The sequence below is a fragment of the Amphiura filiformis genome, chromosome 10, assembly GCF_039555335.1.
Source record: "Amphiura filiformis chromosome 10, Afil_fr2py, whole genome shotgun sequence".
NCBI lineage: Eukaryota > Metazoa > Echinodermata > Ophiuroidea > Amphilepidida > Amphiuridae > Amphiura > Amphiura filiformis.
In genome coordinates, this window is record NC_092637.1 from 43,529,569 (window position 1) to 43,601,657 (window position 72,089).

The 72,089-nt window shown below is 37.1% G+C and overlaps 2 protein-coding genes and 1 pseudogene across 2 annotated transcripts in view; 2 read left to right on the forward strand and 1 right to left on the reverse strand.

Moving 5' to 3' along the window:
* The first annotated feature begins 8,228 nt into the window (after window positions 1-8,228).
* On the forward strand, window positions 8,229-9,198 carry LOC140161908 (ribonucleoside-diphosphate reductase subunit M2 pseudogene; annotated as a pseudogene).
* Window positions 9,199-23,065: 13,867 nt separating this feature from the next.
* LOC140162903 (uncharacterized) lies at window positions 23,066-28,057 on the reverse strand. Its single transcript, XM_072186211.1, has 3 exons — window positions 27,481-28,057; window positions 27,015-27,159; window positions 23,066-26,406 (listed from the first exon to the last, which is right to left on the reverse strand). Exons 1-3 carry the CDS (start codon window positions 28,054-28,056, stop codon window positions 25,844-25,846), a joined length of 1,284 nt encoding a protein of 427 aa, XP_072042312.1. The 5' UTR covers window position 28,057; the 3' UTR covers window positions 23,066-25,843.
* Window positions 28,058-58,329: 30,272 nt separating this feature from the next.
* LOC140161909 (alkylglycerol monooxygenase-like) overlaps window positions 58,330-72,089 on the forward strand; it is a 19,232-nt gene continuing 5,472 nt past the window's right edge. Inside the window, exons 1-8 of the mRNA XM_072185203.1 lie at window positions 58,330-58,446; window positions 60,000-60,133; window positions 60,993-61,144; window positions 66,488-66,585; window positions 66,999-67,094; window positions 70,516-70,582; window positions 70,990-71,055; window positions 71,807-71,889. Of these exons, the coding sequence (XP_072041304.1) occupies window positions 58,330-58,446; window positions 60,000-60,133; window positions 60,993-61,144; window positions 66,488-66,585; window positions 66,999-67,094; window positions 70,516-70,582; window positions 70,990-71,055; window positions 71,807-71,889 (813 nt within the window). The remainder of the gene's footprint in view (window positions 58,447-59,999; window positions 60,134-60,992; window positions 61,145-66,487; window positions 66,586-66,998; window positions 67,095-70,515; window positions 70,583-70,989; window positions 71,056-71,806; window positions 71,890-72,089) is intronic.

The following is a 72,089-nucleotide window of genomic DNA, read 5'->3' on the forward strand; positions in this document are numbered from 1 at the left end:
ATACCACATATAAAATGTTTTAGAACCTAAAAGGTTCGACTCGGTTCTTAAATAAAAATGGATGCTTCTCTCTATTGCACTTTTTTGACTCATCCTGTATGTATCCCACACTAGTATATCGCTTGTATTTTGTTTTACTTCGTGAATTATTTATCTATATTATAAGTTGTTTTATTTTCTATTTTAATTTTTTTATGACCCCTACTCCCGAAACGTTAAATATTTGCTATTATAACATACATTCAAAACAGTTTGACCTCCGTCTGAGGGGCAAAACACACTAAAAATACATTCAATGTAGGCCAAGATTTTAAGTTTTTTGTTCGGCAGTAGCATCCTGTTATAGCAACAAAGTGATAATACGTAAAACGGACTCTAAGCATGTACATGTAGCAATAAAGACACTTGCAAAATATAATTCTGATAAACATACATGTCAACGTCGGCAATCCAGACAAACTTATATAACACTGCAAAATTCAAGCGTTTAGATTCTAAACACCTTTTTGTAACACTTATGAAACGTGTCAGTGTATTTATTTTCTAAACATGTCACAGTGTTTAGTTTATATAACAGTCAACACCATGTTTAGAAACTAAACACTATAGTGTCCAGGTCAACTAAGTGTTTAGTTTCTAAATATGATGTTGACTGCTATAAAAACTAAATATGTCGCAGCATTTAGAAACTAAACACCGCGACACGTTTAATTACCTGTAACGCCTATTACACAAGTGACGCGTTTAGTTTCTACTGCGGTCAACACCATGTTTAGAAACTAAACACAATAAAGTTTAGTTGACCTGGACACTATAGTGTTTAGTTTCTAAACATGCTGTTCAACACATGACATGTTTAGGACAATGTGTTTAGCCAAGAAGTGATTAGGATTTTCAATCACATACCTAATCTTGAACATGTGACATGTTTAATACGATTTCAACCAAAACATGATAGATTTCCATTCCTACACTATTTTTCTTAAAATAATATGATAATGTCATTAATGCACCGCTTAGTGCTACAATTGCTGTATACAAACATACAAAAACTTACATTTTCTTTGTCATTTTAATAATTAACCAAATTTCAGAAAACACGTTACTACCTTCAACCATTTCCATGTTTAACACATTTGTTTTCAGAATTTCTACCATAAAAAAGTGGTAAACATTTGATACAATGCATCAAGTATGAATGTCATTAAATAAGGAACACTATGGCACTATCCTTACCATTTTTCTGACATAAATATGCTAACATGCATAATTAAATATCCATAAACATGCTCATGAAATATCAGAATAGTCACGATTTCAAGCAAAATGCAATACAGGTACTTGATTCACAAGATCAACTTTAGGTCAGGTGACCCCATATTTTCTCAATTTGCATGATAAATGAAATACTGTAAGCTAAATATTAAACGCGTCACACGTCACCGATTTTTACAGCGTAGGCCTAATTAGTTCGAGCCTCTGAATCTCAGATCCAGAAAAAAAAAATGCATTAAAGTTCGGAGTGGGTCTGACACAGGAATAAGAATTATGAAACAGCGTCAATTTAACGTTGGGAACATTTTTACCTTATTCCCAACTCTATTTTGATCGATAATAAAGTGAAATTGCGAGTTTCTTCCGTATCTATATAATTAGTATAAAATGTTAATCTTTAAACGCTGGCTCTGTTATTGTTGTTGTTGTTGTTAAAGAATATCTTATTTTGTTGATGCATAAAATTTACCTAAATATTATTAAAGATACTATCGTCATACCTTCAAAGAGTGGATGTCTCTTGTTTGTGTTTGTGAATTGAATACACAAATTTCATGCATGTTAACAAATACATTGCTACATAATTATACAAGATACGGTTAATTTCTAATTGCAATACCTATAATAAGGCATACCTAACTCTAAAAGTCTGTTTAGGTAGGAGAGTATAAAGCACGAAATGCGCAATTAACTCAGTTTGTATTTTGTAACAAACTGATAACAAAATCACATCGTTCGTTATGCAAAAGATAAAACATAGGCGAACTGTTTATACACTTTCGCGGCTATTGTCCTATGAATTGCACATGGATTTGCGTGCATTAATTGACATGACCCTTAAGAAAGTTAAGCGAATAACGGGTCGAAATTCAAGCAAAAGTAACCGTTCTTATCGCGACGCCAACTTAAGTCGGGTAAAAGTGCATCAACGTTGACGAAGTCGTAACTAATATTTACGTTGTTTTCTGTCGTTAGACGCTTATTCAGTCGATACTTTGAATCGACACCGACGATACGAAACTGAAATCGACGTAAAAATTCTTCACGAGTCACTCGTTTGGTGATTACTGGATCGGTGCAAAATTCATAAACTTCGCGTAGTCTGCAGAGTATGCATCTATGTCGCCCGTAAGATTGAACATAGCGTACCGCGCGCGGATCGTCGTCGAGTAGACGTTGAACAACTTGGGCCGAAAGGCATTCCGCTAATCGTCGACGTTCAACACCGACGTATTCCGACAAACAATTACTCTCGCTACAAGGACGAAGGTGTAAATCGCCGTGCCGTTTGCCTGTTTCGTACGCGTTAAAATCTACCACTTCGCGTGTCCAGGGTTCGGGTTCAAAATCGGCCTGCGTGTCGTTCTTCATGCGCTCCAAAATATTTTGAGATCGAGCGATATCGCTTAGTAGAGCTCGAAAGGTGACTTCAAATGTCAAGTCTGGTTGCGCCTTCATTCTTCGTTTCGCCGCGTCCATGGCTAATCGTTTCAATCGATCAGTGTCACCATGGTCCCTCTCTAATTCCGCCATCAACTCCGAAACGTTACACAGCGAAAGCACGGGCATCGTTTTCCCCTCATTGACGACTTTCTGTTTGAAATGACTGTCTGCGCTGCGACTCGAAACGTGACATCTTCGTGATGGACTACTAGTAGCTCTATCTCTTGACCGAGTTTTACGTGTTCGCCTGGGAACGATTGATATTTCTTCTAATGTGACGTTAGTCGGTGCCTCATTCGATTGAACGAAAAAATCCTTCAACTTTAACTCTGAAGCCATAACGAAGACGTGTTCGTTCGTGAATCGAATCGATCGACTAAGTGCCAAATTTGGAATGCGATGTAAATGACGAAAACTAATATCAACAAGCAGCAACCGTAACAGATAATCTCACACAGAATGGAAAAACACTCGCAAGGAAAGCATAACACTTTTGTTGATTTACTCATTTTATTAACTATCACGCACTATATATATATATTTGAATAAAGCTTTAGCGACGTTAACGTGCGATTTTTCTTTTGAATGCGATGGCTAAATTCGTAATTGCCTATAATATCGTATTGTCTATAGCAACGACGGTGTTTCTAGTTCGCATATGCAATTTCTACCTTCCGCGTGAAAGTCTAGTGCAACCGATAGAGTTTCGCTGCAGTTACAGAATTCATTCCACGAACGGTTCGACGTTATGTCCAATGCCTACGACGTTCCAAGACGTAGCAACGACGCTAATGTTAATGCCGGCGCAAACCTTCCCCCCTCTGGCGCGGGTACCCAGATGGCGAAGGTTCTGGTTAGCCGAGCCGATGATTGCGTCGCATGTACGCGTGTACGCGAAAGACGGAATGGACTCTTCCTTCGGTTTCGTCGGGAATCTCTCCCATATTTACTGGCCATAGCACAAACCATGGTCGCTATTATGGCTGTGACGGCGTACTTTATAGCCTTCGAGGATCGTGCTACGCTTCAATTACTCAAGTGTCAACTGCCGTTCGGTGACGTGTTGCGAAGAAATCGGTTTGGCTACGAAATCGTTCACAAAAATGGTTTAGGGCTTTTTTCCAGGAGAGAAAATGCGTCCGTTGTAACACCGACGGCTTGTAACGTTTCCTTCAACCTGGAAACCGAAGGACGGGTCCAATGCCTTACTCAAAGTTTCCTCTACCATCGTGGTCAGCCGTATTACGCCTTTCGCTTATTTCATAGCCCTCGTGGTTATTTCGTGGTTCAAGGGGCAGTCGATACGGAAGTTGGCGATTGGATATCTCCTTCTAAAGCAAAACTCGTGCAAGTCGTAATGAGAACCGATTTTTCAACGGGACACTGGACTATAGGCTACCCACCCATCCCGACGAGAGCTAGATCGGGACACAACTCGTCAACGTTTTTCGTTGATGGGTCCGTGCGATCTTTGACAACCCACGACTCGTAAACCCTCGAAGCGGCCTACAATGACGGATTTGGATTGGCAATCCCCGTACCAACACTTTCTTAAAACTATGTTTGACTCAGGTTGATAATAAAAGTATTGTTTTGCTGCGCCGTGTGAGCGTCGAACGAAAAGGCACTGTCTCTCGTCCGTATCGAAAAACGCGCCTCGTGTCGTTACTTTTCGTCTGACAACTCGAACTCCCAGGTCGTCTGCTATAAACGTTTTAATAGCTTCTAGAGTAATCGGTGTTATTGAACGAACGGGGTTACTTTCGCGTTTAATGTAATCGCCAGACCTCTTCAATACTAATCGTCTCCATCCATAACATAGGGTGTCGTGGGGATAGTGCGACAATGCACCGATGACGTCATCTTCCATGACGGGTCTAGTCGTACCCGTGCTAACTACCCAAGCGTTCATTGTGTTACTCTGTCTAGATTTGGCGCAACCAGGTAGCCTCAAGCTTCCATTCTTGCGATAAATTCCGACATCGACGAAAGAGATAAAATCGTTCAAAACTGGAGTCGCGTTCGCGACTTCCCTTCCGTCGGCGTCGTAAAATGTTGAGTGTCCGTCTTCGAACCTAGTTTCCCAAGAGCCCCGACGCCAAACACCTAGTAAGGTCGATTTCACGCCTCTCAAATGACGCACCGTGCTCACCATGTCACCGACAATATTTCCAAGTTCTTCGATATTCGCTACAGTTACGTTGCTAGGTAACGTTTGATAGATGTGCAGTGACAATTTGTCGATTGTCTCACCTCGAAAAACTCGAAAAGGCCAATCCAACAAGTTGAAGTGCTCCCCAGTCATGCAAAAACGTAAGGCTGTCGTCATTCGCTGACGCAATTCGTCTACGACCCTAGCGACGAAAATTTTCTCGCCGCACTTCGAGGAAAACTTCCGCCATGATACACCGTCAATATCAAGATCAAATGGCAAGCAAGTGATTTCCAAGTTTTCGCGATAAATTTCACTAAACGTGCGTAATTCATCTTGGCAATGAACTATATCGTTCGCTAAACGTTTTGGAGAGTATGCTACGAACTGTCGCGAGGCAGAGATGATTTCACTAACAACAATTAACGTTCGTTCGGGTACTGACAAATCAAAAGCCCTCCAGTCATCGGTAGTTGGTGCATTCGGCGGTGCTTGCCTGTCGGCGTATCGTTTCGTGATAGATAACAAACTCGGCAAATTTTCAGTGTTGGAAAAAGCGCGTAAAAAGGGGTTCCATGTATTATAATACAATTTAACGGCTAAACTCGGATCATTTTCGTAACAAAATCGCCGTAATCGAACGCTGCCTTCGATGTCGTAAGTGCGTTGGTCTACCCGGTGCGTCTTTCTGGGGAAAGCGATGCACACGTCATTGGCTATTAGACTTTCATTCGTTATTCCTCGGCGCATCAAATCCTCCACCATTTCTTCCTCATTGCGAGTATAGGTATATACAAAATGAGAAAAGTCCTCTGCCAATAGACGAGCAATCTTTTGCGGCGGAAGTTTCATCGACAACTGCTCATCGACAGGGATATAACCGAGTTTAACACTGTTCCTACTATACGGGAATTGCACGAGACATATTATTTTTCCACCTATGGAATGGGTTCCATTCTGGTCCATGATTCGGCATCCCTGAGATTTGTAATGCTTTAAAAGTGGAAGATATTCCAATTCGCAAAAACATTCCATCTTCACCATGCCCAAGTTGTATCCAATGATAGACACTCTCGGGGAACGATACGCTCTTTATAATATACACGAACGTTACGAGGGTCTGTATACGAGTAATAGTTTGATTTGCACCGATAAAAACGTGACTGATGATTTCCAGACGATTTTAAATCTAACCGCCGTACGAGTTCATCGTCAGTGCGTATACCTACCCGTCCCCTTTACAGACTCTCTCGAACTAAACGAGCTGATTGGCCTACTCGCACCATTTTTTAAAGGAGCTTCCTGTGGTAAAGTTTTAATAGTGTGCGACGATGGAAACAAACTTTCACCGCTACTTGTCGTAGCTTTCCTCGTTAAATATCGGGAATTCACTTTCGATCAAGCTCGTCGAATTATCAACGAGGAGTTTTTTGTGTCGAACTTCTATCGTCGACAAATCGAAAAATTTGAAGGGCAACATCGCTGGTTTATGTTTCCGTCGTAACAACCGAAGAAAAACCGCGAATCCACGCGAATTTAGACGGTGGTATTTCTTCTAAGCAGAAAAGATTAATGTCTTCTTCGCCATCTTCAGTGGTAGCTATTACCACCAAATACGACTCACTGCGAATTTTGTACGTTTCGCTGAAACACAGCGATCCAATTTGGGCTTGCATTCGGGCCTTGTCAAAAAAACTGCGCTTCCGACCGGTTTTTCTACAACGAGGCGCGTCGCCGTGTTCGGTCAGTACCTCTAGCATTGTTTTCCCAGTTCGTTTGATTTCAACGCAAGCATAAATGTTGTTACGGGAATTGTAAGCAACCAAGTCGATTTCCGAACAACTAGCCTTTGTACAACTAACGTTGTAACCTGCGTTGGTCGTCCATATTTTCGCGGTTACCGGTTCCAACCGGTTGGCTCGAAGCACGTCACACACAGGGTGCGATCCGCCCTCTTTTACGATCGATTCCACTTCACGGTCGTATTGGCGACCACGTTCGAGTCCGGCCAATCGTCCTTCGTAACACTGTTTCTTGACCCTAAATCTTGCGTTCAAAATGTGATGAGGACGATGATACGCATTGATCTGCGATGTGATACCCGACACTTCCACTTGCCGTTTCCCATTTTCGGCAATACGTTTACGACCCCTGATTACGCGCCAGTACGCTTCAGGAAGTTTCATGATTAAAGTTAATTCATATAATAGACGTTAATGGGACTCATAGGTCATACAAAAATACAACATGCCTAAAGAAACACTGCGAAAGAAAGCGCTTAAACGAAAATCTCAATCAACGAAAAACAGCGTAATATCGCCTCGTTTTTCAATCTATTCAACCTATAGATTTTGCCGAGCGATGCGGTGCTTGGGTACCCTATGGTATTCCACCCGCATGGGGCAGACCGCTGAGGCATGAATTCACTAAGCCGTACTATAAACGTTTGTTTCAATTTATCGCTGACGAAAGGGAACATGGCACCGTCTTTCCCGATAACGAAAGATTGTTTCAGTGGACAAAGTTCTGTCGACCTTATGACGTAAAAGCAGTGATATTGGCAAATCAACCTTACAATGACTCTCTACTTGCTCACGGATTGGCCTACAGCGTACCGGATGGTGTTCCCGTACCAGAAGCGCTGCGTAACGTGTTCTTGGAACTGAATCGAGACATTAGTGCGCCTATCCCAAAATCTGGGAATCTTGAGCCTTGGGCAAAAAGAGGTGTTCTCTTACTCAATATAATCGGTACTGTGAGAGCTTTCAATCATTTCACGCATCACGATCGTGGCTGGGAGGAATTTACAAAAGCCGTACTTCAATTTCTCTCTGATACCTACTCCAATCTAGTGTTTATGTTATGGGGATCTTTCGCCCAGAAATTTACCCATTGTATCGATGCTAAACGTCATTTCGTTTTAAAAACGAGTCATCCGTCATCATTATCGGTCGATCGTGGTTTTCATCGGTGTGGTCACTTCTCGAAAACCAATTTGTATCTTCGCGAGATGGGTAAACCACCGATCGACTGGCATCTTTAATTCTATTTTTTCTTCCATCCCGACCTGCAACCACAATCCAAGCATCCGCTTATCGAGTTCCTACCGCCGCATAGATAACATCGCACGTATTCGGCGATATAGTCACGAAGAAAATATCGTAATTTCTCCTGGTTGTGATTACCGCAGAGTTTGTTTTTGCCGATACACGGCACTGCCGTACGATAGGCTAAATATTCAACGATATTACTTGACGGACAGTCTATATAAGAACTAATTGAATCTACGTTCTCTAACAAAGTGTATTGGTTGCTCCAGCACACGATCAACTCTGGAATCATATCGTCACTTCTCAAAATGTCACGAAATGATGAAGTTCTCACGAGACCTAATCCCTCTCGGTTTGTTATTTTGCCCATTCAGTACCACGACATTTGGCATATGTATAAACAGGCAGAGGCCTCTTTTTGGACAGTTTCGGAAATAGATCTACCAAGGACATCGATCACTGGATCAATCTTACCGAGAAAGAGAGACAATTTTTGAAATTTATTCTAGCTTTTTTTGCCTCAAGTGACGGAATAATAATCGAAAATTTAGCGACGAGGTTCTGTCGAGATGTTCAAATTCCGGAAGCGCGTGCTTTTTATGGTTTTCAGATTGCTATGGAAAATATCCATTCCGAAATGTACAGTACCCTCATCGACACATATATTCGAGACGGGGACGAGAGAATGAGATTGCTGAGCGCCTTGGAAACAATTCCAGCGGTGACGAAAAAAGCAGAATGGGCTTTACGCTGGATTGAAGATGACGAAAATAATTTTGCCACCAGACTCGTAGCTTTTGCCGTAGTAGAAGGTGTGTTCTTCTCGGGATCATTCGCCGCTATTTACTGGCTCAAAAACGCGGCCTGATGCCAGGTTTGACATTTTCCAACGAGCTTATCAGTCGTGACGAAGCCCTTCATTGCGATTTTGCGTGTTTACTATTTTCCCATCTGAAAAACAAACCTTCTCGACACGAGGTCTTGAGTATCGTTCGGGAAGCTGTCGACATCGAAGGTGAATTCATGACGGATGCTTTGTCGTGTTCACTGATTGGTATGAACGAGCGACTTATGCGTCGCTATATTGAATTTATAGCGGATCGATTATTGATCGAGCTTGGTTTTGACAAGTTTTACAACGTAAATAATCCTTTCGATTTCATGGAAAATATTTCCTTGGAGGGTAAAACGAATTTCTTTGAACGTCGTGTCGGTGAATACCAGAAAGCGGGAGTTATGGCAAAGGATCGAACATTTACGCTCGATGCAGAATTTTAACGGACAACACGCAAATATGCGTGTAACACAATGAATAAAAAGACGTTTATGTTCATGCCACCCGTCAAAATCAGACAGTTCATCATTTATATTATTACAATTATTTACTAATGTAATGTGACAAATACTAATTGAAATAAGATTTTAGATAATGGCTATAGCGTTAGGGTTATATGAAGAGCTTATTTCCAAACCGTGTTAAGTCCACCCACCTTCAAAATTGAGATTTTGATGAAAATGAGTAGTGAGTAACTAGGGCTATCCAGCAATGTGAGTGCTTTTTTCCAAAATTAGTCAAGTCCCGAAATATTGACACACAAAGTACCAATCCAGTTTGGTAGCAAACTGTGTTAAGTCCACGAACAATGCCCTTGTGGGTAGCTTGTAGGCAAGTAGCACGGCATAGGGCTTCCAATAGTTAATCGCCCAAGTTCTGCATGATTGATAACACTGCCTTGCTTTGTGTCTTCGTTCTTGTTTGGTCCTGAGACTAGTATACCTGAATTTGGTCTGAATAAAAAGTTGTTGTTGTTGGTTTTTGTTTTAATAATTAGTAGGCCTAGTTTGTATGGGATTTCTTAAATATTTGATAGATACCTCCAGAAAGACATGAGAAGGGGGAGAGGGAGAGGTTGTGATGGTAGAATTAATGTTAGAGGATGGTGATAGAGTTAGTTTTTGATATTATTATTTTGTATGATTATCAAAATGTGCTACTAAATTCAAGGTATTATTTTAAAGTTAAAGGTATAAAAAACTTAGGACTTAAAGACTTAAAAACTTATGGCTGTCAATATGACTATTATGAGATTAGGGTGGCAGCATGGGGGAGGGGGAATTGTGATAACTGATAATGTGATAAAACAAGTGGGTATTTCGGGTCATCACTTATTGTCAGTGAAATGATGTTGATTTAATTCTGAGAAATGCAATACAACTCAGTTTTGAATTTTGAACTATTTTAAACATCGAATTTTGGTAACAAAAATGGTTGGGAGGAGGGGGTTCGAGATGCAAGGTGTTTTGTGGTAAAATTGTGTTTTATAGTAGAGAGAATCACATTTTGTATGTTTTTAATAAATTTGTTATCTTTTAAGACTAGTTTGAGAAAAAATATGGTTAGTTCTGTGTTAGTCCATGCCAGAAATTGAGTTTTGTGTCAAAACGTGTTAAGTCAATGCTATTTTTAAAACAAATTAATTCATTTAAAAAAATCAAAAGTCTCTAGATTTTAACTTAACATGTTTTATGGTCCTATATATGTCACCTTCACTTCACTGTAATTTTATAGAAATCGAACTTTATTTCATTGCTATAAAGAAAATTCCTGATTTTCTTCAAAGTGAATCTTGTGGACTTAACACGGTTTGGAAATAAGCTCTTCATATATCGAAAATATAAGATCTAGTTATTCCAAAAGTGAAAATACGCCTTATAAATTTACTTAATTATAAATCAAGATAGATGGCAAGTACTGTTAGTGGCTTTTATTTCATCGTGGACTTTATTGTGAGTGCATAATCACGCTTTCATTACCGTACGCCTGCATTTTGCCATAAACACGCATTCCCAGCAAACACAAAACATTTTTGACATTATTCGCAAAAGGTTACAAAAGGTTGCCATATTTTTTATAACGTTTTGTGTTTTCTGGGTTTGTATAATTTTAAAAATAAGTAAAAATACATTTATAACAGCATAGATTTTACTCAATATGCATTGAATAGTTTATGATAAAATTATTACAGAAAAAATCTAAAGCAAGGTTATATAAATTATCAAAGAAAATAAATATAAATTTCAAAGACCAAAAAGGAACCACAAAAATGAATTCATAAATGATATATATCTATATTACATGTAGGCCTATAATGAGACAAATTATGATCCAGTTTTTGGACACAATGTTTTTAGGAATAATCTTTGTGATCTTTCTGGATGTTGCTCTCAACTCAAGATAGCTCATATTACGACACGTGAAACTGCTATCTTCAGTAGATAGCAGCATTTACATAGTCAAATATGAACTCTGCTATCTACTGAAGATAGCTCATATTACGATAGAACTTATCCCTTTGAATAAGAATGAACGTTTACCAGCTTCAGTTCTGGCTTTGAAATTTAACGCAATACATGCATTACCACGTGTATCGTGAAGATGACTGGATCACAGAAGTAAAAATTGTTTGCATATACTGTGTAGCAAAACCGGCAATATATTTATAAGAAATAATAAAAGTTATATGCATAAAGCAACATAACTGCAATTTGTATAATAATACAGATTAAAATATATGATATATTAATGGGCCTTTTTAACATCAATAAATGAAAAATTAATTTATCATACAATTTACAGTCAAGTACATATGTCTACGTATTGTCTAAGGTTGCTGAGAAGCTTCCATTTAAGTTTTTACCCTGATTAAAGAGACGGTGTCCTATACATGGCCATACATTACCATACATGACTATACATGATCATATATAGCTATAAGCGGTTATACAAGCTTGTACGTGCTTATATGCATGGCTATACATGCCTATCCATAGCTATGCATGGCCATACATGACCATTCACAGCTATACATAGCTATGCATGACTATACATGCCTATACGCAGCTATACATGGCCATATATAGCTATTAATACATGGCTGATAGCTAGGCATGACTATACATTTCTATACACACCAATACATGCCTATACACAGCTATGCATGGTTATATATAATTATAACCATAAATGCTTATACATGGCTATACATAGCTAGACTATACGGAGCTATACATGATCATATAATAGATATGCATGGCTATATATAGCTTTGCATGTCCATACACGCCTTTATATAGCTATACATGGCCATACATAGCTACACATGCAAATACATAGCTATGATTGCGTGGCTAATAATGATTATGATGAAATTGGAACACAATTTTGATCAAATTGGCGGGTGTCCATTTCAGTTGGTGGTTTCTCTGTTGGGCCTATATAGTTGAAGGTAATCGGGAACAATAAGGGCGTACGTGCAATTGTCGTATCGACTTTTATCATAGTGTATATCATAAACGTATCACGCAACAATAAAAGCAAACAATCATGAGACAGAATCTCCGTGTTTTCTCATTATGATACTTTATTACCTTTAATGATCATTATTTGTTGTTTTAAAAAAATCTCTTTATACACTCGCGCTCCTGCCTGATAATCCGCGGCAAGAATGATCCACCCCAACCCAAAAACAAAAATGAAACGATAGAAAATTCAGGAAAACTGACTGCGATCAATAAGGGGTTTTAAAGCAAGCTCTTCGGTTAAGTCTAATTTTCGACCCAGTTCCCACTCACGTTGCACACAAGCATCGCACCATTCCGAGCTAAAGTCCACGTATTTTAGCACTATATCGAGAAATTTCTGTCCTGTATTGAGCAATGATGTGGTGGATTGGAACTGCGTATTGACGTTGAATTTCGGCAAGAATAGTTGATATCTGCGAAAGCTTTCCTCAAAGGGAATGGTGAATTTCAACGAGGGAAAGTTGTCGTTTTTATCAACGACGTGGGTGTCGAAAGTCAATGCGTCCTGTATTATATTTCGGGCTGAAATGACGCCGTATAACTGACCCGAATGATTCAAGTTATTCGTCGAATAACTCATCGCTATACTCCCTTCTTTGTTCCACGTGAGATGAGAGTGTAACAGATAGTTGTAAGAAGCCTGCATTCGCAAATCAAAGTTGTCTCTCACCGTTACGTTAGTGGCACCCGTCGAGGGGAAATGCAGAACTGTCGATCCGTGACCAGTAGGTGATCGGAATTCGATCATATCATCTTGAAGTTTCGATCCACGCACGTGATTAGAAAAAGATGCACTTGCTGACTTTGTCAAATGCACCACGTTTTGAGAGGATACTATATTTACCAAATAAAAAGTAACTTTGGCGCGTCCATCACTCGACTTTACTATCAGTCGCTCGCTCATTTTGTACGTTCAGTTTCATACAAAATCCGTTCTTATCCCTCTTTACATTGGGTAACTCCAAAGTCGAAGTTAAGCGATGTCGCTCTGCGTCGTTCACGGTGAAAATAAAAAGCATTATCGGCTTACTCAAATCCAGAACTCCGTTGTCGAATTCTTTTTCCGCGAGTAACAGTGCCTTGCGAAGAAATCGTATTAAGTCAAAGTGAACGAGTGGTTGATATATCAACCAATCTACAAATACCGTGTTTGTCGCCAGTAGTTTCTTGCGGAAAGCTACGCCACCGACCCTACACGGGTGCACAACGGCATTTATCACTAACAGGTCTTCGTTGATGCATGTTAGTCGTACGACTGGTGTTAGGTGAAGGCAAACTTCCTCTTCCACGAGGTCATCGGGTCGTCGAAGCTCCGGGATGGGACTCGATAGAGTTTTCAGTGTTCTCACTGTGTTCTTTCCAAAAATATCTTCTACCTGGTCCAACAGCGGAGTTCCTTCTACATTAAACCAGTCCAAGGTACTCGAGTATGCATTTATACAAGACCAAAGATTTTCCTCTTCTACACTCATCGCTCCGCGGAGTGCCGCGTTGTGAGCGCACAATTTCGTCACTACTCGTTTCGATGCGTCGTATACTGTCTGATCGGTGATGTGCATTAGATCGGCGTATCTAGCGTCGTTGTGAGATCGAGGTGCTTTAAATCCCATGATTTCGGCAACGACTAGAGCTAGCGAATAAAGGTCCGAAAATACGCCGGAAATGAACCGCTTCTCGTAACTGTCCGCCATGATAGCGGATATGTCGCGATAGCAGATTGTGGTCAGTTCGGTGTCGTATAAACAAAAGTAATTCCCCTCCGTGTCCGTTTGTAACGAATTACCAAAGTCTATCAATCGAAATCGATCGCTTAGCCTATCGTAGACGATATTGTTGATAGACAGGTCGCAGTGATAAATATGATGCGACTCTAAAAAGTCTATAGCGTCTCGACCTTGTCTTAATAAACACGCGGGTTCAAGCACGTAGGCTTGATGGATCCAGTAACCCAAACTTCGTCCAACGTGCGTCATATTTATCTCCCCGATCATTGACAGCTGTTCGCCATTCCTTAAAACATGCGTCTCGCGAGTCAGCGAAGTTATCACCGGCGTGTATTTTCCTTCGACGTCATTTTTACTCAATTTTTTCATAATGTTAAATTCATCTTCGCTACCCGATATCAGAGTTCTCACTTCAGTCAATTCCTCCTCATTTTCACACTTCTCAAGTAAGTAATTATGCGAGGCGTGATGAAAGCGTTTGACCACGATGAGTTTGTCTGGCAGGGAATACGCCGTTCCGTAAGTGCCTTCGTCCGTAAAGTGCAGCTGACACGATGTGGCAATAATCTCCGCGGGCATTGGTCGTATAACGTGATTGAAGCTATCCGTCGATTGAGTATAAAGTGTCATCATTCCCTGGAATTATGTCTGACACCGGTATCTCGAGTATCTCTGCCAAAATCTTAGCTCTGCGTTCTGGAGAAATAAATCGAAATAGGGACACCATGCAGTTTATATCCTTCTTTTTGTGCTCTACACGAGGGCGTAGTGGTACTCCGGTGCGCTGCATCCAATCGCGCAAAACGTTATTCACAATGAACCGTTGCCAATATACGACGCACGAATCCATGACCCTTTCAAAACTTTCACCTTCGGTAGAACTACGCGTCGCACTTCGAGGGGTGTCGTACGACGATCCGCGGTCCGTAAAGGTAATCGTGCCCAAAAATACATTTTTTACATGGTGATTGAATTCTTCTATCGCGCTGTCAATATCTAACATTTTCACATCCAGACGATGCGCCTCCAGGCGCTTGTCTTCTAAATTAATCCGCACGCCATTTTCTTGTTCGTCGTACGCGAATCCGTCACCCCGTGGCTTTCGACGCAATTCGGCATTAACTCTTCGAGATTCGTACAGTTCCGCTATCAGTCGATCTCGGTCGTTCGAAGCGCACACGTACTCGCTTTCAAAATCGACGGTTTGAGGAATGTGAATTTGATGGCCTTCGGAAATGGTCGAAGAAGTTCGTTTTTTGAGTAAAGCGTTCATAGCGTGTTGTGTTACGCGTTCCTCTTTTTTTTCGTATTCGAGCTGTAAACGATTTTCTTCCTCAAATGCATCGGGCTTTTTACCTGTAACCAGAACTGGTGGTGCGGCGTTACGCGCGCTAGTGATTTGGAAACCGCGCATTTGTTCCAAGTGATCCGCATTTTGACGCAGATGACTCAGCGCGCTTCGCACTCGTAATTTAGAATCCGGGTAATCCATAAACGTTATCTCTAACGGCTCTCCGTCGTAATCCCTCGCGTGATAAGAGCCAGAATCATCGCGGAAAATTATATATTCTTCTTCGCTGACGCACTCTGGGATACTAATACAGTCCGTCATCGATTCTCTGTACCGAATCACCACAAATCCGTATATCCACACGGAACGTATCAATTCTCGGACGAAAGTCTGAAGTAATCCCTCCAGCGTGACGGTAAAAAGAGCCGTGAGCGTAGACGACCAGTGTCGCGTCTGTTTCCCAGCCAAAGACCGCACTTCTTCTTCGACCCCTCCCTCGAACATGGCACGTAATGAGATAGCGTTCGTCACGCGAGTCAGAAGGCAACGACACACGGGATATTTTTCAAATATGTCTCGTAGACGACACATAAACGTTTCGTCTAAGAAGTACAAGTGCTTCGCGTCCTTTCCTCGAAATTCATTCTCTATGGTTTTTAAAGCCTTATTACGTCTTTCCAGAGATAGAATTTCGTAGCTTGAGGCCGCCTGAAACATGTTGGTGCTCGTTCTACTTCTATTACAAGCGACTGTCGCCGTTAACGTTACACCGACAGCAGTGCTATTTACCAAACTCTATATCTGCACAAACGATACCCGAGTATCAACATCTAGCGACAAGGTGCTAACCATTCCCACTCGCCGTTGCTATGTCTGCCATTAATACACTCGAGACCCGTCTGAAGGCGAGCTTCGTTGTCTCCGTTGTCAGACTTTCGTGGTTCACGGCAACGTTTCGTATAACCGTTTGCTCAGAACCATTTTACCTGGAGCGCTTGTGGAAGGTGTGTGACGAAGTGCGTCGAAAATTTGACGTTTGCTTCTACATGCACGTGATTAGAGAAAATGGAAAAGAACCGGTCGCCGTTGAAGTAATAGTAGACGAGGAATATAGTTACGTTGCCGTTGATCCCGTCACCGTAGGCGAGTGTCAGACCGCTCTCACCGAAGCTTTCGAGGATATTACGTACCGGGGTAGTTATCGATTGACGGAGAGTACGGTGTACGTCTGCGAACTCAAGTTAGATCACAGAGGGGCCTATAACGTCGGGCATGCCATGGATCGACTCTACCGAAGCAATATTTCGATCCGACTCTATCCAGGAGCCAATGATCAACCCTTCTGTCAAACCTTTTACGCTGTCGAGTATCGAAAGGATGAAAAGCTTCAACGGAAATCGATTCCTCGTGGAATCGTGTTACTGCTAGCGGTTGTTATAACGATTTGCTTTTTTGCTATCAGTTACTAGCGATTTCCCTGCACAGTTTACGCAGCTCACCATTGAGGGTCACGAGGTGTTTCAAGAGATCTACGTTTTCATCGTTTCTCATCATCATCCGAGTATATTTATCCGAAAGAAGTCGATAATGATAAAATTGCTCTTCGCAAATTTCTCTATAAGTGGGAAGGCTGTGCAGGCAAAAATGTGTGATCACGATTTCTGGAGTTAAACCGTCAATAAAGCGTTCCTGACTCGGGTGACATTGTTTAATTTGATTCTTTAAAATATCGCACACAAATTTTGCTCGCGTACCGCTTGGACGACACGGCCAGTGACGAAATAGCCGTTCGGCGTGCACAAAAGCGTTGTATCTTTCCGATCCAGGATCTGTCGACGCAAGACGGCGTTGTTCTTCAGTTATCGTGAAATTACATAAAAAACAGTCGTGTTCAGTCCACTCCCCCATCATCAATAATAACCCGAGTATCCGAGTAAATACAGTAATCTATTTTCGTCTACGTTAGATTTAAGCCAATTTTTGTGAGTTCTAAAATTCAATTTCAACAGATGCTTTTCATGAGTCGATTCGACGCTCTTACTCACAACGAGACTAGCTAGTTTTGCCGCCGTTAATAGTAAAAACGTCGTTGAGGCTAGAATGCTCGTTTCCGGAGCCAACGAAATGGGCAGCAGAAAAATGAGCGCGTGCAAAGGTGCTAAATAAAAAGTCGCCGACAGCACAAAAATCCAAACTCGAACGTAAAGTGCGTTGTTAAAACAGGCTGTCGGAGCGATAACGCTGATTAGAAAAAGTAGAGTCAAAAACACGCTTATCACTTTACTCCCGCTGGTCCAATTCAAATATATCTCGCTGGGAACGGAGGAAAACAAACGCGTATAAAACTCTTCTTTCACAGCTTCGACGTAATCTATTTCCTCATTTTTCGCAACGTCTTGATAGCCACCAAAAATCAACACCTCGCGAAGATTTTCGTCGCCCGAAATGCGTTTTCGTGCAATGGACAAAGCGACGTTTCGCTGTCTCGATTCTCCAGTCACTAAATTGATAACGTTACAAGGCAATATCGACGATATAAAAGAGATCAGAGAGCTTGCGTATAGAATAACGCTAATGGCATCCCATTTCTCGGTCAGACGAACCGAACACGGTTTTTGACCCACTTTGTAGGCGTCGTAACACCAGTATATTTCCGCTCTTTCTTTGGCAAAAAATTGAAAAACTATAGTCGATGCAAAAGCGTACGTCAACAAAAGGGCAACAACCTTTCTTACGATCCATTGTCGGCGCGGTAACACGAAACTTCCGGCAAAAAATCGTTGCAACTTGCGTAATCGATCCATATCGACGCAGTTCAGTATTGTTTGCGTACACATATATATGTATATATATCTGTAATCATGTTTTAAATGTCTCTATCGTGTAAGCCTGACAACACCATATAGTCATCTGATCTTCTACGTGTTTGATTTCTATATCTATCTATTACATACTTCCCTTTAGAGGCATCATGGGCTTCGATATCATATTAGTGGATGAGGACGGAGACCAGGTACATGATCACGTAGAGTATCTCTCCTATAATTGGGGCATGAGCAGATTCGGCAATTGGCGCGAAATATTCTATATCGGGGACATTTTCGGAAAGTCAAACGGCGTTATCCAGAAACTACAAAACGCACTCTCGATTCTAACCTCTAAGGGCTACGATCCGGACCTAAGTAAAATCAAAGTTGACGGCTGGGGTCACCCGTTGTCCGACGAGATCAAACTTACCGAGAAGGAGTTGGAGGAACACAGAGGCCATATGTTCGCTCATCACATAAACAGATTCCTCGAGTTGGCGCGCCGATACCCAGATGCCTATTGGTACGACGTGGGAATGGAGCGTGTCGGAGCTCGTAAATAAATCGGGATTTTAATAGATATTTCACGTCTAAATAGAGTACCTCGAGTCTTGTCAGTGATGTACAGAAAACTCGAAATTAAACCCTCTCTCGTACTTGGCCAGCTGACGTTCATCCACTCAACCATTGAGTCTTCGCGGTCTAATTTTCTTTTCTCCCTTTCAAAAAGTTCATCATCTGAATCCTCCTTCTCGAAGATAATGTGACATTCTCTGTCATGGGAAAAAATCCAGCTGATAGGCAACGGATAAGAATGTTTGAAATACCATATACATTTAATGTACTCGGTCGTACCTCGGGCGGAGAAAACATAGTCGTAATCAAGCTCGACAATTTGACGTTCAAAGTTATCTTCTAATCCCGATAGGTTTAATTCGCATCGATACAATGACAGACTATCGAGCTCTCGAATCTCGTTTAACGACATTAGAGTTTCGTTACTTATACTAATATCACTCAAAGCGATTCGGCAAAGATGAGGGCATAATGGAATCACGAATTTCACCGCCTCGGAATACACTTGATCGTAAAATTCGATTCGACTGATTTTAATCCATGGACGACCCGTCACCAACAATCGACGCCACGTACGGCAAACGCTTGAACATCTAAGCTTATCATTTGTTTCTAGATAAGAAAAGACCCCTTGCAGAATTGGAACGGGGAGTAATTCACCGTAAAGTTCTTCCATTTGTTTTTTTCAGTTAAATCTCAACCTCTGTCTTAAGTATTCTTCAGAAAACTAAGTTTTATAGACGAAATAACCGCGAATCCACCAAAATCTAGCTGAGAAAACAGTGGTACGCGTACATTATATACCACTGTATAATGGTGACGATATTTGGTTCGAATAGATAACGGGTACATTGAGCTTATTCAAGGTAGTAACTATGTTTGGCAAATAAAATGATAATATTGCAAGACAAACTGAGCGTTAAACCGTGTTTTATTATATCTCGTCGAATTTATTTAATTGAAATGAATCGTAGAAACTACGTAATTAGTCCAATTGTGACCAATCTCGATGCGACGCTAGCGTCCACGTTCAGGTACGCCTTGATACAATACGATGTAATGAATAGTAGTGTAGGTCCAAGAAAATGAAAAATAAAAATATTATATTCGTCAGTCATCGGCATAAGTATTTTGCTAACTGACGCTACAACGTAATAATTTCCGTCTCCAACTAGCTCGATATTCATACGCGATACCAGGTTTTTGGGTATTAAAACCAACGCTAACTCTTTAGGAGCCATTAAGATGGAAACCCGATCGCTGGCTAAACAATTTCACCGGCTCCAGAAGAATATTCAAAGTATGTCTAATGGCCAAGCCGATGTGATATATTGGGAAAATGATCTTAGCGCCATCGAAGTGGTCATCGCTCCAACTCATGGGTTATATAAAGGAGGTGAATTCATATTTCAGGTAAGACTATCGCAATTTTAGAGGTAAATACCGCTGTTTTTATTATTATTATTATTATTATTATTATCATTATTATTTTATCTTTTTGTGCAGATAAATCCTGGATTTCCACCTAGTGTGTTTTGCAAAACTAAAATTTATCATCCTAATATTGACAGCTTAGAAAGTGACGGTGAGGTATGCCTAAATCTGCTGGACGAACACTGGACCGAGAATAGGGACTTGGAAGATATTATTCAAGGAATACTCTTTCTTCTATACAACCCGAATTTGGAAGATCCTCTTACTTGTGTATTTTCTCCCAATATGCATTGGAATACGTTCGTAGATAATGTCAAAACATCCTTAGATGGTGGGTGCGTAGATGGGTATAAATTTTCATGAGTATCGTCGAGTTGAACGCGTTAAAAAAACACTCGTACACATCACTGTGCATTGTAAAGTGTAAGACAACAAGGTAGTCTTTCCTGACCCTGGATATCCTCGCAAAATAAACTCGTAGACATCACTGTGCATCGTGAAATGTAACAAGGTAGTATTTCCAGTTCCTGGATGTTGAAGAAAATACACTCGTAAACATCGCATTATATCGCGAAGTGTAACAACAAGGTAGTCTTTCCTGACCCTGGACAACCTCACAAAATAAATTCGTAGATATCACTGTGCATTATGAAGTGTAACGACGAGGTAGTATTTCCGCTGTTTTTACGATGTACGTAAAATAAATTGAACTACTACGTGATAATTAATACTAGGAACTTGCTATCAGCAGTAGATATAGGGTATTGATGAACTATAAACTTGCTATCAGCAGTAGATAAGCATAAAGGGGATTTATTAAAGTACTTGCTATCAGCCGTAGATACGGGTCGTTGATGAACTACTTGCTACCGGCAGTAGATACGGGGCATTGATGAACTACTTGCTATCCACTGAAGATAGCACGACGAGATCAACCCCGTCGGTCGCTAGCTACGTTTGTACTTCATCAACGCCAATATCGGCAGTGGATAGTTACACCACTTCATCAGCACCACTATCATCAGTAGATAACTGCATCGCTCCATCTCTCTTCGCATAGGCCTACCGACTAGTTAGCAAAAGGGTTAACACGCAATACACAGCTGTATGGAACGCGTATATGCTATCTACCGAAGATAGCGCACAGTGCATACCCAGCAAACGCAAAACGTGTTCGACAGTCTAACATGCTGCAATATGTCAACGTGGATTTGATCTAAACACACGGGCTTTGAGCAATGCAAGAATAGTTTTATTTACTACGTTTCATTTTGGATATTTCGCGAACTTGGCGTCCAACTTAAGCAGATCGCTCATGAATCTGTCGTTGGGTCTAATGATGTCTCTTTTGTCTCTTACTAGGGCTTCTGCGTCTTTTAGACGCATGTTAAATCGCACCATCAAATAGGCAATTACTATCGTTGGACTACGGGAAATTCCGTAGGAGCAATGGACTAACACGTTGCCTTCGATTCCCGCGTCAATAAAATCGGCGGCTTCTTGAAAATACCGCCAGAAATTCTCATAGTGGTCATCGAGAATTTTAATACGCTTATATTTTATGTCTGTATACTGAATCGGTTCGTCGATTTCCAATGTCAATATATGAGTGATATTGTTCTTCCGTAATACCTTTTCATCTTCCGCCGTCTTGAACGACCCAATAAAAATTCGCCGATAAATCTGGCTGATAATATGGCTTTTTTTTTCTATGGACATTATAACGATCGAATTGAATAGTTCAAATATTTGTATAATTATGAGTAAACTATATGCAAGCTTCCGGATCCGTTTTGCACGAATCGTCTCGTTTATATCTCGTTCTATTCTTTGAATTGTTTTCAAAATCACTGCTTCACCTTTGTTTTTAATTTTGTTTTCGCGCGTGTTTTCTAGTAGTTATTTTCCTATATCGAAAAGAACAAAAAAGTCAATGGTCGCACCTCTCCAGAATGATTGGTTACCGGTTACATATGCAAGGTAAAATATACATAAGGTCGTGTGCTCAAGCATTTCCCCGATCGAATCGAAAATGGTCTCAAAGTATTTAGATTGACGCAAGAAACAAAAATGTTATAATTTTGCACATCTGAAATGTATATATGGTAATAAAAATGCGGGTCAAAGGTCAACCAGTATAAACCGCCATTATGATCCTATATATATCACCGTGTTCACCTTTACTATATTATACCATCTAGCAGTAAAATTAGGAATCTTATCCATGCAAGCTTCAATCGGAGAATATTGAAAATCTGACCAGTGTGCAAAAGGTCAACGACGATTTGCTACGCCTATAACTATATATAACTACGGATAAATCTGAAACAAATACTCTAACCGATGAAACCTCGTAGGGAATTGCACACAACGATAATTCACACATGCACGACTCAAATGTACGCGATATAATTTTAATTATCAAAGTATAACTTGTTAACATCATTTCACGTATTTACACTACACTGTTAGCATTAATTAGTCAAAAAAAAAGTGGTCTAATTGGACTCATATTAATCATGCAAGATAATTCGAGAAATGTTGCTGAAATTGGAATGACGCCAAAAGAATATTAATAACATTTCACATCAATTTGCATCATTTTACAATATTTTCACAACTAGTCAATTTGTTCGAAATACCAAATTGCGCGAGTAATCATAGACTCCGTGATTTAATTAGTAGTTAACGTGAATTACTAATGAAATTACCACGTGAATGACTAATTGAAAGACAAATTAGTGATTAATTCGTAATCACGCGTTAGTCTTTTTAATCAATAATTAGTCATTCAATTAGTAATTTAATTAGTAATTCACGTTAACTACTAATTAAATCACGGAGTCTATGATTAGTCGTGTAATTTGATATTTTGTACAAATTGAATATTTCATGGTCGTGAAAATATTGTAAAATGATGAAAATTGTTGTGAAATGTTATTAATATTCTTTTGGCGTCATTCCAATTTCAGCAACATTTCTCGAATTTAACAAAAAATATCTTGCGTGACTAATTTTAAATTAGTCCAATTAGACCAATTTTTGGACAAAGTAATACTTTATTAGGGAGCTATACACGGAGAGTAAATTTGAGCTGCAAAAACTGTGTCTTAAGATTTGACACATTTTGTCCTCGATTTGTAAAGTGTTTAATATCTAAACACAAGGCATCGACTTCCTAAACACGTCAATCGTTTCAACATGTTTACAGATCGAATAGTATTCAAATTGATGACGTCATTAATTTCAATATTCGCGAAATGTCATTAATTAATATTCAAATTCATGACCCCAATAATGAATATTCAAATTGATGACCTCATTAACGAATACTCAAATTAATGATCCTGTTTATTAATATCATTTCACGAATATTGAAATTAATAACGTCATCGATACGAATATTCTTAAGACGTCGTTAATTTAAAAATCATAAATGACAGTGACGTCATCGATATGAATATTTAATATTCATTCTTTCGAATATTCACGATTCATCAACAGACACGAGACATAGATTCGTGTAGGTTCACTTTTTAATATCGAGATCTATAAACGAACTCTTTTTATCGGGATAAAACTGGACAAAATTAAGGTGGAATATAGGGTAATTAAGGGGAACTAGACAACTGTTCGTCCGAGCATCAATTACTCTATTTAAACATGGTCACTGCCTCAAATACCACCTTAGTTATGGAATAATAATATCAGCCCCACGATATGCCGGAAAACAGTTTATTACGATATTGTATACAAAGAATCTTAATGACAATTATTCGAAATAAAACGTTACATTATAATTATACGAATTATCTAGCGGCGGTCAATATTGAATTTTATTTGGAATTATGAATTTACAAATTACACAAACATAAAAGCAAATTAAATCAAAACATGAACATTTATATAATAATTGGATCACTGTCGAGGCGATATATATATAAGGTACGCACTGTATGTACACTAACGCGTGAAAAAAAACACAGATTTATTACACAATCATTGATTTAAGGTGGTATTCGAGGCATTTCCAATTAGGTGAACATGTTTAAACAGATTAAACGCAGAGCAAAGAACATTGATCAACGCGCATTTAATTTGCATTTTGAATTTCTTCGTATCGTATTGTTTAGATTGTATCAATAGAGTTAATGTATATAATATGACCTGAAAGCGCTCATTAATACCTAATTTTTACCGATATCTTGCTACGAAACAATGCATAAAAAGAATGTTCAGGGAACCTTTTTTTATTTAACGGAACATTGGCTTCAAACTTGGTCAAAGTGATTACTTCCAAATAATTTATGCGTAATTAATTAGCATTTATGCAAATTTGCTCATTAAATACGCATACATTATTTGGAAGTAATCACTTTGACCAAGTTTCGAGACAAAAGTATGCGCGAACCTTAATGAATAATTGATTTTTAGCAAAATATCGACAAAAATTACGCATTAATGAGCGTTTTCAGTCGCTTGAAATAATAAGATACGCAGAAAATATAAATTTAAATATCATGAAAACCGTGTGTCCGATTTGCTTCAAACGAAAGGCATATTGCATGGTCGGTGTACTTTGCCGTAATCTATTAATCTATCAAAACCTGCTCAGAGCAGCATTTTTACCGCCTTAATAAGTCTTAAGAGTATGTTTGGATCGTTTAATCGTTTTTTGGTTTTTTTCTCTCGGACGCCTCTGGATTTTTAACATTTTCTGAAATATCTGTCAAATCAGCATCTGTTCTACGTGAAACTACTACGATTAAGACTGAATTGGTGGGCTCATCTTCGAGTTATTATTGAACTTATTTCGAACATAAATTTGCCGTATTTGGCAGAGATACGTTTATAAAGTCTGCGCAAAAAGTAACGCAGCCGTTATAAATACGCCTATAGTTTCAGAACTAATAACTGTTTTAACGTTTTTTTAACATATACACGGAACGGTGGTTTATTTACGCGCATTTTGATACCCCATTTGTTAAATGTTGTACAATATTAACAACGCAGCAGTGCTTGTAAAGAAAAACACCCGAATTTAAAAGTTGCAGTTTACAGCGTTTAATCGTTATTACGCGGCATTGTGGCACGTAAAACCCTCCATTATCTTCGCACTGACTTCAAATCAATACAAATATATAGTTGCAACTTTTAAATTCGGGTACTTAGCTTTAAAAACACTGCTGCGCTGTTAATACTGAACGAAATGGGTCGAATGGGGTATCAAAATGAGAGTAAATAAATCTTCCTTTTTCTGCGTTGCTTCGTATTTTTTAAACGCTTATAAGTTCTGAAATTATGTGTGTGCGTATTTATAACAGCTGCGTTACTTTTTGTGAAGTCTTTACATTACCGTGGAGGCATTTCAATGGATCCTTATTGGGCGGGAAAACGGTCGTTGAACTTAGGGTCCAGTTGAAAATTGTTCCGACTTGATTTGTAAAAAAAAAAGTACAGTTTAACCTATTGATAACGCGTCAAAATAGGAGTCGCATCGAGTTCTATCGCCACTTGCGTTACCTGGAGAAGGCAGCATCTTTGTCTAATCTAATTTCCCGTAACAAGGCACGCGCAAAAATGAGATAATTTGTGTCCAAATTTCGAAGAATGTTGCTTTAATATATAGGCCTATATTAACCTATCTGGTACAATGTTGCGTGCAATTGGGACAACGTTATGCCTCGTTACTGGCAGATTGACAATGATTTAAAAAGTCAGTTTTAGCTTTAATCTAAGATCACTACCTCGTGCCTCGGCCTTTTCGCCCGGGGTTCTGCGCTTTCTGCACGTGTAGAGGTTGTCGTTGCCAATGGGCACATTAACACGTGTCTGTGCCAAAACAGTAACGACACTGATATGTCACAATTGCACAGGACGTCCACTGATAGGAGGTTATCTAAGTATTCGACAGTTCGCATTTGTTCGACTTTAATTTTCCGCCCAGCCAACGGACAGTTGGTATTATTTCTTACGCACGTCAAATTCGTACTTCGTTTCCCGTACGATATTGAAGCGCGATAGCAAGCCATTTGCGAGGGAGTGAGGGAAGAATAGACGGCTTCCATGTCACCCATCGCACAGGGAACGTGGAGAAAGGATCTGCTGTCGCAACACGTACTAAGTGCAATTTGGTCAAAGGGAGTAATGTACATGCGACACAACTCGCATATTTTAAACAGTCCATTTGGGTCCGCTAATTGTGGATAACGTAAGAATTCATAGGTATCCTCTCTCCATGATTTGGACGTTATACTCGCTACCTGGTCGATCCAGAAATTACTCGACATTGCTGCAAGAGAAAAAGAAAACGATCGTTACGTCGAAAAATAAACGAATAGGCTCGAGTCGGATCTGGGCGGTAAAATGTGCAAATGTAATTTCTTTAACGAGTTCAAGGCTCGACTTGATTTTGTTTGATGATCACGATCTTAAAATTCAATCAGTCGATTGTTTTTGTAGATAACAGCCGCCATCTTCAGATCGATATCAAAAATTTATCTCAAAAACATAGTCATGGAATATAAATGAAAATACTTAACAATACTTAGCCTCTCTAGATTATATACCGAAAGACGCTAAGGCAACTATATCAGATAGCAAGACATGCCAACCTTAAATTATGGTAGGCCTGGGAACGTCATGTCAACGTTGTTACACCAACCTAACATTATCGGTATGCCGTCGTCAAGCCAACACCATCAAATGACAGTCGGCATGCCAACGTAGCCAGCCAACCTTAAAATGACGGTCGTTATACGCCGAGGTTGGACCAACTTTGTTATGACAACCTTAAAATGATAATCTTGTAAACAAACCGTGCTCGAATTTAATTGACAGATGACGTCAGACGCGATAAATTGTTTTTATCTTTGTCTTTCATTATATCTGAGTACTTACGTTTCTCTATGACAGTCAAAATGGCTTCTACATTGGCAGTTTCCATTGTATCTACTAAGTCAAACCGCAATTTCATGACTAACTCCAGGAATTTATCTGCGCGTTGTGGCTTTCCTTCTGCCCATTCAACTATAACGTGCAGCAACTGAAATGAAAGTGAAATAATGACGATATTTTAAGCTATAGAAGTTTTGTGTTCAAGAAACATGACGACAAATATCATATACCGGGAAACGCAGTGTCACCATACCCGATATATATTTATATATATGTATAATGCAAACTGAAATGCCTTGATTATTTGAGCCGATTGAATTTATATCGACGGCGTTAAAAAAGTAATTTACTCCGCTTTACATAATTTGTTGGGCATGATGTGATCGGTGGAAACTGAAATTTTTGTGGAAAACATATGAGTATAACGGCACCATTTAAAACCTTGAAATGTTAGCAAAAGTCAACTTACCACGCCCCAATCAGAGAGATGGTTGGTCTTTGCGGCAACGTCTATCAAGCCGTGCAGAGTAGCCGCAGAAATTTGTCCAAGCCAGGGCTGCGACACTCCCACGATTTTGATAAAATCCAATAGATGTATGTACAGGTCATCGGAGCGTACTATGTGAGCCACATAGAGCAGGTGTTCCTCGACGATGTCAACATGGTGGGCAATTACAAATTCGATCAAAGTTTCTACAATTCGACGGTTCAATCCTAGCTTAGCTGCGATGCTAAGTATATGACAGCTGAGTTCTCTGCCGATCAAGGCTCTTCCCGTGTAGATTAACTTCAGAATGGTGTCCCAAGCCTCCCGATTCATACCCGCCCAGATATGTCGGATATGGACACTGCTAACAGATGGGTCTCGTTCAAAGAGGCGCCTGAAATATAGGCTCGCATTACTTAATATCAGTTTATGTGCTGACAGGCTGAATCCGTCAAGTATAATGGTCACGTCACAATACTGCCCTCTCTCGTATTGCAGATATAGTTCTTCAATAAAATTTGAAGTATCCACTTGAATTTCAAGCATTCTCGGATTCATGTTGTATACTGTAAAAAGACACAAAAAAAAAATAGAAATATACATTAATCGATCATCACGAAGTTCTTCTTTCGTGTAAAAGAGTGCTCAATCCTATGACGGAGAGCATGTAGGCCCTACATAATAATTTGTTCCTTCTAATTTTATGTAAATAGTCGATAAGATAGACTTCAAGTAAGCACCTACCATAACGTAATTACCCCTCTTTATTACGAGTTGAAACTCAAAATCTATACATCAGGTTTATAAATAGCACAAACAAACCCAGGTTAATTCTGCAAATTTTGATACCACTGTAAAGTTTGTGATCATGATGACTCCTTGAATGAAAAAGATGCATTTTCGAAAATTGCACTAACAAACTGCTGAATTCTTATCTAAAAGCTATGAGTGACTCACTCTGAAGGGCGCATTACACCAAATTTTTACGCGAATGGTTCCGGTTAAAAGTATACTGGAGAAGTGTGGTGTCCTAGGGACCATGTGCTTCGTGAAGTTGGCACGTTCTGATTTAAATCAAAGGTGCTAACCTAATAATGACTAAAACAGATATTATACATGTTCGAATTACTGCTAACGGAACAAGTTTTAATGCTAGTTTTGGCGTTGAAATAGCGGCGCCGCTTTTCAACATTCATTTAATAAAAAAACTGAATCCGTAAAGTTAACCAAAATCGAAGCTTAAATTAAAATTCAGTCTTTAATTAATACAAGGATGACGTAAAAAAAGTGAAAAACATTGTCAACGCCGGATAAAAAAAAAAGATTTTTACGTGCTTTTCAATGGAGATCGCCGATAACCGCGACCCAGAGGCGCAGTCCACTAAGGAGTATGAAGTGAGCCACCAACGGTGAATATTTAACTGTTTGATCAGAACAGGGTAGGCGGCGATTTCTATGATCAAGATGTCCCCCATTGGATCCGGGTTTGGGGAAATCAATGTACGAAGTATTTTGTAGGCCTAATACAAACGTTAATTTTGATTGATTGTTAAAGTTATTATCACGACGTGCTTTTATAATAGAAGATTAGCATAATAAGCCCGATCGGCATTATGGTTGTAGGCCTAATTATTATTCATATATTTATGATTTGTAATAATGTTATCATTAACAATATAATTGATTTATGTTTAAAACAATTTTATTCTAAATAATGAAAAAAGAGGCGGCCTATAATATATATAATTATTTAAAAACTATTTGACAATTGACTATTTTTATGACTATATTTTGACTATCTGTAATTATATTGACGTATTCAAACATTTATCAAGGGGTGAGGGATTTAGAATATTACTTTGAAAAGCTAAATACGAGGGTCATTCAAACTGTTATCAACTCTATCAGTTCATCTCTGTTATCTTACACGCCAGAAAATTGTACTTTCCCATGGTTATACCTTTACATCTAGGCTACAAAATTAAAGTTATTTGATGAAAATGTCATTTTTGGTTGTTAAGATGTGTTGGTTGGTGAAAGCGAATACAGATTTGGTACGTCGAAAATGGTTGAGCCAAGAGTTTAGTAAACATCATAGCCTTCGTGTTAATCTCCGTGTTAATGTTAGCGAAATTTGCCATATTTCGATTAGACCACATTTAAGGGTTATTAGTGATTATGTCCTTATTTTAAGCAATGTGTTAATACCTCACAAAATACAAAACAAGATGTCCATACGACTAAATTTGATTTTAACTGATGAACCAATTTATTAGTATACGACTTGAACCAACGAGTGCTAACTCGATCGAATTCCACAACATACGCAAAGGGTCAATATGAAGGCTATCCTGAACATGCATCGGTTTTGTTGTGCACAAGACACGATAACCAGTAAAATTGTGAATTATTTGAACAAAAATAAAACGGTTTAATCATCTTCAAAAATAAGTGTGTAGTGTGGCATACCTTTTAAATCAAAAGAAACCTTTCTTTTCGGATCATTGTCGACGTCATAAATCTGTATTCGCTTTAACCAACACATCTTAGCAACCAAAAATGGCATTTTCATCAAGTAATTTTAATTTTGTAGCCTAGATGTAGGGGTATAAAATGGGTAATTTCAATTTTCTGACGCGTAAGATAACAGAGATATGAAGATGAATGAATGATCGAGGTGTCAAAAAAAAGTTGAAGACTGTCTCATTCGCATTCACAATAGTTTAACATACGGGCATTTTGTATTTCACATTCGTTCAAGATTAAAAACAGTGTTTTAAGGAAAATATTTCGAATTTAAAGTTGCAATTTACGACAATCAATGGTTTAAACTGTTAATCATGACAGAATGAAATATCAAAATGCTAGTAAATAAACCGTCTTCTTTATACAATGTAAAAACTTAAAAAATGTAACACAGCCGTTATAAATACACCTATAACTTTTGAACTATATATTAATCGTATGCACAATAGTATGTTAACATCACAGAGTATCTGTAGTTAGCATAGAAAGAAGTATGATTTATTTACACACATTTAGATGCCCAATTTGTCAAATGTCGTTCAATATTAATAACGCAGTATTGCTTTAAGAGTAAAATACCCGAATTTAAAAGTTGCAGTTTATATCGATTCAATATGGTTTTTACGCAAGCATTTTATCACATAAAATACCGCCATTATCTTCGAGCTGACTTCAAAAATCAATACAAATAGTTGCAACTTTTAAATGCGGATATTTTTCTTTAGAAGCACTGCCGTGTGGTCAATATTGAGCAAAATTCGGCGAATGGGTCATGCGAGTTAATAAATCACATTTCTTTCTATGTTGAAATATAGTGAAAACAATTATTAGTTCCGATGTTATTAAAGGCGTATTTATAACGGCTGCGTTACTTTTCTAAAGTCTTTGCGTTAAAATATTATTTTTAACGGTAAAGCCGTGTTAACTTTTTGTGAAGGCTTAAAAAACTCAAAAGTCAAATTGTTTCAGCTCATCAAGAAATGTTTTGACACCGTGGGCAAAGAATCTCCAAAGTTAATTTAATAAAATACAAGTAAAAAAATTACCTTATGAGAGTCGTTTCTTCAGGCTGATTTCTTCAGTCGTTTCTTCAGACTGATTTGACGAACTAAGGAGTATATGATTCAGCTTCGCTTCATTCAGATTTATCGGAAGGAATATGTCGAAAAAACAATGTGATGAGTTCAAAATTGGTCGGTGCTTATATCAGAAAATGTGAAATTCTACCGGGTGACGTAGCAAATTACGCCTCATAATGCCGCATATTGACGGCCATTGAAGGTGAATGTCAAATTTGACACGCCCATTATCAAATAGTTCTCAACGTAGATTATATCAATGCCCTTTTGCTGAAGTTCTGTATCGTTACTCCTCGAATAATAACGAGGTGTGAAAATTCTCACATCTGTATGCTACTAGCTATAGGCCTAAACATGATATAGATGAAAACTGGGCACAAAATTTATTCAGCCGTTCCATAATTATACGTGTTAATGATGAAATAAACAATCGTTACTCCTCAAATGACAATAAATATGTCTACAGTTTAACGAGGTGTAAAAATTCTCACATGTTGTACATAGGCCTACTGCGTAAAAATTACCTGTGGACATTAATGATTCAATATTTAATCGTGGGAAAGATATTGTTTTATTAAACGGTAATGTAAAATCATAGATTTAGTCCTCTGATCTATTTTATAATCCGACGGTGTTAATCATGCTTTCACATAGTGATTGAATAGGCCAATGAGAAACATTTAACCAGACATTTAACACGGATTCCTTAAATTGAATAAATATAACATTAACCACATAACAACTTTATTTCACGGACAATAATAACCTATTCATATTCAAATAGCAATATTTTCAAGTTAAAGTTACACTTGCAAGTTTGGTGCTGTAATATTGCTAGATTAAACATGTATTTATAAAATAAAATAAATATTTTATCAAACTGTTGGTGTAAAAATCATGCAGGCGCTATCATTTATAGTAACACGACAAAAACACGTTTGAAAGTTTTTTTAAACTATTTGCTAAACAGGGTAGAAAAATAAAAACATGCTGAAGTATCAATCTGATTCATTTTTTATTTTCAATAGGGCTAATGATACTCTTCATCATAAAACATAAAACAATGATGAAGTAAATGTCATGCAGTTTTTACCAGGCTGTTTTTCTATCAATTTAAAACCGATCAGCCTCAGTTTCTAATTATTTGATACAGTATACATAATAAATTGTGTTTAATGCTTTAAGGGGGAATCTACTATAATATTATCTAGTATTTATAACAGGCCTACCCTAATTGCATTAGGCCCTTCACAATTAATTCTTAGTTTCCTGTTTCATGGTTGAAAACCAGGCATGAGGCGACTTTTAATTATTAATTATGAATTATCTTTTATTTTCTTTATTTTAAAATAAGTGGTCGCAACCTATATCAAGCCATTTTGACTAGGAGCATGCATTTAATTATTTTACTACTATGTTTGATTTTATACATAAGTAATGGCACAATTAGGTTCTATGTTTATTCATCATTATAGATGATATGATCAAAGTCAGAAAGTAGCAAATGGTAGTCATTAAAAGTTATTTTTAAAGAGAAAATCCAAAATGTAAATAAAATAATTAAATATTTAGCAATTCTCTACTTTGGACGCGGGCGGGAAACAGGAAACTAAGAATCAATTATAATTGGCCTTATACTAAGAATAAGAATATTAAGACATGTACTAGTAGGTAAGTGCAACTATAATGCAGAGGTGTTTTAAGTTTGTTTTAGGGCTACCTATGATTTTTGGAAACTATAAAGAAATTCCACAATTAAACTTAAAAACTAATGTTCATTTTATTTCCTTAAATATCGCTGGTTGAAATGTTATGAAATGCAAAAGAAATTAATTGATATCGTGTATTGTGTCGTAGTTTACAAAGATTTCATTTTGCATTAAATCATTAAAGCGTCGGAAAAACTTCAATGCATTAATTATTGTTAACATTGCAAGTAATACACCAAAACAAAGAAAATGAATATTAACAAATGATATTAACGCGTTAAAATATCTTTTGTTATAATTACAATCACAAATTTCCTTATCTGCAGATTACAGATAGAGCTATGTATAAATAAACATCTTGATTAACACGCTATGACAGTGACGCCTTTTCGATGGGAAATGAACTTTGCAGCTTGGATGATGTTACGAGAGATTAGCAGTGATTTATCAGTTACCATACTGCGCATGTATATGCTTGTTAGTACTCGTATATTATTTTGACTATTAAAGAAAAATTGATCGCGGTAATATTGTCAAATAATCATGGAGCAGAGCGAGCAGGGTTTCTTAAATTACCCCTCTAATTACCAACCATCATTTAATATTGATGATTACATGGATTCGACGTTAGCAGTTACTCAAAATGTAGAAATTGACCAGTTTTTAACAGTTGACACGGTAATGCAAAGATTATCTAAAGTTACCCACCAAGCATTTCGACGTATTCCGTTGCTGCTACTATGCGATAACGCCGAGTCAGCAATTGCATCGAATTTTCCAGAAGCCTACGAAATGCACAGATATTCTATAGAAACAAGGCTGTCAGCAGAGATTGGACATTTCAATTTTAGCCACGACAATTATTTCGCCACTTTGAATAAACCTTCCAGAGTGATCAAATCTGGCGTTCTGAATATTGACTACCTTGAGAACGAAACTACCATGCCCGAAATATGTCAAGTAAATACAACTTCGGCGGGCTTTCCAAATGCAGATACTGGGCTACAATTCTTAGTCCCAATTTTGGTTGGAGAAGATTTTATTGGAAATTGCATTAGTCTGAATTTCACCGAATTGAATATGCAGAGACGAGCCATTGTATATCCGATGGCGGCATTCATATCAAATTCCAAGAAGCGGCTGTTGACTTTGCCTCATGAAGCAGAGACATTCATCCAATCTATGAAACATTATGAAAAAGATGGCAAATGTGTGATTCCTTTGATGGATTTAAGTGCACAAAACAAGGTAAAATTTACCGATAACTGGTTTCTTAGTGGACTAAATTTGTGCCAGGAACATATTTCCAAAGGTGAAAACAATATGTTTACTAAACTTCGTGGGCGTTCAGAAGTTAACGGTGAAAATTCGCTTGCTGGATGCATTATGAGATTTTGGAAGCGCCAATACAATCAAGAAATATCAGATTCATCAAATCTTGACTTGGACTTGATCGAGGCAGGATTAAATTTATCACAAATTAAGACGAGAGGGTCAGAGCAGAGAATAACGAACGTCATTTCTCATATCAATTCGGATACAGACACGCAGACTGTATTCCGTCATTTATGTGACGATATTCACGCCAAACGTGCACAGAAAAAAAAAAAAAATGAACAAATTGACTGGCTGAAACAACGAGATGAAGAAAAAGAAATTCAAAATGAACTTTTTAAACATGAAATTAATAATAGATTTAATACTTTAAATACTCAAATAGTTGATTTAACGGCATATGTAATAAACGAATACTTTGAGCCTAATCAGGAAGATCTTTTTTCGGTAGGAGAATTGCATTCTCCGCTATTTTAAAGAACTCTTTTTCACAACGTGGCGACCATGTATAATATTATAATTATCACCGTTCATGAGGTGTTAATTGTTACATGTAAAATGTCATAATTATAAGGTCAGTAAAGACGGTGAATATTAGTGTTTATCCACTGCGACTGAATAATAGCGCTTTAATAATTAATTTCGATATAAAAACCAGCAGCCAATGTCTGTACTTTTTAGCTCTGATTTGTTGAAATTGGTTGAGAATTAAAGAATCGGTGATCTAAAACCTAATGAAGAAACGAAATACGAAAAGTTGCACTTTTGTGTTCTAATCCATGACAGCGTGGTTTTTCGTGCTAATTAATGAAAGCTGGGTTTTGGGATCGTTGTGTTTTTATTTCTTGAACAATTTCAGCGAATAAGATCTTAAACTTGAGATAAAAAATGCAGCTATTGGCTGCTGGTTCCAATTATGACAAGGAGGTGAACGTACCTTAATTTTGGGCTTACTCTAAAGTGTTATGGTTTCTAAAAATTCAAAACCATATAAAAACTTTACTCGGATTAATACTTGTGTATCTGGATTGATTTTGAAATCATGTTTCAACCCTATTATTAAAAACAGTTTACATTACTCAATAGAATCAATAAAATTTGCGTGTTGTATAATTATTATCGTTGCTTGACATTTATTTGTTTAGTCTATAGTAAGGAGTCGTGAAATAATTATCTTTGTTCTCTCAGCAAACACAAAACGTTTTGAAAACGTCTAAATGTTGGGTTATATAAGAGCCATGACCTTTACATAACTCGACATTTAATTTTATCAAAGTGTTTTGATCTAAACCAAAACCCCAAAACGTTTTGAAAACGTTTTTGTGTTTGCTGGGCCCTCTCCGTATGCCCAGTTTCGGTTATTTATCCTTTTCAAAAAATGTATTTACAAAATGATCTGTTTATTGAAAAATTACAAACGCGTCTCTGGGATTTATTTGATACCTGACAGGCCCGGCCCACCAACTCAACACAAAAGTTGACAACCATGAGAGTTACCAAATTGGGCGGAAAAGGGGTTATTATTTTACCAGTAGCAAGGACCTTGAAATGGGCAAAATAGGGGGTATTTAATTTGCACTGTCCGTGAAATTTAACAGTGAAATTAGCAAAACAGGGGTATTTAATCTGCATGTCATAAGGATCGTTGCATTTAAATATCAGCTGAATTGGAGCATTTTTGAAAACTTGACCCGTGACCCCTTTACGACCCCTTAATGAACTTACATGAATATTAAATTATTTTAAACATGTTTAGAATGTCATTTAAAGATCATTACATTTAAATGTCAGCTCAATTGGGCCATTTCGTAAACTTGACCTTTGACCCCTTTACGACCCCTTAATGACCTTAAATGAATTTTAAAATATTTTAAACATGTTTAGAATGTCATAAAGATCATTGCATTTAAATATCAGCTCAATTGGAGCATTTTTGAAATCTTGACCTTTGACCCCTTTATGACCCCTTAATGACCTATGGCGTTAGGAAATATTTTGACATCATCTGAAACAAAGGTCGAAGGACTTTGTGCGCATTATATAAAGCATCATATGTCCTTATAAGGGCAGACGATACATTTTATATGAATTTAAAACCGTGTTTAATTTTTGGCCCCTGTATGAGAGTTTATGGGTCCTGAAATATATATTTGATATCATCTTAAGGGAACGGGAATGACCGTTTTGAGCGTTTCGACAGTATGGTTGTGGGGCATGAGAGCACATCAGACCTATCGAATTGCATTCTGAATACGAAGAATGTCTTTCTGATATCAAATAATTTTCATTTTATGAAAATTACGATATAATACAAATTTTATGACAAATTAATAAAATTTGATATTTTCACATTTTTGAGATATAAAAGTCCTCGAAGTAAATTTTATAAATTTAATGATATATTCTTAAAGTGTACGTAGCTGGGAGGAAAAGCCGACGCTCAATTGAAAATTTTGACCTTTCATATTGAAGATATGGAATTTTTTCCCAAAAGGACCTAATTTTTTTGGTGTTTTGGGAAAAAATCCATAGCTTCAATACGATCGTCGGCTTTTCATCCCACCTGCATACACTTCAAGTATAAATCATCAGATTTATAAAGTTTACTTCGAGTACTGTTAAATATCAAAAACATTCTCAAATTAGTAGAGATCACATTCACAGGTTCTAGTAAAACACGACTTTTAACACTAAAATTGTTAATATTGCACCGATTTTGCACAATTTGTATGCAAAGTTGGGACTATAGGCGTGATAACCTTATTTATTTATTTATTTATTTATTTACAACATGTTTACCCAGGGTAGCCCGATTCAGCCGAAGCTGGTCTAACACGGGGCCCTGCAAAATACATAAAAGGAATATAATTATAGGGAATTACAAAGAATATAATTATACAATTTACAACTCAAGCCATTATTAAAAGATACATTAAAAGAATATAAATCTCAAATACATTTGTACAGTTTGCAATACTTATTAAAACTCACATGCCATTATTAAATGAACATTGATCCATAAAAACATCATATAAAACACATGATAACTCAGTAACATATATATTTCAAGATGTTATTTACATTATACACTATTTAATTAAAACTGGTGAAAATATACATTTTTGTAATACCATTTAAAAGTTTGCACATTTATTGAGTTTCTAATATCATTTTCAATGTTGTTCCATAATTTTACACCACTGTTATGAAGAACATTAAGTTTGGAACTGTCATCTTTAAAACGACCATACCATGAGATATTGCAATAGTCAAATATAGGCTGAACAAACGATTTAAAAATAACATTTAATCTATCAATTTCAAGGAAAGGTTTCAGACGTCTTAATAGCCCAATCTTACAGAAAACCTTTTGAATAATACTATTAACTTGATCATGCCATTTTACCTGATCATCAACAACAACACCTAGGCATTTTGCCTTTCTTACTCTTTCAAGTTGTTTACCATTAACAAATACAGAAAAATCTTTCTCATTAACATTCCTTAACTTACTCGCAGTTCCAATCACCTTTTGCCGGAAACCGCTTCACAGGCGGATTTACTGGTATGAACCCTTAAATAACATAAGCGCAGATCCCGGGGGAAGGGGTGGTCCCACATCCCCCCAATTTTTTTTACCAGGGCGGGGATAGTTCATACAATCAACCCCCTCCCCAATGTTGACGTGGTAAGAACTTTAGAAAAAGCGAGTCATCGGTACAGAACATTTTGAGTATTTTGGCAACTTGAACTTTCAACAATATTCTTTTCTTTTATGGCCTGCCACGTTGCACATTTCGAAAGAGTCAAAAAATATTATTACACCTCATAAATTAAATATTCATTCGTGAGCAAATTATGCCACTTCATTGGTTAATCGCAAACGGCACGACTTATTTTACCACTATCATGACAACCTCATACCCATAGCAAAAGTTCGGTGTAGGCCTAATAAAACAAATAGGCCTTTTCATGATTTACATATCACACATTTCAATGCACGCATGCACTGAATATCTGTGTGACTGTCATGATAGGTCTATGTGAATTTTATGTGCTCATTCTCATGTCATACTATTCGCTAAAATGAACTCCTCCACTCAACAAATAATACATATCTTTGAATGTGGCAATTGCTATGCCATGTTACCATATTTAGGGCTAAACATAATTGTCCCGAACTTACTATGCAAGATGAGGACGATGGTTTCTTTGAGGAGGAAGAATTCATGCTTTCATTTTTTTCATTTGTGAAGAAAATGAAAGATCTTGGTCATATAATAGTATATCACGAAACAAATTAATATAAACACAAAACAAAAACACTTTGAGGATCCATTTTTGGATCCTCTGCAGTAAAAGAAAGGTAGAGATTAATTTTAAGGGATTATTCCCACTTGGGCCAATCCCGTCCAATGCCACATAGTCCAATCCCATTTGGTCCAATACCCGGGGGGGGGGGGCACATCGAAAAATTTTGATGGGTGTGCTCCCCAGAATTTTGAGGTGGTGGGTCTTTGGGAGCTGACGGCGTACCGATAAAAGGGGGGCTTTTGGAGCTGCGAACAAATAAAATGGGAACTTTTGGAGCTGCGAACAGTCCATATCAAGGGTCTTTCTTGGCTTTCTGGTTGAAAATCACATGAGAATACCTTTCAGAACTGAAATGATCAAAATCAAGGGTCTTTCGGAGCTCTTTTTTGGTCATAATGAGCGGATCTTTCGGATCTGCGAAATCCAAAAAGGGAGGTCTTTCCGGGGGAGCATACCCGTATGGTCATTTGTTTTGAGTGCCCCCCGGGGTTCAATACCACTTAGTCCAATCCTACCCCCCTCCCCGATTTTTCTCATTGTTATGAGTTTTTGGCATCATTTAATACACTGCAAAAAGCGTGTTTAATTCATAAACACTTTTCTTGCACCACATTCTAAACATGCTTGATTCCTAAACCCTATAGTCCAATCACAACGCGATGGTGCGTGCATGTGATCAAATCGAAACGTTTTCCTGGACTGCTCAGCCGTCATCTTTCTTTTGCGATTTCGTGTGGTGGCGAGCGAATTAATGAAGTGATATGGACGAATTTGTTTTGCAGAATGGCATCCCAGATGCTGTAATTGCCAATGTCAGTGACTATAACTTCCATGAAAAAGCTTACATTGTTGTGCACGAAGGGCCAATGTGAACATTATCTTCAATCGCCGAGGTAGTAGTCTGTGCTTCTGCTGTATAAGCTTACCTATACACATAAGATAATTTATAAATGGGTAAGCTTATTTTCATGAAGGATCACACTCGGCCACTCCAGTGACACTGGAATTATCACTGGCACTGCAGACTATTGCTTGAACTTTATGAAAGAAGTAGTCCTGACTTGGTATTACTCCCGTGAATAGACGTATTGCTTGATAAGAAGTCACACAGACTTGTATTTAATATCGATATTTAAATCCCCATAAAGATTTATATTATTTTGAAATAAATCCCAGATAAAACTTTGTAAAGACTTATTCTAATCCTATATTGATTGGTCCCTAACTACAGTCTCTGAAAGTTTTGAAAGTAAGTCTTTTGGATTTAAATTTAAATCCCTGTAAATTAGAGTGTACCTATTTTGTACAGCTACCCAGCAAGCACAAAACGGAAAAAACGTTTAAACGGTTATATTTTGGTTTTGGGTTTGGCAAAAACGTTTCAATAACATCGAGGTTTATAAACGTCATGAAAACTTTTTAAAACGTTTCATATAAAACCAGGGCCGTGATACTCGTATTCAATCCCTGTATCAAATTGAAGTCTCTTCACGGCAGTTTGACAGTTGCTACGGAGTTTGGTATACCTAGTAACGCTTACTAGTCGCTTAGCCTAAAATTTACGTACATGTGCACGACAACGTTGTGCGTACTACTTTAATAGTGAAACAGACTTATCCCATAGTTTGATTAACAGTTGCTGGGGGGTTTGGTACACCAAATTTTTCCAAGATGGCGCACATCGACTGCCATTAATTCGGACCCTTTCCGGCCAAAATACAGCTTATTTAGCCAAAGTCAACATAGAATATGTTTTTCTAGCATATTGAGCTTACACCTCAGCGTTTTGGTTTTTAAAAATATGATAATAGTAATAGAAAGATACGGCCAAATGTTCGTCATTTTCGCCATTTAGATTTTTTTACAGAACGAAAAAAACATGCATCACCTCTTCCACAGGTCAACCTCTTACACAGCTCATGCCATCACATGCATGAACGCGCATTGAAGTGTGTGACTGCATGACTTCATTTACGCTTAGCCTAAAGTATAGTATTACTCGAGAATCCTTGATAAAACCACACAGCAAAAATCTCCAAATGTTGAAAAAGTCCGGGGCTCCGAGTATAGTGACAAAAGGTCGAATTTTATTTTACACAGGGCAATATGGCATGTTGTGTGGGATGTTTAGTGGCTTTTAGCTGGGTCGTTCAATTAGTGTGTGGAGTGGCTACTGTTACTGTTGGCGTACTTAGTTTTCCAGGAATGACATTGGGTGGAATGGACATTCTGAGAGCCGTCATGACCATTATAGCTGGTGCGGTAAGTTATTGTGACCTTCAAAAAGAGATTGCGATGTTACATACGCCTTGCGCGGGACGGCCGCAGGATGGCGACAAACAAGATATTTAGCGGTGTAGGGCTTATGCCCGGGTCTTATATCTACTTTAACCGTAACGCTACTATACCGTAAAGGTTCGCCTAATGGCGCACATGGGCTCCTTTGTCCTAGGGTACATTTCATGTGCATTAATAGAGAGCTCCCTCCTCTGAAATCCCAACAAGAATTAAGGATACGTGCCCTTATTTGGTGGTGGGATATTTATATACATGAGGGCACTTTTAGATTGTGTCTAAAATTCCAGTTAGGTCAAGGCAGCCCATAGCGCCATTAGGCGAATCTTTACGGTGTAGACCGTAAAGCACGAAGCGACTGCAAGACCAGGCATCCCACATGATCCGATTGCGTAATCTTGCCAAACTACATAAAAAGGCACGAAACCGTTGGCTGGAAGACGGTCACACGGGTGGCTGCTGGTTGTTAGCACCCGATGGGTCGGTGGGTCAAATCCCGGACGGGGAAAACAACTTTTCTCATCTTCTTTCTTCCTTCCTTCTTTCCTTCCACTTATGCAAAAAGCAGAGGAGTTGGAGTTGATTAATGGGTCGGGCAGTTTTATATCGATTTGCGAAAAGTGTTTTGATACGTTCATTAATTTCTCTCAAAGTAAAAATCGCAGTTTAACAAATAACGGTTCAAATGAAAGCTATTATTGGGGCTAATTGTTGTATCACTATGAAAGACCTGACATCAATATAAATATTTGTTTCGGTGACCCAAGTTCATGGTCATTTTTGCTCACGCACTTTTTTACAGATGGCCTGGAATTTCATATTTCGGTTTTAGCGATTGCCCCAAAAAAGGTGGTGTGTTTTTGAAAAGCATTTCCGCTTGGAATGTAGATAGTTATTGTTGCTATTACTGTTCGCGATTTTAATTTATGCACTTTTTAGCCGACAATTTTCAATGCATTTTACATAATAGAAATGTCGCTGGCATAAATCCTTCAGTCTTTCAACAACTACGCACGGTCATCGGGTTGTGCTGTTGGTGAATAAGGCAACGTGAAGGATTGTGGATAAATAAAAGGCGCCGTCATTAGAGGCCAGGAGGATTCAGGCTACTGATGTGGCAGTGACATCAGCACTGTGTGAATTTCATTACACTCGCTAGCGTTCGATCAAAGCGCTGGTGTACACACGTACGCGCTTAAAGACGCCGCATAGATGCGCGAGCAAACAGCTGCTTCAACGCGTTGACGTCACTGCCACATCGGGGTGAAAAATGGTATAGGTCAGGCTTCCTCAAATAGGTTTGTTGAAGCGCCACATGAAATAAAAGAAAACTGCAAAGCGCCACTCAATAAAGGTTGGCAATTGAAGCAGGCGTCGGTGCCTGTTTAATGAGAGTACAAGCGCCGCCCGGACTGTGAAGGTTTCCGCATACCGAATATGGGTTTAGCCTATATTTAATTGCCTTTAGGCCCTATGATTTATTTTTAGAAAAGAAAGCCTAATCCTGGAGCCTAATCAATTGAGAAGGGAATGGATTTTGTCACAATAATATCAAAATTAATATCGTCCATAACAAGAAGGAATGCATCACGATTTTTTGATATCCAGCTATAGTATTTTAATTGATTTACACTGAACATGAAGCTATAATATCTCTACTATATAGCTTCATGCACTGAACAATTGCAGACCGGCCTTCTCCATGTAGTGAGTACCACATTAGATCGTGTTTACAAGAAATATATAATAAGCGCCACTTCCACGAAATTTCCTATATGCCAGCAACTTTGATGATAAAATATTACCTACAACATCACACCTGTTTTTCAAGAACTCTCTTTTATCTATTCACCTCAAAGAATAGAATCCCTGACCTGATGCAACGCATTATTAATGAGTTGCTGAGGGACTAGAAATCTTTATGGTCGAATGAACAACGTATGACCACTACAAAGGTCAATGACCTTATTGTGTTCTGGCGGGTTATTTAAAAGCACGGTCCCTGAATTTTTCCAGACAAGGAACAATAGGGACAAATTGTCTGGCAATGAGGTTATATATAATCCCAGTCTATAGTGTGATCAGAACATTATAGGCAGGTGATCATTATAGTATAATCAGTACGAAAAGTCCAATGCGATTTTTAATGTATTTTCAAAAATTCAAAGAACCACTTTTTAGCGGGAATTTTTGCAAGTTACACAGCTGAAGTTGTGAAATGGTTGAAATACTACAATATTACGGCGTAAACAAGAATATGTTTGTTTGGTCTTTGTTCCTATAGCCACATCCCTTAAGACTACAAAACGATACAAGTATGCCTCAGCTAATTCAGCATGCATTCGATTTTGACTATTATCCGGGGCTAACATGCTGCATCAAATTAATTTTATTTTAGTGCTTCCCGAATATTATTGTTGCTAAAAACAAATATTTCGTTAGATTAAGAACCACGTCATGCATATATCATGATCCTTTTTTTCAAAATGATACTTTTGCATGGTAAATTAGTCGCGTTTCATGAACCACGTGACACAGTACAAAACTGGCAATTCCAACGTCCTCCGTGCATCACATAGAAGTTTGTTTATTTCAAAGATGCACATCGCAATCTCTTTTTATACGGCCTTTTGCACGTAATAGGTACAGCATGTATGAATGAAGTCAAATTTTGACACTTCACTGTTGCTTAACTTAGCTTTATCATAATGATTTCTTCCACGCAAAATGGATCATATTAATGTTCAATATTTTTGACTGTCTTTAAGGGCTGGGGTATGAACGTTTGGACAGTATTTATTTTGGGACATTAGAGCACATCAGACATATCGAATTGCATTCTGAATACGAAGAATGTCATTCTGATATCAAATAATTTTGAATTTTGAAATTCGCAATTTAATACACATTTTATGGCAAATCATTAAAAATTGATATTTTTGATATTTACCAGTACTTGAAGTAAATTTTATAAATCTGATGATTTACACTTAAAGTGTATGTAGGTGGGTTGAAAAGCCGACGATCAATTGAAAATTTTGACCTTTCGTATTGAAGATATGGATTTTTTCCCCAAAACATCAAAAAAATTAGGTCTTTTCGGGAAAAAAATCCATAGCTTCAATATGAAAGGTCAAAATTTTCAATTGACCGTCGGCTTTTCCTCCCTGCTACATACACTTTAAGTGTAAAAATATCAAATTTTTATAATTTGTCATAAAATTTGTACTATATTGTGATTTTCAAAAAATGAAAATTATTTGATATCAGAAAGACATGCTTCGTATTCAGAATACAATTCGATAGGTCTGAAGTGCTCTCATGTGCCACAAAAAATACTGTCGAAACCCAATAAACGCTCATTTTAGATCCCTTAATATCTTGTAAAACGGACATATTTTGTGCATTTTCTACGTTTTCCGCGCGTTCATGTCGTGTGTGTAGAATCCACACTGGCTGAATAAGGTAATAGCAACCTAAATAATACGCAGTAAAATACATTTCACTTTCACATTTCACTTTCGAAACAAATACGCAATTAACATGTACTTTTATATTATACTCTTATTCTTTTACTTTTTTTCTATTTTCTTGTAAAGATTTTCTTCGTGTCTGGTCTTATTGGTTGTTCATCAAGGAAGCGCAAAAGGTGTATGGTACGTTGTCGGCGATAGATAGATAGATAAATAAATAAATAAATAAATAAATAAATAAATAAATAAATAAATAAATAAATAAATAAATAAATAAATAAATAAATAAATAAATAAATAAATAAATAAATAAGTTAATTAATTAATTAATTAATTAATTAATTAATTAATTAATTAATTAATTAATTAATTAATTAATTAATTAATAAGTTGATTAATTCTTAATTAATTAATAATTTTTTAAATAATAATAAATTCGTAATAAAATGTACCACTGACGGACACTACACCCACCATGACTCATCCTTAATATTGCTACTTTTCAGATTCGTACATACATAGCGTTTGCAATCATATCTATGTGTGTTGCACTTTATACTGCAAATAACATTGCTTGGGGTGCGGTGTTAAAGGTAAGATTGACCTATTCCATATGAAGACCTGAGCGCAAGAAGACCGTAAGTCCACTTGGCCCCTCAACATGTATACACTAAAGTGGCGTCTAGTTTCGTATTTTTTGGTAATGTTTTATACATGTTCAGGGGCCAAAACAAATCTTTTACAACCTTTCATGATGTTTTCACCCTGGAACATGTATTAAACATTATAAAACCCTAAGAAACTATATATGTATAGTGTATACAAGGGGTCAAGTGGACTTACGGTCTTCTTGCGCTCAGGTGTTCATATGAAATCCACACTCTCCCTGTGGAAGATTTTGGAAATATCTTCCACAGGGGGAGTATGAATTGTAAATGGAATTAGGCAGCTCCATTTGAATTTCATACATCCTCTGAGAAAGATTCAACCTGAATCTTCCACATTCAACCTGAATCTTCCACAGAGGGAGGGTGAGTTTCAAATGGAGCTGCCATATGTGGTAATTCCACAGAGGACTACAGAGCGAGTACCACCAGTCAAAGTCTCCGCATCATCCGATAATGAGAGCCAATTGTTCCATGAAATGCGCCAGGCGAGACTGCTAGGCAATTACCGCCTATTTTCACGGCCTATCGCGTAATCGCGTAATCACGCAACGCTCTATCGCGTATATGCGAAGGCACGCAGCGTTGGCGTGATTGTTAGACACGGCGAGATCGAACAATCGGCCCTCATGAATATGCGAGAACTGGTAGCATACAATACACGGGGACTTTGACTGGTGGTACTTTCTCTGTTTATCTCTTTTTATCTCTTTCTTATGGGTAATTCTATTTGAAATTCATACTCCTTCTGTGGAACATATTTCCTAAATCTTCCACAGGGGGAGCGTGGATTTCAAATGGAACTCCGTATATGTTACATGTTCCCTGCCCCCATCAAAAGCTACCCCAGCAAACACAAAACATTTTCGACATCATTCGCAAAAGGTTAGAAAAGGTTGCCAGAAAACGTTTAAATGTTGGGTTATATACAGGATATATAAAGGGTATAAAACGTTTTCATAACATTCAAAAACATTTTTGATAACTTACTGCAAATATTCTAATATAATTTTATTTAAGTGTTGATTTGGCAAAAATATTTTACAATAACATTTTGAAAATATTGTTTTAGTGTGGTTTCATACAAAACGTTTAAAAACGTTTCCATGACCTTTATATAACCCCACATTTAATGTTATTAAAACATTGTAATCTAAACCAAAATCCAAAATATAGCATATTTTAAAAACATTTTTGTGTTTGCTGGGACACTGCAAAATATCTGGTGTTATATTTGCAACACTGAGCTGGCTTCTGGTGTTAATCACGGTGCATCTAACACTGCACTTTGCTGGACTTTTTTACCATAGTTACGCCAATAATTGTTAACACCAAAGTCTGGTGTTAACAATTAACACAACACCCATTGGCGTGGTCCTCTGACAAATGAACACCAGCAGAATCAAATTAACACAAATCAGAGTTAAAATTGGAAAGTGCATCTGGGAAAGTGTTAAATTAACACCAAACCAGAGTCACCCAGCAGTGTAAACCTTGCAAATCTTAAATTAACACCAGCAAAATCAAAAACCACCCCGCAGTGTCGAAGACACTGTAAATCAACACCCATGGGTGTGGTCCTCCCAGAACAATTTCTTGGTGTTGAAATTAGTACTCTTGGTGTTTACTTGTTTGACACCGGAGTTTTTGCAGTGTTTATCAATTTTTTTCAATTTTTCAATTATCAATGTTTATTAATTTCCAATCACCTGGGGTAAAATGTGTCGTATCTTTAATAGTATACTATACGTGGCACGAAATTTCCTGGTTTCGTTTGAACGGGACAAAAATCTCATAATGCTATTCACGGAATATGTGTTATTTGACATTAGGATTTTTCATCCTCATTGGTGGTCAAGGGGTGGCCCATATGGACGTGCCCAACCTTATTATCAGAATGCGATTTTATTTATTGTTGTTGAAATAACAGGCTTTAGTACCATTGACGCCACCAAAAATAATATATGGCTTGCGTTTACATGTTTTGATCAAAATGTTTGGTTTATCTTGATCTTGGAGCTACACACTTATAAAAAAAACACAAGCCACGTTGGCGCCCTCTAAACAACACTTACCTTACTACCGACTCTTTATGGTTTCTTGGCGACGATGTGACACTGTACATTAGATTGTTAATCAATTACTTAAAACAATCGACTAGAAACATACTGCAGTTACTGTCCGTTTTCCTATACACAATACACAGTGCTCTTTCCCATTGACGCGTGACCTCTACAAATAGCCCTACGTTAAAAGTATGGGGATATGACTAGTTAACGTCGCTGTGTGAAAAATAACCGGCCAATATTAAAAGTACTCTTCTAAAGTTCTAGAAAATATAGTTTTTAACATGTCCTAAATTTTAGCTAATTTAGATGTTTGGAAATATTCGTACTTTGGTGTTTTAGTTAATGTTATAGGTAATAGTACATTGCCTAGTTAACGTCGCTGTGTGAAAAGTAACCGGCCAATATTAAAAGTACTCTTCTAAAATTCTAGACAATATAGTTTTGTAACATGTCCTAAATATTTAGCTAATTTAGGTGTTTGGAGAGGGTCGTACTTTTGTGTTTTAGGAAGGATATGTAAACGACAGATAACACCAAAAATATGAAGAAATTATTTCCAAACCGTGTTAAGTCAACAATCATTATGTTGCTCATTTTCAAGAATGCTGGTTTACAAAAAGCACGCCATTGTCTCATTTCGTGAACAAAAGTACACATACCATTGTTTCCTTTCGTTTCCTTTATAATCGGTTACCCAACTGAAGCTATAATACAAACTTTATTGCGATATCGCACATGAAAACAGTCACATGTGCACAGCCAGAGAAGATCCGATTTAATCAGTTGAGCTGTTTCAATGAGTGTTATCTTGGTTTAATAGCTTTTAATGGGGTTAAGTCCTGCAAAGGTCGAGATGAATTCTACTGTAGACATGACTGCATCATGATGCGGAAAGCAAACTATAGAGTCCACAACTTATAAGTTTCCCCTAATACAGGGTGTCCCAGAATGATCTGTACCGGGAAAGATGGAATTTTTTAGGTATGAAGGGCATGTTAAATGTTCATATTGTTTTACATTTTAAGTTTTACATATATTTAGCTTTTTCAGATTTTTTAGATTTTAAAAATTGGACGTTTCTAGTAGAAGTTATAGAAGATTGCGTAAAAATGGTGAATTCTAAGTTTTGACAACGCAACCTATTTTGAAAATCTGTAACATTACTAACCGTTCAGCACAAAGTTATTGGAAAAAGTTATGCAGGTATTTTAGTTGTGCCCTGTTCATATTTCCACTAAATAGCCGATATCTATCTATTATTTATGACGTTACGAAGCAATCATTACATGGAATTAAGGATTTGCGGCCTAATCCCATTCTCTCTTTGGCGGTAGTTTTAGTTATTGTGGTGTGAGGTCCATGTAATTTGAAATGCTTGCAGAGGTCGAACTGGTTGTGGTACAGAAAAGATGGCTCCTCAATTTATTGTGCAGCAGCGTAGATTCCTTTCAAAAACTTACTGGCAAACCGGCAGCTATGTTGAGACGCAAAGAAGATTCATTAGACGATTTCCGCGAGCACGCGTTCCAGTCAAAGGAGCGATAGTGTACAACGTAAAGAAGTTTGACGAGCACAGAACTGTCAGGAATCGGCAGAGTGAAGCTTCAGGTGCTCGTAAGACTGCAAGAACTAGAGCGAAGATTGCAGCTGTCTGGCAAGCTTTAAGGCCCAACCCCAACAGTAGTTGTCGTCGAAATGCTGTGCCAAACATCCCACGTTCTTTATTTAATCGTATCGTGCCATTTTCAAGGGTATGCGAGTCGTTTGCGCTGAAAATGAAAAGCAGTTTTTCATTGATTTTACATTATTGCATGCCACGCCAAAACAAATAAAGGTAGCGTGCTGAAATTCACAGAATAAGTAGGAGACATGTCCAGCATTATAATGCATGTATCAAAAATAGATACACTGCCCGTCTTCTATTTTTAGTTATTTTTGCAAACACGGTACAAATCATTCTGGGACACCCTGTACTTATTAAAATAAGTCGCAAAATATTTTACGAAATGTAAAAAGGTATGTATAGCCCTATTTAATTTATTGTACACATAATGGACCGATTTATATAGCGTCACGCATCATTGCGTTTAGTCACAATGGTTGATTGAGTAAGAAAAGAGACGGTAGCAGTCAGTATTGTATGAGAGTTGACTCCTATGGACTCAGATGCAACTTTTTACACAATAGAATATCTCTTTTTTACATAATGAACCATTGTGACTGAACGCGATGACGTGCTGACGCTATAAGTTGGTCCACATGTGTAAAACAAATAAGACTACCCATGCCTTTTTACAAGTGTGCATTTCCTCAAATATGTTTCGAAGTATTTAAGGGGAACTTTATAGGGACCCCAGGTTTATAGGGACCCCAGGCCACATAAGTGTTTGAAAAATTTACAATATTTTTGGCCAGTGTCTCACCAAATATTTTTAAGTGGTAAGTGAACTTGTTAACTATTATGTACTTTTCACAGATATACTACAACGCTGGCAACACGCACACCATCAAGTCGCAGATATACTTTTTATTTCTCTGCTTAGGAGTGGTGGAGGCGATTGCGGCATTCGTTGGGGTTGTTACCTCATGCATCATATGCCGCAGAGATGATCACATGCACCCGGATACATATGACATGCACCCGGATACATATCACATGCATCAGTATAACGCTTGAGTTATCGAATAATAATAATATTTTGCGTGTAAAAAGTGGCAATCTACCACTTTTTACACCTTAGGGCTAAAAATAATTCCAGTGGACAAATAACATCCCTCTAGGTCACCAAAACTAATGGAAATTCACAATTATTAAACGTCCATTTGACGAATTCCATCCAATTCTCGCAACATTAAATCGTTATGAGTTCGGCAAACGGCCGAATCCGGATTCTTCTTTTTGCTAAATTCATGTTATGCATGGATTAAGACTTTAGCTCCAGATGACAGCAGCAGATACATTTTTCAATACGTTTCACTACCTGGAGAGAATTGATCAAAAATTGAATTCCCTCCTGAGGTTCGTATTTGTCAATGAGTTGACAGATCACCAGGCTGTCATTATAGCTAGAGGCAGTATATAACACAAATGGGTCAATGAGTTACATAAAAATGACTTTGTGTGGTATTTGGTTCCCAGGAAGTGAGTTTTGCCTGAGGTAATTGGTGGTTAAATGTTGATCCCTCACTACAAGAGTTATTACCGTCGATTTGGTTGAAAAAGGAGGTGAGACATGATCAAATCTCTCCAGGTAGAATGTAATGTTACCGGTGTTCAGCGCGATAAGTAAATGAAAGAGGGCGTCATACACGGTAAGATAATGATGCGGCGCAGTACGGTCGTCAATCATCACCATTAAAAATTGCTATGGTGCCCTCTTTAGCTAAGTCGTTGGTACCTTGTTCGCTAATTCAAAAATCATGCGTAACATGTGTAAAGACGAATCCAGATTCGGCCCTCTGCCGAACTCATAGTACGTTGCATGTAGCAGATATGCATATCATAGTTCGTTGATACCACTTGCATGAATTCTCAAGCTTGTTACTTTTTTACCTAGAAAAATAATTGTTTTCCCTCTAAATATCCCCATCCCCTGGCATAGAATATTGACCGATACTTTATAGTAGTCGCCTATCCAGTAGTACACAGATTCTATTCTCTTGACCTTGAATTGTTATGTTATTCATCTTTATTATGATAAACTCTTTCAATCTTATACATGTTATATTGTAGAAATTGTTTAATGCTTTTATATATGTCTACAGCTTATAAATTGATTAATATGTTATGCACCTGTAGACTTTTGCTCGATCTCGCATTCATAAATCTTGTAATTTAAGGCTAGCTTTTTTCCCTTAAAGCCATATTATAACATTTTCATACAAAATAGATTAGCATTTCTTTGCCATAAAATGTTAGTTTTTACTGTCAGATATATCCCCTTTTATTTTTGAACCGAACAACTACGGCAGAGCAAAGAAAATTGGAATTTACTACCAGCGCATATGTCGCCAATACGTACCACTCCTTCGGTCATGTTATGGTACGGTCCTTTGTTGTGTAGATCACCGTCGCGCACGCCGTGTACGTACTGTGTGTTATGAACATCGTGTATGCGTTCGACTAATAATTCTATCGTAATAATAAAACGCTGATTCAGGCGTTTTATTCAAAATCTCGGATTTTGTAAAAAACTACAGCACCTAGAGTCTTGAATTTTTCAGGGTATATTGGTTTAATAAAGTACAATATAATCAGGTAAAAAAAATAATTTTAAAAAATCAGTGAGGGCGTCCTCCTCAGCAAATGTTATAATATGGCTTTAATGTATTAAATTACACATGTATTTTGTTTTGCTTAATCTGGTATTATTGTATTACATTTAAACCATTACTTAAGGGATGGGGTATGAACGTTTGCACAGTATATTTTATTGAGGGACATCAGAGCACTTCAGACATATCGAATTGCATTAATACGAAGAATGTCCTTCTGATATCAAATAATTTTGATTTTTTGAAATTCGCAATGTAATACACAATTTACGTCAAATCATTAAAAATTAATATTTAATTAATATTTTTAATTAAAAATTAATATTTTTGATATTTAACAGTACTCGAAGTAAAATTTATAAATCTGATGATTTATACTTAAAGTGTATGTAGGTGGGATGAAAAGCCGACGATCAATTGAAAATTTTGACCTTTCGTATTGAAGATATGGGTTTTTTTCCCCAAAACACCAAAAGGTCAAAATTTTCAATTGGCTTTTCCTCCCAGCTACATACACTTTAAGAACATATCATTAGATTTATAAAATTTACTTCGAGGACTGTTATATGTCAAAAATATGAAAAATATCAAATTTTAATAATTTGTCATAAAATTTGTATTATATCATGAATTTCAAAAATGAAAATTATTTGATATCAGAAAGACATTCTTCGTATTCAGAATGCAATTCGATATGTCTGATGTGCTCTCATGTCCCACAAAAAATACTGTCGAAACGCTCAAAACGCTCATTCCAGATCCCTTAAAGAGCGCTTACAAATTCATGTGTTCGATCGATATTTATCATCATTTATATGATAGTAAGATACCATTAATTAATGAGGTACAACAATATCACGATGTGCGTTTTGTGGCATTCTCATCCACTGCTCCTCATACTTTATCAAAATGTTTCTCACTATTTTGTACTTTTTGTAATAACAACATTTTACTCATAGTTAGAATCTTTTGAATAAAGTACTCAATCCCAAAAGGGAGAGCGTATAAAAATGTAAAGAACATACCTTTCAGACTGAATAAGAAGTTTCATGCCAAAAGGCAATCGTCAGACGACACGATTTAGGATTGAGCACTTTTTTTCAAAAGACTTTCTGACTATCTCTGATAGACTGACTGACTCTGTGCTGACACCACTGAATATATATTCAATCACATTCCCAAGAGATGGTAGTCCCTCCAAAGCATTTCATCGTCCGACAAGGCCCGCAGAGCTGGCATAGTGATTGCTCGCGGGCTACCCGACCCAAACCTCCACGTGGTGTCGGATGGGTAATGCTAACTTGGGCAATGGGGAACAGGCGTGGAAGCGAAGATGTCGGCGTATTCGGAGGACCATGTTTAGTTTTGGCCACGGTATATAGCCACTTCTTCTGCTGATTCGGCCTTGCGTGGCTCTGAGAAGACACCGTTTGGTTTTTGAAAGGAAAGTAACGCACAAGTATCTGAGAGGAAATACAGCAAAAGCATCCGTACATGTTCATCATGCATAACATAGCCAACGTGCAGTGAAGCAGAGAAAGAATTCATGATATTGAATAGGAACGAACAAAGGCATTGTCTACGAGAGATTTGTACAGCTGGTGGTGCACATAGCCGTAGCAGCTGAAAGCACCAACCCTCTTCAAAAAAAGCAAAAAAAGCAAAAGCATTTCATCGTATCGTCTGACGATTGCCTTTTGGCGCGAAAACTTTGATTCACCAGCCCTTTATAATACTATAACCCCTCCCTATTTTGGGTGTTAAACATTATTACCCCCCCCCCCCTTTATTCGGTCTAAAAAGTCTATGGCATCCCAATATATTCATGACTCCCCCTTCCGAAGAAAATGACAGCCCCATAAGTAACCAATATAAGAATATAATGTACACAAGCTTCGAATCATATGACTCTACTGATTAGCCAGTCTGAAGCTTCACAGTCCAGAAGACCGCGAACTGCTAGATCGCAAATAAACATTGCTAGAGTTAGGCCTGCGTTGCAAATAGATCCAAAGATCAGCAGCTTCAAGACGCAACCCCTTTCGCAACATTTCCCAAGCAAGTTTCAGTTGGACCATCCGGAAGACTATGTATTACTCGAGTTATAAAAGTTAGCATGGCTATACGAGGCCTGAGGAGGTATCCATTTGGATATAGCGCCATAATACACTACACGCATGGTATGTAAAACCGTGTGCAGCAAATACAATAAGGGACCGTTCACAAACACTTGTTATGGGGGCTTGAAAGGGGGGGGGGGGCTGAATAAATTGACCACATTTTACCGGGGAAATTGAGTTTATTGACCCATAATTTTCATGTCAAAAGGGGGGCTGATATTTTGAGACCTGAAAAAAAAGGGGGGTGGTCCGAAAAGTTTTCGCGATAAAATATTTTCCATTAGCCCCCCTAACAAGTGTTTGTGAACGATCCCTAATTCTTTTTTTAATTTACACTTTCAGAATCTGTTCTTTTCAATGGTATTTTCATTTACAGCGGATTCTAGATTTCGTATATAAAAGTGCCACAAACATGAGTTGTTTTTTTTTTACTCGCCCTGTATGTGGTTACAAACAACCTTAAATAAATCTTGTGTTTTTACCCAGAGGATGATTTAAGGAAGCCCCATCATGCAGTGTAAAAGTGTTATCACTAGAGTTTCAACTGCCACTATACTTTTCAAATCCCATTGAACTCTGTGCAAAAGATGTTGTTTTAGAATTGCCCGTGTGTCATTATTACTTGGTCGATTTCAGATCTAAAGTGATGTATGCATGAAGGATAATTCACACCTGTAGATAACATAAAATGTGAAATCGACCAATATTTTGAAGGTGTTTTTATTGTAAATATATCTGTCCAAATTCAACTTTAACCATGCACGTGTGTATGCAGTGGGCGGGCAGTGGTGTCATGTTCACTTACATAGCTGTGCTAACCGCAAGACTTGCTGGGAAGTTTTTACCCAAGTTTTATTGTGTAATCCAAATCAGTGTTTATTATGGATTTTGCTCGTTGTATTAGTGTCTAATGGGCTATTCCAGAAATTAATGGCACCCCGATGAAGTTTGTACCATATTTTTTTTGCAAATTCCCAGACCAAACTTTTATTTAAAATAAAATTGGAATTCCCAATTTGACAATAAAATAATGAAAAAAATTGGGAAATCTCAGAGTCCCTGTCGAAGACAGGCAACTTTTTGCCAAATTTTTGGGAATTCCCAAGCCTAAAATAAAAAGGTGTCTTTTTCTTGGGAATCCCACGTCTTCTTTAGGGGGGGGGGTGCCTTTAATTTCTGGAATAGCCCAATTCGTTATTCCATAATTATTTCATAAATAACGACCCTGTTCAGAAATGGCACCGATCACCAGTATCACTTTGAACTTATCCCTGAAATTGAAGTATAACGAAATTACTATTGTTTGTACTGGATTTTAATACGTCGGTGTATTATCCCATCAACCACATTGTGCTATACGTAGTCCGTATAATAGTGTGTATGATACACATACGAGAAGAAGGGAACACTAGTTGCTTCAAGTTTTAGTGTATCGTAAAGAAGGTAAGAATTTCCTTAAAGGTCTAACATCGTTGGCCAGGCCAACTGACCAAATTTGTGCAGTAACTATGGTAACTAAATACCAGCAACTACTTAATATTTAAACTAGGATTTGGGCAGGAAACGTTACATACCACACTGTTCTGTTACGTTGGTCAGGACCTTGGCGGGTTATTCACTTTTTATCGTGGATTATTTTTTGCCATAAAATCTTGACTTAACCTTGATTCTTAACTCTTTAATTTATCTTTGATCTCTAATATGAGTGATAATTTAGCCATTATATGCAGCTAATATGAGGACAGAAAAAGCAAAAATTAATAGAAACATAAATTTTGTTTTATTTCATGTTTAGAAAATATAAAATGGTATATCATTTGACTTCAAACGATATCCAAGCGGGGTTATGGTTTGTTAAACTTTGCTCCTTCAACAAAATGGTAGCTTCTTTCGTTTCTACATGTGTCTCTTTTTCCACATTGCTGGCAATCAATATCAAACAGTCATAATTAGCGGTCATTTCAAGTCATCCCCAAGTCTCTCATTTATTGTTGGTTATACATACCTATACAAAATACTTTGCCTGGTAACCCACCACTTGAACAGGATTTAGCCAAAACAAACAGATAGAAGACCAGGGCTATTTAAAATTCTATAGCCATTTAAGGTAGAAGCTTATTATCCACTTCAACAATAGGATTATTGATTGGTGTTCGAGTATCAAAATGAGAAAGATGTCGCGCCAGCTTAAGTTACCGATGAATACGACCTTCATACACATTTTACACTGCAACTCAGAATACAATTTAGGGAATTTACGGCTCATTCGTGCTGTACGGTCACATTTGTAATTGTTTATTGTCTATATTTATAATTATTTTGAAATTTTGTTTATTTTGATGTTTTCCAAAACATATACGATATGTAGTCAAAGTTAATATTTTGTGTGCAATTTGTTTTTGATGTCTTTTAAATTTGTTTAAGTGTTTTAACAAAATGAATTAAAATTCATTTTTTAATGTTGTAATATGTATGATTGCTTTGTAATTTTACATATAATTTGGCCATTTGACACGATATGTGATTTAATAAAATACCGATAATATTAATGATTTATTACATCTACAGCCTGTCTCAAAAACAATTGTGCAAGTGAAAAGCGCCCTCTTTGGCAAGGGCGTAGTCTTAGCTCTCAAATGCCGTTTGTTGTGTTCTATTTGCTTATTTTAATATCGAGATATGTTTATAATTGAAGAGATTTCATACTTCTAGTCCAATAAAACAGTACTCACTGTGGACGTTTCGAAGTCTTACAGACTTCTTTTTCAACACTGATGTTGTTGTGATGATCTTCTGTTTACCGCTGATGTTACAGGTTGCTTAGCAACGCGGTTGCCAGTTGGTTTTCCAAGAAGATCGTCAAATGCGTGAGTAAGATTGTCACATGTAACCTGCAACTTGTAACTTGTAACATGCAACCTGTAACATCAGCGGTAAACAGAAGATCATCACAACAACATCAGTGTTGAAAAAGAAGTCTGCAAGACTTCGAAACGTCCACAGTGAGTACTGTTTTATTGGACTAGAAGTATGAAATCTCTTCAATTATTTATCAACAACAGTCCTGAGGAAAATGTTCAGTAAAGAGATATGTTTAGTTAACAACGAAAGGGTAAAATCACAATTGTGTCACTTTTACTTGGGAAGAGGACTAAATATGTAAATCAATGATAGCATCAAATTTGTCAAGAGTTTCTTCGTGAAATCAAAAGAATGCATCAATTACACAACGATACAAACTCATTTTTTACTGTTTTTGCTGTTTAATCATGATACAGGTATAATGATTCTCTTTTTCCACTTAAATGAGATTAGAAGATAAATGAACGCGTATTACTTGTTGGGAGAGAAATTAGACAAAATAATGCACGCGTGTTGATGCTGATGCGTCTAGTGCAGGAGCCCCGAAGGGGGAGTGCATTAGACGCATCAACATCAGCTATCATTGATTTACATGTACAGCCCTATTCCCTAGTAAAAGTGACACAATTGCGATTTTACCCTTTCGTTGTTAACTAAACATATCTCGAGATTGAAACAAGCAAATTGAACAGAACAAACGGACTTTGAGAGCTACGACTGCGTCCTTGACGTTGATGTAAGCATCATGTCACAACGGTATTTTCTAATTGCCAAAGAGGGCGCTTTTCATTTGCACAATTTTAGGTATTATATTGTTCAAATAGGCATTTGTGAATTTTAAAAAGTTCAATTTAATGCTTTATATTGTCAATATCTCAAAAAATAAGGCCAATATCAAAAAACTAAAAAGAAAAAAATAAACAAAAAACTGGATTTAATAATCATAATAATAAAACAGCATTTATATAGCTCATTTGAATCGCAGATTCCTCAATGCGCTTTACAATAAGAAAAGGGAAATTATTATCACAAACTTATTTACATCAAAATACAACAAATTCAGTATAAAAATTTAATAGGCTTAAAAACCCTACACATATTTACATCACCAAGCATAATAAAAAATATTATTTAAAAACCAGACCAGCAGCTGTGAAATGCAATTATAACAGAATACATAATTAATTTAAATAACACGCTCACAGAATTGCACCGTAACAATACACAGTAAAAAGATATGGATGCGGGGCCCACCAACAATAGCCAGGAGATCAGTCGGTACACCTCGCATATCATGAGGTCAGGCCCATCGACATGGCTCAAAGGGGCCACATTAGGAAACAAATGTGGAGAAAACCTTCTGTTAATAAAATACTATGCTGAGCCACCAGCCTGGGTGGCTCACGCTCCAGTAATTTCAGATGATTGAGCTCAGTAATACATCAAAGAATGTCTTCCAATTCATGAAAACAAATAGATAATCAGCTTATCGGATTAAAATCTTAGAGGGAAGGTCTTGCTGCTCAGCGAGTGTTTGTAATTATCAGAAGGTTTTCTCCAAATTCATTCTCTAATGAGTGATGCACGTCACATATAACAAATGCAGAAAAACAAAATATATAAAATTCAGTACACATCTCAATACCTAATAATAATAATTACATATAATAAATAAGCATGATGATTACATACCAATAATAGCAGAAAATAAACATTTTAAGGACCATAATGATTTAATTATGTGTATAAGAGGCCCACCGACAGCCCAAAAGAACAATCGGTACACCTCACATAACCATGATAATATATAACACAGCATTCATATCGATAAATAACAAAATAAGTTTGATAATTATATAATAAAAGATCGAATGCACCCAGTCACCTTCCACAACGAGAAGCGAATACAAAGTGGTCTGTTTCCTGATTAATCATATTGGCCTCCACTTCTGCACCCACCCAGTTAAGTAGATGTTTGAAACAGTATTTTGTGCAAATTTCAGATTTGTACAAGTCATATAATTTTCTTGAGTGCTTTAAATTAAACTTTGTACATTTAATGAGAGTCATCACCAATTTTCTTTCCCGCCTTCTTTTCAGGTCTTCAAGATGTCTATGTTACAAAACACAGACCCCCTGACTGGGACAAGACGTCTTTTTTATGCTGTGACACCTAATGAAACATCATTTGCAACAACGGACGATGTACCAGACTACATATATGAAGTAAGTTGTAATATCACCGGGGTGGGGGGGGGGTGGGGGGTGTACTTGATTTTTTTTTCAAACGGTAGTTGTGGGGATTGAGCAAAATAACTTTATCAAAAATAGGGATTTATATTAAATATAGGTAAATAATTAACTTTAGAGTGTAAATGTTGGTATGGTTTAAAAAAGCGCAGTGATTTATAGTGCGCTACGCACAGGCACAACGCCTAGACGATGATGCATAAGCCTCAGCACACTTCACATGTTGTCGCTGACCAATACGGCCCACATCATTCCATAAACCATTTAACAACAAAATAATCAGGAACTTTGCTGCTACAAGAGCGCGCCCCTAGACATTCCACAAATAACCATCGCAACCAGGATAAGCTCCCCGAGTTTCGTACGGGTAAGTTCCCTGTCCAGGGGAATTTCAAGCTAACTCAATTTTTCCACGAGAGCATACTAGGCACCGCCAGGGTTCGAACCCGCAACCTCTCGCACCATAGTCGAACGCCTTAACGATTGAGCTAACTTGACTGGTGACTGGTTTATAGTGTAAAAATTTAGTAATAAAACAAGGAATACCATCATGACCTGTTGACCTCTTATTTATAAAGCCTTTGCTATTATGGATTGATGATCCCACAAAAAGCCACATATGGTTACCCATCTTGTGGTCCTTAACACAGACCCCCTACACACACACACACCTCCTCCACTACCCCCCACCCAAAAAAAACCACACCGACCTGACTCATTGTATTCGACTATACGGCGACCTTTGGCCGAAACAAAGCTATTACTGTTCGCCCTTCAATACCCTATACATGTATCACACATGTACACAACACGATTACCTACTAATATGACCCCACGTCGTCTACTGCCGGGGGGCATTCGGTGAGAGCAAAATGTAAAAAAAAGTATGGGGTCAATTAGTGAGAGCATGATTTTTTACATTCGGTGAGAGCAAAATGTAAAAAAATATGGGGTCATTGTGTGAGAACATGACCTTTTCAATGGAACCTTTGGGTGAGAGCCAAAATAGCGCCACAGTAACCTCGAACATCGACCTTTTAGTTCTAAATGACTTCAAATTTCTTTGTTTTTTCAAAATAAGTAACAAAATCAGTGATAAATGAAACAGTCCTACATACCCGTCATTTCCAAAGTGGGAGTGCCCCAACGGCGCCTACTGTTCTTCAAACCACCTCCACACCCATCACGTCATATTCCAACAACCCTGTGCACAGCATAAGTATAATTTGCCTGCTACAAAAGCAATGTATTTATTTGTAAACTTCTTATTTCATTAATCCGTATCATCCTCATTTCTGCAAGTTCTACCATTTCGGTCATTTTTACATTCTGTGTTTTTCCATACCTGTCGTTTTTTCAAAATAGTAGTAGATCTGTAATGTATTGGATACACTACTCAAGTCAGTACTTCCCCATTCCACCTTCTAAAAATTGGTCAAAAATTACATGCCCTACCATTGACAAGAAAAGGGGATGGGTACTTTAATCATGTTAATAGTACATTATCTGTTTACCTTTTATTCTCTTAGGCAATACCGTACTTTGCTGGTGCCATGCTATTGGAGTTAATCGTTTCTGTAATTGAGGGCAAACGAGAAGAGCGTTTTTCATTAGCCGATACGATTGCATCTGTAACAGCAGGACTATTTATGCTTTCCGTTGAGTAAGCTTAATTTTTCCATGCCTATCAGTAGAATAAAAGTTGCACAGCTTCCATTGTCATTCGCTGTATGGAAACTAATTTCCAAGTGAACCTGAGAAGCGAGTGATAAAATATAAATTTATATCAGCTTATTTACCCTGGGGGTTCACTCCCATTGTGGCCTGTACACCATCCGCGATAATCAACTTTTGAAAAGCACCCTAAACAAGAGGATTTAACCCTTGGTTAAAACGATACCCTAAGCGCTTCATTTCCGCGTATTAGCAATTGCAATTTTGCTACCTTTTTTTTTCCAAATTTTTCATGTTTTTGACACCCTAAACAGCGGATGGTGTACAGGCCACAATGGGAGTGACCCCCGGGCTTATTTACTAACGGAATGAGAGGAATAGTGAATAATTATATGCCATGAGAGGAAAAAAGTCCAACAAGATTGCGGCCTTTATGGTATGACGTCACTTTACGCCGGGAATTTGTCTATAACATTCTATAAATCCGGCATTCACGCCAAAACGACTTGAGCTAATCGTAGATCCATCTTTTGCTCTCATTTTAGTACATGTAATACAATTTGTACCCCAGCACCTTACCCAGGGGCAAACCATTACATATTATGTTACTTTTGAAATTCTTGTCAAATCATACTATATGTGATTATATAAAAATATATCCAAGGATGAACGCACGTGATGATGATGACGATGATGATGACGAAAATGATGATGACGACGATGATGATGATGATGATGATGATGATGACGATGATGACGATGATGACGATGATGATGATGATGATGATGATGATGATGACGATGATGACGATGATGATGATGATGTTTTATATCATTGTTTGTTTCAGAGCAATGGCAAAAGGCTTTGAAATTGTTACATTTGTAGCCATTCACAAACACTACAGCTTTGTGACTTTGCCATGGGATAGTCCATGGACATGGATCATAACATTTCTGGCATTAGACTTCATGTATTACTGGTTTCATCGCCTGGCACATGGTAGGTATGGCATTTAAGATGTTTATAATCAGTGATATTTCTGACGTTTTCATTCTACTATGCCTTGAGCCACAGAAACTATGCAATTTTGATTCATTGTTTCTAGTCAAAATAAAATGCTATATTTAAATTTTATTTTGGAATTTGATGTTCAAATAGCACCCATCTCGATTTTTCTAGTTTTATGACAATGTAGGCCTATATAGGTATCTTGTAGATGACAGGTTGGCGCACATATTTTGCGTTTATGTGTTGGGCATTAGCCGACACATTAGTTCCGGAGCTTCTTCAGAAAAAGTGTTTCTCATCCAACAGTTACCTTTACCTACCCAGCAATAACAAAACGTTTTCGACATCATTCGCAAAAGGTTATAAAAGGTTGTCAGAAAACGTTTAAATGTCGGGTTATATAAAGGGTATATTAAGAGTATAAAACGTTTTCAGAACCTTAAAAAACATTTTTTGATAATCTACTGCTCAAACAAAAATGTTTTACAGAAAACGTTTAAATGTCGGGTTATATAAAGGGTATAAAACTTTTTAATAACATTACAAAAACATTCTTGAAAACTTGATACAAAGCATTCTAGACAAAATGTTATTTTGGGGTTGAAAAAATATTTTGCGAAAAATGTTTGCCCAAAATATTTTCAATAACGTTTTAAAAACGTTTTCATGACCTTTATATAACCCGACATTTAAATGTTATGAAAAGGTTTTGATAAAACATTTTAAGAACATTTCTGTGTTTGCTGGGTTCAAACATTTTAACATAATGTTAAGTAAGTATTGACACAATATTTGGCAAAAATGTTTGCAAAAAATAGTTACAATAACATTTTTTGAAAACATTTAAAAATATTGTTGTAGTGTGTTTTCATACAAAACGTTTTAAAACGTTATCATGACCTTTGTATAACCCGACATTTTAATGTTATTAAAACGTTTTTACCTAAACCAAAAGCCAAAATATAACTTATTTAAAACGTTTTTAAAACGTTTTTGTGTTTGCTGGGTAGTAATCACGGTTGTTTGATGTAATCATTTATTAATTTTTCTAACACAAAATTATTATGTTCAATTCTAGACCTGAATAATACTAGCAGCTATCACACTACATTAGTAAAATGTATATACACATATATTTTGTAGCAATTTTTAACATAGATTTTTGTTTCTTTGTCAAATTATTCACTTTTTTTCTGCTTTTTTGCGGGGACTTTAATTGTATAAACTGTACATTTGTGTGCAAATTAAGTCGCTATTTACATATATTTTAATTTTAAATTAGCCAAATAATATGAGTTATACCTATCATTTCATGATAAAAAGTTTTATGAAAATTCACTTGTCATTTGTTAGTCTGTTTGCTGATGTTCTAATACCATTTTATGAGTGTCTACCCCTTGTAAAGATGCAAACAAGATTTTAGATAAATAGCGCCACCATTGTTCAACTGTTCTTAAAAATGACTCAGTTTAACATGCCATTAAGGTGGCACACAGGATCACTAATTATCCATTTTTCACACCTCATAACTCAAAAACTATTTATGGAAAGTATATAAAAGTATACATTTTTTTAAAGGAAATGAGCTCATATATCCAACTAAAATGTCAGTTTTGGGTCAAAAAGTATCATTTTCGAAAAAATCCAAAAAAACGGCTTTTTTGACCAAAAATTTTTGGTCCGCAATAAAAAATTAATTTGAAAACCAAAAACTGTAAAACGTGAATTTTGTTAATTGTGACATGATCTGGTCCATGGGGGCCAAAGGAGGCATTTTTGAAAATTGAGTTACTATAATTATTACCTTGTAGTAACATTAAGTTATCATATACTGAATACACCAAAGGTCTAGCATACTTGGTTCTAAAGTTATGAGGTTTGGTGATGTGTATTTTCTTATGTATTTTATTGTTTTTTACTCCATATTTTTGCCTTTTTCTCAATTTCAAATTTGCCACCTTTGGCCCCCATGGACCAGATCATGTCACAATTTAGACATATAAATCTAGAAAGTGTTTTTTTATTTTTTCGAAATTTTGCTTAGTTTTTAAAATATAGACAAAAAATCAGTAAAAACGTGTGACCCGTGTTCAAATTTTTGAATCATGGGTGATAAAAAAAGTTCTAGGCCCTAATTTAAAAAAATTAAAAAACACTATCTAGATTTTGGCCATATCTAAACGTTTGACTTAAAAACTTACCTCAGTGGTGCTTCATTTAGACGCTATGACGGACCAAAAATGGTTAAAAGTGGTCAAAAATGAACTTGCCGAAAATCACGATTTAGAAAAATACAGCGGATTTTAGGTCCATTTTTGAAGATTATTCCATAAATATATAATCCGGTGACTTGTGACGTTTGGACAAGTTAGAAAATGAGAAGGGGCGTCCAACTGCAGCAGATTGGCACTTTTTTGGTGATTTAGAAGGTAAAATATACAATATGACAAAATTATCCGTGCACATTCGGCAGATGTTTACTCACATGGAGTAGCCATTTTATTTACTGCAGTTTTGTTTCCATGGTGCAGCAGAGCGTCCGGCAAGGCCGCGGCGTCGCGTTGGCGTTTGAGGAGCGACTGGGCGCGCCGGACAGACAGACAGGTTACGCGAATAAGTTGCACAGTGCATGGCCGTGTTGCCGCGAACGAAACCATGATTATTTAAGCACAATTTTGTCCTGTTCCGTATAAAAAAGATCATGCTCTGTATTAAAATTTGCTGACATCAGAACATTAAAAGTAGCATAGAATAACTGACAAGCAATTATTTTAGCAGATAATCAGGAAGTTTTATGAAATGAAGAATAAATTGAGACATAATCATGATAATTGGGATTTCTGTTTTGTCCTAATTTTCAAAATTTTGCTCTAAAATGCAATGTTTTTAATACTGTTTTTGGTGATTTTTTTTTTGGTGTGACAAATATTGCATTTTTATGTTCATTGTCCTTTTCTGAACGGCAAACATGATTTTGTTACTACTCGTTGCTTTTTCTTTTTAGTTGGTGCTTGAGAGGCACCACCGCGCATTTTAACCCCCGTTATAGCTAGGCCTACACCACAGGAATCCCAAGTAAAGATTCTGATGTGTCGCATTACTCAATATTCCGTTTTTGTTATTGTAATTGTTGTTATCATGTTTTATTCTAAACTTTTTACGGAATATCAAACACGTACCTGGGACACGTACAAAAGTCATAGGCCTATTATAGGCCTAAAGTAGGCCTAAAGCCACAATAAAGTTGTAAAATATTTTGTACCGCATAAAAAATGAATACAAAATACAACAAAAAAAATCAAAAAAATGTGTCTGTTGTTGTTTTCAATCAAATAAACGTGTAAAAAGTGGGGTAAAAGTTGTAATAGCCTATGTCTTGAATAAACTTCTTGTAAAACGGATAAAAAGTAGGCCTATATATAGGTTATGTTAAACGGGCAAAACACGGAGAGGTCACAAGAAAACTAAAAAACACGGAAATTGACATATAGCCTAACAAAACCGAATTTCAAAAGACAAAAGTAGAAAACGGAACACTTATGGCTTTAAATTAGATTGTGGTTTTACGACCCTGTATGATGATGCAGTAGGCCTACCGTATATAGGCATCATGCTATAAAGAGCGTTTTAAAACACTGCATGAAAACTTCACGAAAAATGCTTTAAAGCCGTTTACCTTTTAAAGTATGCAGAAAACATTATAAACGTAAAAGTTGAAAGCCAGACAACATTGCAAATAAAATGGCATTCCGGCCAAAACATCATTCGCAAAAAGTGTTGTAAAACCAAAAGCTTTTATCGCAATCATGGCATATGGTAGACCTAATAGGCCTACTAATGGAAATGTAGTTAAAATGGGTTATGAAAAAAGCACGAATTTGCGTTTTCGATTATATTTCTCGTTTGAAATTATTTAGCATTAAAACATTCACGAAAATGCTTTCATAAACGCGTGCTCGCTATGCCGATTTCAAATATCGACATTTTTGACATGGAGTTGTAGGCCTATGCCTAGATGGTCGATATGATGTATTGAAATGCCAACATTGCGTTAACGGTCAATCAGGAGTAGAGAACGTTTGAAAACGAATCTTAAATCCGTGTTTTAATAACACTTTGAAACATTATTCAGGGCCTTAGGTATCTAATATAGGCCTACCGGTAGTAACTGCTTGCCTATTTTGATGGTCTTCAAAATTAAGACGAGACTGAACGACCGCAGAGGCCCCCGGACCAAGGCTGGGACTGCATAAAATATAATAGGCCTATATTCTTGTCCAACTAGGCCTACACCAACTTGGTAATGAATGGATGAATGAATGAATGATAAATGAATGAATGAATGAATGAATGAATGAATGAATGAAATAAAACAAATTTTTAAACATAAAATAATAAGCCTAATGATGTATACGTGCTAAGTCTAGCCTACTAGCAAAATATTTAGGGCCTACGTTTTCTATCGTATCTACTAGATTGCATCATCATTACAGGGCTTCTTACTGGTAACTACTTCTTACAGATAAATTTCATCTTTTCAAGTTCAGAATGAAACTTGAAAAACAAAACAAAAACAAACAAAATATTCACTATTATGTTCATAATTATTAAAAAAAAGACTATAATTTATACCACTACCAGCACTTTTTTTGGCGAAATTTATCGAGTAGGCCTACTGATTCTGGGACGGGGACGGTGGTGGTCTGTCGGCCCGCAGTTTCGCAATGCAATGGTGCAAGCTTTACCTATACCTTGGAAGAGATCAATACGATAAAATACGGTAGTGATCGCGATTGGCGACTCCAGCGCCTCAATCAGCAATCACCTCGCCCATTCAGTTTACCATGTGTGCGTGTCTTTGCTAGCTGTACGCCGCAGTACGCGTTACGAGAACGCGATATATTGCGGGAAAACAATGATTTATTTGCTTTTGCATTTTGACGAATTTTTAATGAAAAAGGGTCTTTAAAATAGCTTTTCTTATGGTTTAAATTTTAAGATTTCTTTAAAATCAATTAATGACAAGATAAAATACGGTTTGAAGATGGCATTAGTGATGACCATTTTGGCCATGTAACACTTCAGTGATCCTGTGTGCCTCCTTAAACAACTGTGTAATACGGTGATCAAGGTACTCAGAATCTGCAGTTACAAACATTTGTTAGCAATCAGATATTCCTTTGTGGAAGATTAAAGTCTACCAGATGGGGTGTATGGATTATAACAAGAAAAGCACATTATTATGATTCAAGCAGATGAAATAATATGGTCATATCTTTCAAAAATAAATCAATTCTATTTTCCGAGTGTGAGATTTTTTTTGGTATTTCACAGAGGTGAATCTGTTTTGGGCTTCTCATCAAGTTCATCACAGTTCTGAGGAATTTAATCTCTCTACAGCTTTAAGACAGCCACTGTTTGAAAATAAATGGGTAAGTAATATGACCATTAGAATATTGCAATGTCTGTAAAATGTGCGTGTGTGTGTTGGGGGTGGGTGGGGGTGTGTGGGGGTGGAGGGGGGGGGGGGGGGGGTGGGGGTGTATGGGTTTAAAAAATTAATAATTTAGATGGGGGTCATAAAATTGTATTCGTCCGTAGAAGTAGCGATGTAACAGGGTTAATTACTATAGCAATGGGTTTACCCTATTTGTAAATGCATTACCCTGCACTATAAGCAGGTTGCACCCATCACCTGTGTATGTGTGCAATCATAGATTGAATTCCGCTCTTTTCAAGCACACTCGTAGACATGAGAGTTAAGCATACTGCTTTAACGTTGATTATGTTAACGTTGCTCAATGACAGCTTTTTGTTTGTTTTTGAAAATATTTGACTGCTCCAGATGTTTTATGCCGCATTAGCTCTAGCCATTCCTCCTTCAGCTATATATGTGCATATGCAGTTCAACACAATCTACCAGTTCTGGATCCATACAAGGGTATGTACATCCCAGCAAACACAAAAACGTTTTAAAAATGTTTTAAATAAGTTATATTTTGGCTTTTGGTTTAGGTAAAAACGTTTTGATAACATTAAAATGTCGGGTTATATAAAGGTCATAATAACGTTTTAACGTTTTGTATGAAAACACACTAAAACAATATTTTTAAATGTTTTCAAAAAATGTTATTGTAAACTATCTTTGCAAACATTTTTGCCAAATATTGTGTCAATACTTAAATAACATTATGTTAAAATATTTGACCCCAGCAAACACAGAAATGTTCTTAAAATATTTTTTTAAAACCTTTTAATAACATTTAAATGTCGGGTTATATAATGGTCATGAAAACGTTTTTAAAACGTTATTGAAAATATTTTGGGCAAAAAATTTTTTTAACCCTAAAATAACATTTTGTTTAGAATGTTTTGTATCAAGTTTTCAAGAATGTTTATGGAATGTTATTAAAACGTTTTTATACCCTTTATATAACCCGACATTTAAACGTTTTCTGTAAAACATTTTTGTTAGCTGAGCAGTAAGGCGCCCGGTTTTATCGCCGCGTTCAGTGGCGTACCGTGGCCGCCCCAACCCCGGGGGGCTGAAGAAGAAACAATTTTGCCGCCCCTTCCTTAACAGCCCGAAAAGGTTGACCCAATTTTTTCACGGTCGTTTGAAAAGTGAAGAGCAAAAAAAAAAAAAAAAAAAACGGTTTTAGGCGCTAGCGCCCTAAAAGCAACCTATTTTCAAAATTTTTAATGCTTTTTCAATTTTTTGCGCACTTTTTTATTTGCTAATTCGTTTTGCCGCCCCCTTCGTTTTTGCCGCCCCTGTTTTTGCCGCCCCTTCTTCTTCCGCCGCCCCTTCGTTTTTGCCGCCCCTACTTTTACCCCGGGGGCTGGCGCCCCAAAGCCCCCCCAAAATACGCGCATGGCGTTCATCAACTCACATCATCACGACACTTGTAAACTAACCGTGCTCGAGTTTTATTGACAGATGACGTCAGACGCAAACTAGTCTTTTTTTTTATCTCTGTCTTCCAGTATAATATGTGCATTTGAACTTTGAAATCTAAGTTTTCTAATGTAAAAGTGGCCAACTTTCGAAACCCCCATGTTAATTATAATTGGTCTCACCAACAAATAACAAAGGGGTTTTATACCCTTTATATAACTCGACATTTAAACGTTTTCTGTAAAACTTTTTTGTTAGCTGAGCAGTAGATTATCAAAAAATGTTTTTTTAAGGTTATGAAAACGTTTTATATTCTTAATATACCCTTTATATAACCCGACATTTAAACGTTTTCTGACAACCTCTTATAATCTTTTGCGAATGATGTCGAAAACGTTTTGTGTTTGCTAGGATGTGTACCATTTCAGTGTTTGCCAACCTTAATTGCGTCCCTGATCAGGAAAAAAACACCTCCTGATGTGTGCATTTGACCTGTGAGTCCCTAGTCAGGAAAAACGTCCTATAATTGAAGACAGAGATAAAAAGACTAGTTTGCGTCTGACGTCACTGTTAATCAAATTCCCTACGATCCTTGATTGGTTAACAGCGCGTAAAAGGAAGGTCGATTTATCTGGAACCGATCGGGGAAAACTTTTCTAGGTATTGTTGACATGGCAAAAGAAAGTTTTGAGATGGTTTGTATGTTTGAAGGTGCAAATTTAACAACAAGGCGCCCGGTTTTATCGCCGCGTTCATCAACTCACATCATCACGACACTTGTAAACTAACCGTGCTCGAGTTTTATTGACAGATGACGTCAGACACAAACTAGTCTTTTTTTTATCTCTGTCTTCCAGTATAATATGTGCATTTGAACTTTGAAATCTAAATTTTCTACTGTAAAAGTTGCCCACTTTCGAAACCCCCATGTTCATTTTTGGTCTCACCAACAAATAATGTTTAAACACTGAACGCAGTTTGAATAATATTGAGGAATATTAAAACAACAAAATGTAACGATAACGTCTGCAAGAACTTCAGGGACAAACAGTCTAGACGGTAATGTTGAAAAATTCAGATAGGATTTGATTAAATCTGGGCAATTTTTTGCAGATAGGAGATTTTGTACATAGGAGTGGGTTTTCCTTTTAGGATCCTTTGAAACTTTACGCATCACCTTTAGGAAATGACACTATTATAGACTTTTTCAAATTAAGATAGGAACAGATCGGAAAACCGCAGTATTATTCAGTAACAAGCAGTCTAGACGGTAATGTTGACAAATTGGATTTGATTTAAACTGGGAATTTTTTTGCAGATAGGAGGTTTTGATTCAAAGGTCAAATGTACATAGGAGTGGGTTTTCCAAGAGAGGATACATTTTCCTTTTAGGATCCTTTAAAACTTTACGCATCACCTCATTACAGGAAATGACACTCCTATAGACCTTTTCAAATCAAGATCGGAAAAGATCGGAAAACCGCAGTATTTATTCAGTAATCTAGGGGGTTAAATTGGTGCACAATGAATCAAGCGGAATCACGTACCCTTTTCAATAATATTTAGCCAAAATCAACATGAGTCATCACAGAGTAATATTTTCTAAAGGTATTGAACTAACATTTCCACTATTTGGTACTTCACAATGTGAAGAAAGAAAAATGCAAATGTTTGTCGTCTGCGGCACATTTGATTTGGTCTTCGTGTGGTCTTCGCAATTAAATTGTAAGTTGCTATCCATGTGTCATCGGTTGCTATTACTAGCACGATACCATGCCGAATTCGACAGTCTTGCTCGATAAGTAAGTAACACGGCATTTGTAATGCGCAAAAATGCCAGAGGATACAAAGTGCAGAAACACAGAAAAACAAAAACGAAACAAACAAAAGCAACATCATAAGAATAGGTATGTTAAGGGATTTGAACCACGCCGCGCCGGTGACAGTTTGGGCACTACGGATATTTAGGGGGATTGAGTTCCCTTTGTAAGGAGCAGCCACTGAAAAGGTCCTGTCCCCGGCACCCTTGTTCGTCCTGGGTACACGAAGATTAAGACCTTGGTTTGAACGTGTGGTGGCTGAGCCCTCATGAGGACGTTCAAAAATCAGACACTCATTGATATACCGGGAACACAGCCCATTCAGTGACTACTTGTATATATTAAAGAAGTAATAAAAAATAGGAATATACTTTTATTTTACCCTCATTTTGCGTGAAAACAGTAATGAGTTTCAAACATTTCTTTAGAGAAGTAATTCATTGGTAGAGCACCAGCGTAGTCACCTTCGGAGCCTTATTTCACCCTAATATTGATGAGCACTCCATTATAATGCCTCTTTGAAGGTGTCTCGGGAAGTATTTCTGGACCTGCATATCTCCTTGTCGTGGGTAGACATCAAACAATTATGATCATAAATAAACAGTCTTTTGATAGTGTAGTATATTACCTATCTTTTGTGCCAGGTCATCAAGTCTCTAGGCCCACTAGAGTATATCTTGAATACGCCTAGTCACCATCGAGTACATCATGGTAAGCATATATTTACAGAAATGTACATGTTTTGTATTTAACAATAAATTATTCCACCAAACATGCCTAAAGAGACACCACTTTTTAAGAGCATTCAAACAATACTATAAATGTTGAAAGACCTTGAAGTTTTGTTCCTATAAAGGCAATATAGAAAGGAAAATGTATTGTGTATTTATTCCAATTGCATTCAGAAGGTACCCTGTCTGAATATTTTACCACATACTTTCCCAGGTAAAGTTAATTAATCTATTAAATTAAGTTAAAATACCAATCAAACATCCTGAAAGCTTGAAAATGCTATAAAAAGTGCATTGTCAACGTTCCCAATATCTGGGTCGATCGGGCCCGGAGAACAAGGTTTTTTATTTAGTCGTCTGATTCAGAAAGTTTGTTTCTTTCTACAGGTCGTAACCGTTACTGCATTGACAAAAATTATGGTGGTACATTGATAATATGGGACAGATTGTTTGGTAAGGCTAAATAACACGTTGTTTGATGGAATCATTTATTAGTTTTTTCAAACAAAACATCATGTAAAACCAAATTTTAAGCCTGAACAGCTAAATGTGATATCATGCTAATGTATACAGATGCTTTTGAGTCATTCTCAACTTTAATTTCCCTTCTTTTACAAAATTATTCACTTTTGTAGCATTTGTTATAGCTTTTTTGGTATAAAATGTGGTGGAAATTAGTTACTGGAGATTACTCTTTCAAGCTTTTAATACAAACAACTCCTTTTAGTGTTTGATAAAATATGTTTATAAAATTTCCTTGTGCTTGTTTCACCTATTCCAGCTGTTTTAGTGGCAGTTTTAATCACCTACCCTTGCAAATAAAGAAATATAGGATAAATAGCGCCACCTATAGTCTGCATTTAGTTAACAATGAAGCTAATTCTATATACATCAAACAAAAGTGATAAAATAAGAAAGCCTGAAATATAAAAGAAATAATAGATCGCTTCTAACTATCTTGTCAATCAAAATCCCCATGGCCAGTGGGTAATAGGGGACAAATTACAAAAGTGCTCAGATTATTTCCCGAAGGTTACACGGCAAAGTAGGAAATTGCCATTACACTTATTGCCTATTGCATTGACCATTACCGATTTTGCGATGAAGCTCCCTAGATTATGTGAAACCTATAATAATGAATTAGAGATGAACGAGTTGCGAACATTGTTCCGTTATTTGACTTTGTGTATGCTTATTTATGCAGGTACCTTTGCAGCTGAGCAAGGTGAAGAAGTTGTTTATGGTCTCGTGCATCCTATACAGACATATGACCCCATTAGTCATCAGGTACAAAAATCATTACAAAGTCATTACAATTGATGATCAATTTGAAAGAAATAGCTCACTTTATATAACGATTCTTAAATGTGGGTTACCTGATTGACAGATTCAGATTGGTATCAGGTGAAAGCTTATATTTTTTTTAATTACAAATTGAACTCAGGTGTGCCAAATCGGTATATTTCAGAGGAAATCATCAAACAACT

Bases quoted from the DNA above. Each gene is read 5' to 3' on its own strand.
- LOC140162903 (XM_072186211.1), bottom strand. From the start codon at position 28,056: ATGAATCCGAGAATGCTTGAAATTCAAGTGGATACTTCAAATTTTATT. The intron at 27,160-27,480 runs GTAAGTTGACTT...CTTTCATTTCAG, and splicing joins ATCTCTCTGATTGGGGCGTG to TTGCTGCACGTTATAGTTGA. The intron at 26,407-27,014 runs GTAAGTACTCAG...TTTCTCTTGCAG, and splicing joins TTTGACTGTCATAGAGAAAC to CAATGTCGAGTAATTTCTGG.